The 72,089-nt window shown below is 39.8% G+C and overlaps 1 protein-coding gene across 1 annotated transcript; it reads left to right on the top strand.

Moving 5' to 3' along the window:
* Window positions 1-22,478: 22,478 nt before the first annotated feature.
* TMEM236 (transmembrane protein 236) lies at window positions 22,479-53,885 on the top strand. The gene is made up of 4 exons (XM_057733581.1): window positions 22,479-22,735; window positions 33,727-33,799; window positions 37,494-37,635; window positions 53,017-53,885. The coding sequence occupies exons 1-4, from the start codon at window positions 22,479-22,481 to the stop codon at window positions 53,595-53,597; spliced, it is 1,053 nt and encodes a 350-aa protein (XP_057589564.1). The 3' UTR covers window positions 53,598-53,885.
* Window positions 53,886-72,089: the final 18,204 nt, after the last annotated feature.

The following is a 72,089-nucleotide window of genomic DNA, read 5'->3' on the forward strand; positions in this document are numbered from 1 at the left end:
AAAGGCAAAATTTCCAATTGGTTGTGTTATATTCTCCCTTTGTAAACAAGCAGGAATAGTCACTGACTTTTTAGAATCTTCTTTGCTGTCTCATGCTAATTTTTTCAAGAATAATTCCAGAAGTGAGTACTAGTTTTACCAAGACAAAGAAACAAGCAAACAAGAGAAAGTTCATCTTATATCGTGATAAAAATCAATTTTGTGTTTGTACAGTTAATATTTTTTTACTTTTAAAAGATTACTTAGATTCAAATTGATCTGATTTTTTTTTTTATGTATCAAAACATCAGGATTATTTTATTTCACTTACATGGTTGCCAAATGTTAATTTACTTGGAGGAGGAGCAGGAAGGCCAGTGGATTCCCTTCAGGTTAACTTAAATATGTATTTGAAATAGGAAGACTTCTAGTATCTGGAATGGAACTATATTAGGCTGCAAGTTAAATTATTGTGCTTTTGTTTAACTCCATTAAACTAAGGGGTATTTCTTCTCTGCATGCCTTTTATTTATTTGAAAGAGAATAATTTCTTTAAGGTTTTTAGTATGATAGGAGCAAAGTTCTGTTTTTATTTTAACTCTCATCCAGCATTTGTGTATATTTAACTACTCTGACTTGTCTATTTGAAAAGCAAAAAACACCCCCAAATGTTATTTTGTTTGCAACATGACTCTGTTTATGCTTTCAGTGGGGAACATTAAAGTTAAGTATCCAGTTTATGCTAAATGTTTGTTATAATTCACAATGGTCAGGGAGATTGTTCTCAAAAATTAAGCAGTGAGGGGCTTCCCTGGTGGTGCAGTGGTTAAGAATCTGCCTGCCAAAGCAGGGGACATGGGTTCAAGCTCTAGCCTGGGAAGATCTCACATGCCGTGGAGCAACTAAGCCTGTGAGCCACAACTGTTGAGCCTGTGTGCCACAACTACTGAAGCCCTCGCGCCTAGAGCCTGTGCTCTGCAACAAGAGAAGCCACCGCAATGAGAAGCCTGTGCACTGCAACAAAGAGTAGCCCCTACTGGCCACAACTAGAGAAAACCCACGTGCAGCAACAAAGACCCAACACAGCCAATAAATAAATTAATTAAAAAAAATTAAGCAGCGAAGGTTAGATTCATAGCTAAAGGAGCTGAGTTTAGGCATAAACATATTTGTTTTTAATAGTTTTGTCAAAAACACTTTGAAACTAAAAACTTTGAAGTATCATTTTCCATTTTTGACCAAGAGGTGAGCATCATTAAGAGAAAATTGAGTAGCATGACCTAAATTACTGTAATATGTTTTGAAAGTCTTATTTCCAAATATTTTTATATCTAGTAATTCACAGCTTATTAATCAAATGCTGTGTATAGCTCATTTTTTCCTAGATATTTATTCCAAGAGCTGTTGTTTGAGAAATGTAAAATTCTATACATAATGTTTGAAATCAGTTCAAGAGCAACCTGAACGTTGGTGATAGTGTCTTAGCTGATAACTCCTGTATGTTGGACTTGAACTGTTGTAATTTTGAAGACCTGGAGCTCATAATAGAATACAGTGAATTCTGCTATCATGCATGCATATGTTCTAAAAATCACTGTGCTGTGCGTAACTGCAAAATAAAAAAGCCTTAGCTTTTGTGGGGAAAACTGGTTAGAGGCACAGCATTCCAGAACTTCAGCAATGACATACTTGAGAATAAAAATAAGAACCTAATATAGGGACTTCCCTGGTAGTGCAGTGGTTTGGACTCCTATCTTCCACTGCAGGGGACATGGGTTCGATCCCTAGTTGGGGAACTAAGATCCTGCAGCCTACATGGTGTCACCAAAAAAAAGACAAACAAACCCAAAATGTAATAAGAATGGTATTAACTGTTTTACGTGTTAAATGGTTTCCAAATACTTGAATATTACAATAAATTTGGCACTTTACCTTGAAAAAGTCCTGACGCCTATGGGAGTGGGTGTGGGAAGAGCTGTATTTGTGGATTAAAGTGAAGGTGGGCCGAGGGCCTGCTGGAGTCACAGGGCAGGTTGTGACACCAGACCTGGGTGAGTGGAACGCAGCCCTGGGTGAGCTGAGGGTGCTGGGTGTGAGGCGTGCAGGTGCATGTGTTTTGCGTGTTCCTGCACAGCTCAGCTTAGTTGGGTGCAGTTTTCTACCTTTCACCTACCACACTAACTGAAATTTGCATTTTGCTCACGTTGTTTCTTAGTGTATCATTTCCTGCAACAAACTTTTGTTTTCCAAACAGTCATTATATCAAAACTGACTCTCAAAGTCATTTACAGTGATGACTTAGAGGGCTGTGTTAAGGGAGGGTGGGAGAGAGTCGCGGGAGGGAGGGGATGTGGGGATATATGTATAAACACAGCAGGTTCACTTTGGTGTACAGCAGAAACTGGCACAACAGTGTAAAGCAATTATACTCCAATAAAGAGCTTTAAACAAGTCATTTAGAGATGGAGAATGAGTGGCTAGTCACCATTTATTTCTAACTTAAAAAAATACCTTTCATATTTTTAAGTGATTGATAAGAATTATGGATATCTAGGATACAAAGCTTTCTCCTACCAGACCAGAAATGATTCCAGTTGAGCATGTGAGCGCAATCAGATTCAAAGAATTATGTGTTTTGCCTAATTACAGTGAGAATGTATGCCCTACAACCCTGCCTTCTCCCTCCAAAAAAGAGAAAGAAAAGAGGAAAATGAAGGAAAACCATCATTTTCTGAGTTAAGTGGGCATAACCATCATGCCATTATTTCCATTGATTTTTTAAAATTAACTATCGATTTGTCCTTCAGTTGGTTGACTTTTATATGTGTCCCAGGTTTTCAAGGTTTACTGTTTTCTAAATTTTTTTCTATTTCGCAGCACTAAATGTAGTGATATTTATTTAAATATTTAAGTACTTTTACACATCACAAAATATAAATATGGGTCATTTACACATTCATTTTGACATCAATAGATTTTTAATTCTTTTGTTGGACAAAATTACTCCATTTATTTCTAAAGAATGCTGCGTCAATGAGCAACTCTTCCTATGGGTGAGGTTGTCCGTTTCAATCCCATCTTCTACCCTGGTTTATTGTATTTTCCTTGTCCTCAGTTTTATCATCTATAAAGTGAGAGAGTTATGTCTCTTAAGTTCTGTTCCAGTTGCAGTTCCTGCAGTGATGTGAAAAACAGCATCTCTTTAATTTTATTTATTTAACAAGCACTTGTGTTGTTCTTACTGCGGGATGGGTACCGCTAAGTGCTTTTCAAATAACTCATTTAAACTAAGGATGTGAGGAAAGTGAGGCAGAGAGTTTGGTAATTTGCTCAAGGTCATCCAGCCAGTTGGGGGCAAAGCTGGGGCTCAAGCCTAAGTAAAGTTTGCACTCTTGTTCATCAGTTTGTCATTGAAGCACCGATTCACTCTCCACCATGTGGGAACTCTGGAAACTGCAGAGGAAAATGAGGCAGGCCCCTGCTCTCCACAATCTTCACGCTAAGGGAGGATTTTGTACTCGTGAGTGTGTGTGTGTGTGTGTGTGTGTGTGTGTGTGTCCCACAGAAGGACTCCAAGGTAGACATTTGTGAGAATACCTCATTAGAATGTAAAAATACACATCTTAAGGTTAAGTAATTGTTTCCAGGTTTCTAACTAGCTTATTTAACATAGTGTAAGTAAACCGCAGGGTTCTAATCTGATGGTGGTGAATTCGGTGAGATTCTTTCAGGGGCCTGTGGAAATACCATAGCCAAAAGGTCTGCTTAATTGATATCTGAGATTAATGATATGTATAGAAATTAAAATATTTATGCTGAATCATTTACCTTAAGTTTTCAGTCAACCCAAATCTCCTGTATGTATGTTAACATGAGCTTCTTGAGGATAATAATGGAATCTTTTTCATCTTTGTATCTGTATTGGACCTAGAACAATATTTTTTTCCACTGTATTCACTTAAGGGTTGAGTGAATGGTCAATTCAGTTTTACAGTGTGCAAAGTGACTCTGCAGAGAGCTCTGTGTCTCTGTCGGGGGCCTGCCAGGAAGTCGAATTGCACGCGGGAGGTCAACTGAACAGGCTTTCGTGAAAGAACTACTTACTGAAGATTAAAGGAACGAGCAAGAGAAGTTGAGGCATCCTCTACTGTCAGGACCCCTGACTCGAAAGGGGTAAGTGTTACATAGCAACGCACAGAGCCCAGTGAAAGCTGGACTAACGGAGGAGGACAGACAGACAGAGCTGTGACTGGCACAGTGGCCAGGACAGAGGGACAAGGGGAATAAATACCCTAGTGTCTCCTGCTGCCTTCTGATCACTTGCCGGTCCTCTCGTTGGCTGAACCCGACTGGACTACAGAATGATGGGGACGCTGGGGTGGGGGGACAAACGGAGAATAGCCAGCATGTTGGTAACACATCTATCAGGATATGTCTTAGTCCATTCAGGCTGCTATAACAGAATACCATAGACCGGTGGCTTATAAGTAACAGAAATTTATTTTTCACAGTTCTGGAAGCTGGGAATTCCAAGGTCAAGATGCTGGCAGATTCAGTTTGTGAGGGCCTGCTTCCTGGTTCATAGCTCTCTTCTCGCTATAACCTCTTACAATAGAAGGAAGGAGGTAGGCTGCTCCTTGGGGTTTCTCTTATAAAGGCACTAATCCTGTTCATGAAAGCTCTGCCTTTGTGACCTAATCACCTCCCAAAGACCCCACCTCCAAACACCATCACACTGGGGCTAAGAATTTCAACATGAACTTTGTGGGAACATAAGCATTTGATCTATAGCATGATTGAAGCATGCATTGATACTGAATGCAATTGATTCACTACTTGCAAAAATGTTAAAAAATTTCCTCTGTCAATTATATTATCGTACATATTTTATGAAAAGCCAAACATGTTTTCCACTTAATTGTTTAATATTCACATTGCTAAGAGTTTACATAAAGTACTGAATTTAAATTATCAGTAGGTGGTGCTGCTGAGATTGAATCCAGAAAAATCTATAAGAGACACAACTGAAAGATTAGGATTCAGACGTTATTTGGGAAAGAATGTTAGAATTATCAATTTCTGACATATCATTCTTCATGACATCTGAAAAGCATTGATTTTAAGAATTTTGATTTACTTAATATGTGGAATTTTCTGGATTTGCCCAACAAAGGAGCAGCAGTGGATGTGTCTCTACAGAATCTGAAGGATGGGTGTGTTGTAGAACGAATCACTGATAATTTTGTGACATGCTATACTGGGGGTTAACTATTGCCTTCTTGTTCCAATTTACTGTTTGAGATATAAGCAACGAATCAAAATGTGTATCAAGATTTTTTTAAATGATTCCATTTTAATTTCCTGGAGAAGAGAATTACATGCAATTTAGCAAGTGCCCTAAGCCATCCTCAGGGTTCCACTGGTTCAGAAAACACTGACAATATGCAACCTTCTTCATTTGCTCTAAATTTCCTCATACACTTAGCCTGAGTTTGTACAAACATCCTGGGGTCACAGTCACCTTTGAAGAGCTGAAGAAAGCTACAGATCCTCTCCCCAGAAAAATGCGCCCACCTAGAGTGTTACATACAATCTCAGGTGTTTGAGGGATATTTAGAGTCCTTCTGTATAGCCTATCTTATGAACCCCTGTCCTATAGAATCAGTTTAAAACTCCTCAGTCTTGGGACTTCCCTGGCAGTCCAGGGTTAAGACTCTGAGCTTCTGACGCAGGGGCTGCGAGTTCAGTCCCTGGTTGAGGAACTAGAGTCCCACGTGCCTCGTGCCTCGTGCCTCGCAGCCAAACAAACAAACAAACAAAACCTCCACAGTCTAGCTATCAAGGCCTCCCCTAACCCTGGCCCACCCCATGGATGGACCCTTTTGCCCCATCATTCCCATCACAATTAGGAGCTGTGAAGATGAACAGATTTTATAGATTGTGTTTCTGAATGTAATGGAGAAATTAAAATCAAAGAACCTTGTATGGTTTCCACACAGCCTAGGTGAGTTCTTCAAAATACAGAATCGAGTTTATTGAGGAAATGACCTAGGCAGGATTTCATATGTTGCAGTCACTGGCATCTTCCAGGGAAAACAAATGGTAAAGGCGACTGTGTTGGTCCGTCAAGCCACTGTTTTGTAGCCTCAAAGACAAGCCTCTTACCTCAAGCATAATTTTAGGGCCATGGTGTACCACAGGGAAAGTTCTGGTAGCACCTTGGTGAAGCATGAGGGCTCACGTCAGGTTTCTCCAGTCTTCTACCAAAGCATCCTTTGGCATCACCAGGCCTGGGTTCTACCAGCAGAGCTGTCAAGTCACTCAAAGTTTTTTTTATCATTGAGACTAATAGGTTTGTTACTAGTCTGAATCCACTTAGCAGTCTGCTACTGACTAATATAACTTCAAAGTATTATTATCATTACAGAGGAAGGTCTGTAGGCTAAATACCTTAGGTCAGATCCCAAATAGATATTAAAAATAGAAATCATATCTGAGCTTTTACCTCTGTGGTGGTGATTTAACCACTACATTTTGTTTACTTTTATGTTTATTATAATAATTAGCTAGCTGTTTACATGAAATTGGTTTATACAAGCTTAAGCAATATAGGGGGAAAAAAACCATAACTCGTTGAGTGGCAAGACACAGTTTTTAAAAACACATGCAGACAGTTTTCAAATGTAAACATAGCTCTTTGTATATATGAAATTTTCATTTATTTATTTTATTTTCTGTCATCTCACTGTAGTAGTAGTATAAAGCAATAGTGAAAATGGAATTCAGCAGATGTTTGAGCACCAGGGAGATCTAACAATGACTAAGCGGACAGAAAAAAGTTGGCATAGTGGGCCTGACTACAATTTTTTCAAAGTCCTGTTTCCAAGGGTGGCCCTTGGCTGGCATTTGGGAACTTGGACTTTGGGAGGGTTCCTACCATTCTCAGAACTGATAAGAGCAGCTCAATGGGCCTGAACTTTTTGCACAAACGATGTGGTTTATGTCGAACACCTGCTTTCCTTCTGGGAGTCCGGAGTTTGGCGACAGCCCAGGTAGAGTACCTACATGATCATCCCCAGCAAAAGCCCCAGACACTGAGTCTAGAGAGCTTTCCTGGTTGGCAGCATTTCACATGTGTTGTCACAGCTTGTTACTAGGGGAAACAAACACATCCTGTGTGACTGTGGGCCAAGGACCCTCAGAAGTTAGTACCTGGTTTCCCCTAGACGTACCCCCACACGCCTTTTGCCTTCGCTGGTTTTGCTTCAGGTCCTTTCAGTGCAATAAATTACAGCCATGAGTGCAGTATGCTGAGCCCCGAGTCCTCCTAGTAAATCATCAAAACTGCAGATGGGGGCTTCCCTGGTGGCACAGTGGTTAAGAATCCACCTGCCAATGCAGGGGACATGGGTTCGAGCCCTGGTCCAGGAAGATCCCACATGCCACGGAGCAACTAAGCCCGTGCCCCACAACTATTTAGCCTGTGCTCTAGAGCCCGCAGGCCACAACTATTGAGCCTGTGTGCCACAACTACTGAAGCCTGCACGCCTAGAGCCCATGCTCTGCAATAAGAGAAGCCACCGCAATGAGAAGCCCACGTGCCACAACGAACAGCCCCTACTTGCTGCAACTAGAGAAAGCCTGCATGTAGCAATGAAGACGCAACGCAGCAACTAAAATAAATAAATAAATAGATATTTATTTTTAAAAAAAACAAACAACTGCAGGTGGCATTGGGGTTCCTACAACACAGCAAGATGTTGTCACTGCCTTTAAGGACATCACAAATGTGTAAAGAAAGAAAACATACATTTAAAACTACAGCATGCTGTGGAACTTAGTAAGGCATTCAGTACTATAAGAAGAGATAAGGGCTCATATTGCAACTGGGGAGTTAGATAAAGGCTTTATTCATTTCAGTGTTTGGAGCAAAGTTTTTTCTTCAACTTTATTGCAGTAATAATCGGTACACAAAAAAACCCTACATAATTAACACATACCCTTTTGTGAGTTTGGACATATGTATATTCATGTTACCATCACCACAATCAAGGTGGTAAACATATTCAAAGTCTCCAAATTTTCCTTGTGTCCCTTCATTTTGTTTTTGTGGTAAGAACACTTAACATGAGATTCACACTTTTAACAAATTTTTGAGTATATAATACTTTATTATTAATTATCTGCACAATGTTTTAGAGCAGATCTCTGGAACTTACCCATCTCGTATAACTAGCTTTATTTCCATTGAACAACAACTCTCTGGGTACCACCATTATATTCTGTACTTCTATACGTCAGACTATATTAGATGCCTCAGATAAGAGGAATCACGCAGTATTTGTCCTTCTGTGATTGACATTTCACTTATCATGTCTTCAGTGTTGTTGCAAAGAGTAAGGTTTCTTTCTTTTTTTAAGACAGAATAATATTCCTTTGTATGTATATACTGCAATTTCCATATCCATTCGTGCTGGTGGACATTTGGTTTATTTTCATTCCTTGGCTGTTGTGAATAAGGCTGCAGTGAATGTGGGAGTCCAGATACTTCTCCAAGATCCTAATTTCAGTACATTTGGAGGTATACCCAGGAGTGGGATTGCTAGATCCTCTGGTAGTTCTATTTTTAATATTTTGAAATCACTCCATACTATTTTCCCTAGCGGCTATAGCATTTTACATTACCACCAACAGTGTACAACAAAGATTCCAATTTCTCCATATCCATCCTTACCAAACTCCCTCTTGTCCTCCTCCTCCCCCTTCCTCTTCCTCTTCCTCCTTCTCCCCCTCCCCCTCTTCTTCTTCTTCTTCTTGGATAACAGCCATCTCAACAGGTGTTGTCTTGTTGCAGATTTTAGAGGAAAAATTTGCTTTTGCACATTGCATATGATGTTAGCTGTGGGCGTTTCATATATGGCCTTTATTGTGTTGAGGTAAGTTCTTCTATACTTAATAATATTTTTTTTAGAATGTCATGAAAAAGTGTTGAATGTTGGCAAAAACTTTTTTCTGCAAGTATTGAAATAATCATGTGATTTTTGTCCTTCATTCTGTTACTGTGATATCACGTTGATTTGTGTATGTTGAACTATCCTTACACCCCAGGGATAAGTCCCACTTGGTCATGGTTTATGATCCTTTTAATGTGCTGTTGAATTAGGTTTGCTAATATTTTGTTGAGGATTTTTTATATCCATGTTCATCAGGAACATATAGTTTTTCTTTTTTTTTTTTCTTGTGGTGTTTTTGTCTGACTCTGCTGTCAAGGTGATGATGGTCTAATAAAAGGAGTTTGGAAGTGTTCTCTCTCCTATTTTTAGAAGAGTTTGAGAAAGAGTGGTATTAATTCTTCTTAAATGTTTGATGATAAAGTTTACCTATAAAGCCATCTGGTCCTGGGCTTGTTTTGGTTGTTGGGTGGCTCTTGATTATTGATTCAATCTCATTATTTGTTAGTGGTCAGTTCAGTCTTTCAATTTTTCTTGACTCACTTGTAGTAGTTTTTAATGTTTCTTCTAAGTTATCCAATCTGTTGGTTTATAATTGTTCATAATAGTCCCCTTTAAAAAAAAATTTCTGTGGCATCAGTTGTAATGTCTCCTCTTTCATTTCTTCTTCTTTTCATTTTTTTGGCTGCATTGGGTCTTCATTGATCACAGGCTTTCTCTAGTTGCAGTCAGTGAGGGCTACTCTTTGTTGCGGTGTGCAGGCTTCCCAGGTGGCTTCTCTTGTTGCAGAGCATGGGCTCTAGGTACATGGGTTTCAGTAGTTGCAGCACATGGGCTCAGTAGTTGTGGCGCACGGGTTTAGCTGCTTCGCAGCGTGTGGGATCTTCCCCAGCCAGGGCTCGGGCTCGTGTCCCCTGCAATGGCAGGATTCTTAACCACTATGCCACCAGGGAAGCCCCTCCTCTTTCATTTCTGATTTTGAGTCTTCTCTCCTTTTTTTCAGTTAGTTCAACTAATGGTTTGTTTATTATGTTTATCTTTTCAAAAAACCAACTCCTAGTTTTGTTTATTTTTTGTACTGTTGTCTATTCTTTATTTCATCAGTTTTTGCTCTAGTCTTTATTATCTCCTTCTTTATGCTAATTTTGAGATTAGTTTGTTCTTTTCCTATTTACTTGAGATGCAAAGTTAGGTTGCATGAGATCTTTCTTCTTTCTTAATGTATGTGTTTGTCACTAAAAACTTCCTTCTCAGTACTGCTTTTACTATATCCGCTAAGCTTTGGTATATTTTGTTTTTGCTTTCATTCGTCTCAAGATATTTTTAAAGTTCCCTTTTGACTTCTTCTTTGACCCAATAGTTGTTCAAGAGTGTGTTGTTTAATTTCCATGTATTCATGTGTTTTCCTGATTTCCTTTTGTTATTGATTTCTAATTTTATTTCATTGAAGAACGCAATAAATAAAGCAAAAAAGATTTCAGTCGTCTTAAATTTGTAGAGACTTATTTTGTGACTTAGTATGTGACCTATCCCAGAAAATGTTCCATGTATGTCTGAAAAGAGTGTATATTCCACTGCTCTTGGTTTGGAATATTCTGTATATTCTGTTAAGCAAATTGGTTTATAGCATTACACAAATCTGCTGTTTAGTTATTGATTTTTCCATCTGGAAGATATAGCCATTGTTGAAAATGGAGTCTCCTAGTCTCCTACTACTATTGTTGTGCTGTCAAAATATGTCTTGATGTATTTCTTTGTGAATTGATGATTTTCCATAGTGGTATGCTTCATTTCCCTATCTTTTCTGTATCTACTGTTGGATTTTGCCATGTGGTTACCCATGAGGCAAAACATCTTAAAAATATAACAGTCTACTCTAAGCTGATAATTTAAGTTCCATCACTTATAGAAATTCTACCCTTTTATTTCCCCCACTTTGTGTTTTTGCTCTCAATACTTATCTCTTTTAATATTGTGCATACATTAACAAATTATTGTGTCTATAGTGTGTTTTTCCTTTTGGCTGTGCCATGTGGCTTGTGGGATCTTAGTTCCCTGACCAGGGATCGACCCAGGTCCTTGGCAGTGAAAGCACAGAGTCCTAATCACTGGACTGCCAGAGAATTCCCTGTCTAGTTATTTTTAACTCTTGTACTTTAACCTTTACACTAGCATAAATGATTAACACACTGCCATATTATAGCATGAGTATTTCAAATCTGATTACAGATTTTACCAATGTGTTTTATATGTTCATGCTTTCAAGTTACTAATTAGCATCATTTCCTTGATGAAAAAAAGCTTAGAAGAACTATTTTTAGTATTTCTTATAGGGCAGATCTAATGATGATGAACTCCTTCAGATTTTGTTTTTTGGGAAAGTCTTGATCTCTCCTTCATTACTGAAAGACAATTTTGTTGGGTAAAGTATTCTTGTTTGGCAGGGTTTTTTTGTTTTTGTTTTGTTTTGTTTTGCTCTGTTTTGTTTTTGGTCCCCCCCCCCCCCCCCCCCCCACACACACACAACACCTTGAATATACCATCTCACTCTCTCTTGGCTGGCAAGGTTTCTGCTGAGAAATTCGCTGATGGACTTTTGTTGGTTCCCTTATATGTAAGCAATTAATTTTTCTCTATCTGCTTTTAAAATTGTCTCTTTGTCTTTGATTTTAGACTGTTTTATTACAAAATATCTTGGAGAAAATCTTTTTGAATTGAAATTTTGGGATGACCTATTAGCTTCATGAACTTGGGTGTCCAAATCTCTCTCCAGATTGAGAAGTTCTCAGTCATTATTTCTTTTACTAAGCTTTCTGCCTTTTCTCCCACTTTTCTTCTGGGACTCCAATAATGTGTAGATTGTTTCTCTCAATGATATCCCACATTCTTTTTGTTTTGCTGCTTTGACTGAAGGATTTCAAATGACCTGTATTCTAGTTTACTATTTTTTCCTTTTGTGTGGTTGACTTTGCTGTTGAAGCGCTCTATTGGGTTATTCAGTTCATTTTATTCTTCAACTGTAGGATTTTTTTTAGTAGTTTCTATTTCTTTGTTGAACTTCTTATATTGTTCATTCATTGTTTTTCTAACGTCCTTTAGTTATCTATGCTTTAAGATGGTTATTCTCAATTCTTTGTGAGACTGTTCGTAGATCTCCCTTTCTTTAGGGTCAGTCATTGGAGCAAATCAACTTTCCTTGATTATTAATGATCCTGTGGCTTTGTGTTGGTTTCTGTGCATTTGAGGAAGTAGGCACCTCTTCCAGTCTTTACAGACTGACCTCAGCAGGGAAAGCCCTTTACCAGTCAGACGTTCTGGGTGAGCCACCTGGTGGTATCTGTGATTGGCCTTGCTGATGGAAGCCTTGGGCTGGCAGCTCTGGTGGCTGGGTCAGCAGATGGGCAGGCGTGGTGCCTGAGTCCTTGGGGTCAGGCCTGGATCCTAGCTCCACAGAACCAAGTGCTGTGGACCAGGGGTGAGCCAGTGTCTGGGTCTGCAAGTGCTGGCCTGGTGCTGGGCTGGGCCGGGCCCTGGCTTCATGGAACTAACATGGTGCTGGGGTGGGTTGGGAGCCTGGGTCTGTGATAGCAGACCTGGCACTGGGCCTGGCTGGGAGCCTGGGTTCATGGGGGCCAGTTTGGTGCCAGTGCTGGGATGGGGCTGGGATCCTGGGTTTACAGGAGCCCACAGGAAGCCTGGTGCCACAGGAGCCATCAGGGCTGGGGGAGTGGGCAGTGCTGGGCTCTGCAGTGAAGTTGGGTGCTCACTTCCCTTCCCTTCCACAGGGAGGATGTCTTTTCCCCCAATGAGCTGCCCAGGTTTAGAGGAGGAGTCACAGACATAATGTGAAGTTATCCTTCCTGCCATCCTCAGCACCTCTTTTCTTATGCCTGTGTTCCACCCAGCTGCTGTAATCCCTCACCTGGAACTCTTCACTCTTCTGCAGGTATTTTTACATGTGGATAGTTGTTCCAATGGATGTTTCTGGGAAAGGATGGGCACTGGAAATTCTAATACTGCCATCTTGCTGATGTTACTTCATCCCACTTTGTTCCTGTGTTTTCCTGATTTCACTTAGCTGTTTATCTGTGTTCTCTCATAGGCCACTGAGCTTTTTAAGATGATTAGTTTGAATTCTTTGTCAGTTTGTGGAACTCCATTTCTTTAGGGTCAGTTACTAGAAGTTAGTGTTTCCTTTGGTGGTATCCTGTTTCCCTGATTCTTTGCGATGTTTATATCCTTTGTTGGTGTCTGTGCATTTCCAGACAGTCTCAACCGCTGGCTTCAACAGGGAAAGGACTTCATCAGTATGACTCAGCCTGGGATTCTGGATGCTGGTGGCATCGACAAGCAGGCAAGAGGGCAGGGATTCACTTCTAGGGTCCTTGGAGTCTGCAGTTCAACAGTGCCTGTGGGGTTTGTGATTGGGCAGGACTGACTAGTGGGGTCTGTAGTTGGGTGGAGCTGGCTGGTGGAGCTCTGCAGTCAGGTGGGGTTGTTGGTAGGGGATGCGGGACCATCTCTGAGATCTGTGTGCACTAGCCACTGAGAACCTCTACCCCCTTTTTACTTCTTAACTGTCCCCACGTGGTCTAGCTGTGTCAATTTCTTCAGTTTTCTGCATGAGGTGAGACAGAAGTGGGCCTCTTGAGCAGTGCCTTGAAATGCTGGGAAAGTTGGATATGCACCTTGGTCTCTCTTTTCTCCACTAGAGAAATCATGGGCCAAAGGGGATCCTTCTCGGTGCTGATGTGCCGGCTTGCAGGGTGGGGAGCAGGGTGGATGGGGGGCTCTGCGGACAAAGTGAAACTGTTCTCCTTATCCTTTTAAACGAGATTTTGCTTAGTTTTCATGCTCGACCGGGTGCTGTAGCCTCTTCCCTGGGTTCTGGAATTGTCACAAAGGCATCCTTGTCCATGAATTCTTGCTAAATTAGTGTTGGGAGACTAGGGCTGGGGACTTCTCATTTCCACCATCTTGCTGATGTCATACCTTGGAGCAAACTTAAAAGTCTATCCTATTAAGACCTTTGAAAGAGTATTCTGTTTCTCTAGCTAGACTGATTTCTTGATTTTGTTCAGGAAACTTTACCTGAATCTCTGGGTTGACCATGTACCCTTCCTGTCTGCACCCGTGGTGACTTGGATGTGCATCTCTCCTTGCATTTGACCTGAAATAATTCGTGGCTCTATCTGTCTCTTCAACCAGATCTTAAGCCTGGAAGGGCCGAGAGCATCACGTCTTGGTCATCTTTGTACCCCTGCATTAGCACAGTAGCTAGCATAGTGTCCACTCAGTTCATTTGTGAATTCATTCTGTCACTTACTCAGTCAACAAATAATTACTGAGATCTTACTATGTGCTAAGCACTAGCCTTGTAAGAGTATATAAAAGAGATCAAAATAGGTAAAAATTCCTGCCCTAAAGAAACTTACCTTCTAGTTGGGGGAAAATTCATGTAATAAATAAGTCAAAAAACCATTATACTATTTTTTTAAACTGTACAATTTGATATTTTTTTCTTATTTGTAATGTATATATGGCAATCCCAATCTCCCAATTCATCCCCCCACCAAAACTCCACCCCCCATCCCCCACCCCCAGCTTTCCCCACTTGGTGTCCATATGTTTGTTCTTTACAACTGTGTCTCTGTTTCTGCCTTGCAAACTGGTTGGTTTGTACCATTTAAACATTATGCTGTTAATAAGTAAAAAGAAAAACAAAGTAGGGAGGATAGGAGATTGAGGAGGGAGAGTATTGGAATTTTGGATACACAGTCTCACAGAGAAAGTGTCAGTTATGTAAAGACCTAAAGAAGGACTTCCCTGGTGGTGCAGTAGTTAAGAATCTGCCTGCCAATGCAGGGGTTACGGGTTCGAGCCCTGGTCTGGGAAAAGCCCCCATGCTGCGGAGCAACTAAGTCCGTGCGCAACGACTGAGCCTGTGCTCTAGAGCCTGCAAGCCACAGTTATTGAGCCCACGTGCTGCAACTACTGAAGCCTGCATGCCTAGAGCCCATGCTCCACAACAAGAGAAGCCACCACAATGAGAAGCTCTCACACTGCAATGAAGAGTAACCCCAATTGCCACAACTAGAGAAAGCCCACGTGCAGCAATGAAGCCACAATGCAGCCAATAAATAAATAAATAAATAAATAAATAAATTTATAAGGGGAAAAAAAGACCTAAAGAAAGTGAGGTAGTTGGCTTTTTGGATATCTGCTGGAGAGAACAGCAAGGGGAGAGCTGGGTGAAGCCTTGGTGCCTTGTGTGTTTGAAGAATATTGAGAGAGAGAAATTAAGTCAGGGAGAAATGTGCTGGGTGGTAGGGCCTTGAAAATTCTGGTAAAGCCTTGGGTTTTTTCTCTAAATGAGATGGGACACCAATGGGGGCTTTTGAGGGAGAAGAGTTCAGCTGACTTACTTCATTAAATGTTTATCAAACTAAATAGTCCAAGAAGATGTACTAATTATGTACCTTTATGGTCTACATGGTAATTTCAGTCAGAAGATTCCAAACCCACAATATCTTTAAAACTATCCACTTAAAACAAAACAAACAAACCCGCATCATGCAGTAGAGTTAGGGAACACTGCATTTAGGCAAACCACTTGGAGATTTGGATCTAGCTATATTAACCAAAATAATTGGATAATTGTCATTTCTACATACTTTCTGAAGATATGGGTATGTCTACTAACATTTTTTTCAAGTTATTTTATCTTAAATAAGGAGCAATTGGAGAGCTGCAAACTTATCATCGTATCCTTCACCATGAAGATTTGGGAAATTCAGGTTAAATCATTCTTGTGAACTTTGGGATGAATATACAGTAATTAATTAGGGCTGCATCTATACTTAAATGGATTTTATTTCTTTGCTTAAATTTGTCACTTTGGAATACTGAAAGGCCATTATTGTAGTCCCATAAAAAGTAAAATCTGAGAATTGTTGTAAAGAATGAAGTGACTTCCTGGACTACCCTGGTGGCACAGTGGTTAAGAATCTGCCGGCCAATGTAGGGGACATGGGTTTGATCCCTGGTCCGGGAAGATCCCACAGGCTGTGGAACAACTAGAGCCTGTGAGCCACAACTACTGAGCCTGTGTGCTGTAACTACTGAAGCCCACATGCCTAGAGCCTGTGCTCTGCAACAAGAGAAGCCACCACACTGAGAAGCCCACACACCACAACAAAGAGTAGCCCCTACTCACTGCAACTACAGAAAGCCTGCACAAAACAACAAAGACCCAATGCAGCCAAAAATAAATTAAAAATAAAATAAAATGAGAAAAAAAAGAATGAAGTGACTTCCTGTTTTCTTTAATATTCTATTTCTAATTTTTAGCACTCATTTATATACTACTGCACACAATATGTGTGATGGTTATGTAGTGGGAGTGGCAAGTTTTAGTTCTTCCTTTCTTTCCCACTTTCTTGCTTTTTTGAGATCCAGGTAGTTATAATAGGAAAAATTTTACAAGACAGCACCACAATTTTTAAAAACTAAGAACATTCTATAGAATTTGTTAATTTGAAGATTAGAGTCACTAGATACCATCTATTAAAAGGGTTACAAGAGTAGATATGCTGTCGTCTTTGCTTTTACAAAGTTGCTTATTTATAAATAGCCAGAGTGATGAAATTAATCCTTTCCCTATAATATGAATTTAGTGTAGTCTGGACTGTGATGGCATAACATTAGTAAAAAGGGGCTTATATCACATGGTGACATAGTCTTTCTGAGTTTTCTTCAAGTGATTTGTTTGGTGACATCATCTTATGAAGTTGGAAACACTCTTTGGAAATGATAAACACTCTTTGGAAATAATCAGTATATCAGGCACAGGGACACGCTTTTGCCTCTTCCCTGGGCTCTCATAGATCCAGCTTGATCCCGACAGCAGTGTCACTGCCACCAGATCCTGCCTTTTTGCATATCAGCACCACATGGTCACAGGAAACAAGCCACGGATATGCCAGAACATTCCTGGCAGTTTGTACATTGTGTTTCACAGAATGAAATGCCGAAAACAATGATCAAACCTTGAGATTACAAATGATCTTACTAATAAATTCAGTGACTTTCAGTTTTTGACTTCCTGCCTGCAGGAAGGAAATGACAGTTGGAAGTATGGGGAACAGGTGTTACCCTGGACAGCATGATATCTTCTGCTTACTAAAATAAAAAACACTGCATCAACACTCCTACATGGAAGTGAGTTCTAACCACAAGACTCAGTCTTTCCACCACAGACCCAGCTTCAGAAAACCGAATCTGTTTCCTACCAGGAAGTTGTTAAACCCAGCATTAAAGAGCAGACTCAGGCGCAGAGTTCTTCGAATCAGTCTTGGACAAATCCAAGTAAAGAATTTGGGTGGTTTGAAAATGTCCCCCTCCGTGTCCTTCCAATTATTGGCAATGCAATTGCATGGTGGACTCGTCAGGGGACTTAGAAGGGAAAGAATCAGGATTGGCATAAACTGGTCCCAGCTGAAGGATAGGTGATCGTAAACCCTCTCTTGTATCCTTCGGTCTTTGTTTCCGAGTCAGGGGTCTGGAATTATTTTTTTTCCTGATAGTTTAATGCTGGATCATGGCATTCTTTTTCTTTGGCAAGCTAGCTAGTCATTGTATCCCTCATGAAGGAAATTTCTCTGCTCCCCAGTTTGTCGTGGAAAATTTAGACAAATGATACTTTGGAAGGGCTGAGGACGCTGAACTGATTGAAGGCTATGCCCCGGGCCAGACAATTACCAGACAGTCCTCTCCAACCTCCTTCGTTAACGATTCAGATCCATCATGGAATATGCATTCTTGAGGGCACGTGGGTTGGAAAATGTTGGGGAAGACATTGTAACATTGAGCCATGTAAAGTCTTTGTGAATGTTTGCAAGGGGCATAGCCTTTTCTGAACACGCACCGTGAGATGAAGAAACTGCAGTCCCCAGGGACTTTGTCCTTGGAACCATGGCCATCCAACCGAGGAAAGGAGACATGGCGGCTGTCCCTGGGACCACTCAACAACATAGAAACTCATGGACTGAGTGAATGGATTGTATTGGGACAGGTAGTACATGATTTCTCCTGAAGGGTCAGCGTAGGGACAGCATTCTCTTGGAATAAAAGACGAGTTAGCCATTTTCACAGCCTAGCGCATTCTCCCTGCAGCCCACCACTTCTCTTACCCTTCATCTGTTCATTCCTTCCTGCCCCAAGTATGTACTAAGGGCTTATTATGTGCCGGGCATTGTGCTGAGAAAAGATGATACAAAGGTGAAGGCAGAGGTCTCTGCCTTCAAGGAGCTTGTGGTTTCGTAGGGAACCCAGTGTGCAAGTATCGAAGGGAGAGAAGTGCTGCAGTGGGAGTATTTGAAAAGTGTTTTACACACAGGAGGAAATAGTTGCTTCTACTTGGAGAAGGAGAGGAAGGAAAGGTTTCACAGAGGCTAAACCCTTAATCTGGGGCTGAAGGGTAAAGACTATAGTTATTCACACTCTCCTGTGAGATCAGAAGACTTTCAAATTCAACCCCAGCTGCCCAGCAAAGAAACAGTTCTTCAAGGCCTTCTCCCCACCCGTCCCCTGCCTGCCTCTTGGCTGTTTCACTGCTATTTAGTGCAGCCACTGCAGGGGTAAGTGGAAGTGAAATTTGTTCAGTGTGCTTCTGTTTGGAAGTGAGGGAAAACAAATGTGTGGAGGGAAGATTTAAAAAAATAGAACACAAAATTTTTATTAAGCTGGAATTTCTTTGTTCCGTTGACTTTTATTAGTCTAAAATTATTTTCTAATTTTTATGCTTGTGAAACATTCCAACTATGCAAATATTAATTAAAGAAAATGGGAAAGCCCCCTCTGCCCCACCTCACCCATTCCCCAGGGATAGCACTGTTTGCAGTTTGGTGGGTATCTTTCGGGATTTTGAAATTACATTTAAATCTGCAACTACAATATTTCAGAACAAACATCCATTCCTTCTCTCCCACCCCTCTCCCCAACTCACTGCATCATGAAAATTCTTAGAATGATTTTTCAAAGAAAGTATAATTGTACTACACAGAGAAGATTGCTGTAACAATATATAGATATTGTTTTGAGTCAATAGAAAAATCAATACATAACTTCATTTGTACCGTTTGTTTTAGATTCCACGTATAAGCAATATCATGGGAAAAGAATCTAAAAAAGAGTGGATGTGTGTATATGCAGAGCGGATTCGCTTTGTTGTAATAGCAGAAAGAAGCACAACATTGTGAATCAACTATACCCCCATACAATTTATTTAAAAATAAAGATTTCTTAGAATTCCCCTGTGAAACCAAAAAAAAAAAAAGAAAAAGAAAAAAGGAAAGGAAAGAAAATCAATACAGGCCAAAATTCACCTTCTCTAATCAACTTGACTTTGATTTCTTTCAGTCGTCTCCTCTGAATCATCCAGTAATTTTACATAATGTTTCTATATGATGTTTGGCCCTTGCTCATAAACACAGGCTTTTTGTCTTATACGCAAGCTCTTCAGCTGCAAAGAGCAAAGGCCCCATTTTGTAAGAAAACAGTGACCTGGCGATTCAAGCAGCTGGGGGCTGGTCTTTCTTGGTGTGCTTGCATCGCCCGGTCAGTCTGTCCCAGGCGGCTCCCTCTCTGGAGTGGCCTTCTGTTCCCTCACCATTTGTTCCTTCTTTCTTCCTTCCTCCCTTCCTTTCTCTCTCTTTCTCTTTCCTTCCTTCCTTCTTTCTTTCTCTTTCTTTCCTTTTTTCTTTCTCTTTCTTTCTTTCTCTCTCTCTCTCTCTCCCTTTCTTTCTCTCTTTCTTTCTTTCTTTCTTTCTTTCTTTCTTTCTTTCTTTCTTTCCTTCCTTCCTTCCTTCCTTCCTTCCTTCCTTCCTTCCTTCCTTCCTTCCTTCCTTCCTTCCTTCCTTCCTTTCAAGTTACTGAGTTCGACCACATACCAGGGATGGTTCTAGCACATACACTTTGAGTAGCTCTGACCCTGACTCAAAACCATGGCCTCCTTTAACTCCATTTGTCACATTCCCCACATGTTTTTTAGCTCAAGTTCCTAAGGGTGAGAAAGTGATTAGCCCAGGTTACGCCAGGCCACTCACTCTTAGATGGCTGGAGCGTCTGTGGCCCTGTGCCTGTTTGTGCAGATGTGGCTGGAGGAAGGGGGTGGAGGCCTGGGGAGGGGAGCGCTGTGCAGCTCACTCCGTACCCCTTCTCAGGTCCTACCTGTGCATTTGGGTCCCCTCCCTAACCCAAGGCTAAGTCAACCCCTATGCCTCTACCGTGACCTACCGTGATCTGTTACAAGGGTAACACAATCGGTCTTTCCTTTGTAGTGAGTTGGGATCGTTGTGGGCAGAGGGCCACAGTCATAAACTCCCTCCCGCTCAAAGGAGGTGTAGCTAGTTATCAGGGCGTTCCCCGTGGTGGAGAACGGCAGGTCCCATCATTGAATGGTGAATGTAACGCTCTTGGTGTTATCTTTGAAGGTAGAGCTGAGCAGGGAATAAGAATTGGAGGAAGATTAGAGGTGAGAAATATAAAGTGAGTGTCAGTTTTAAATTCCCATACGTGGAAATAAGTGGAATTACACTCCAGGTAAGAGCCAGGCTGTTTTTATGCAACAACTGTCTTCACATGATCAGATCACAATTTCTATTCATACACAAAATTTGTGGAAGAAATTATAATACATTGTAGCGCTAGATGACTCAAGTCTGAGGGTGAAGAGGTCAAAATCTAGTTTGTATCTAGTATCATTTAAACAGAAATTTTGTCAAGGATGATACAGAGAATTGATGTCAATGGTATGCCTTTAGAAATGGTTGCCAATAGAACGCCTGCTCAGATTGTTTTCCACCCCATCCTTTCCTATTCTTGCCGCCCTTCTTCCAAGTCTCTCATGTCAGAGGCCTTCTGCTACACCTCTATGGATCTGAGGTCAAAGAGAGTAACTAGACAGCTTGACGGGTCACCTGATTATCCTGCAGTGGGAGGGCAGGCGGTGTGAATCCTCGGGGCCACGCCCAGAAACTTAGGTGTATCCTGAGAGCCAGGCGGCCACAGGGTCCCTTCTGCAAAGGAGCCTAGAGAGGAGAGAGGAGCTGGGAGAAATGCGGGGCTTGCCTCAGTCAGACACAGGCATGGGGGCAGCGGGGGTGGGGCGGCGGAGAAGGGGGTCATCTGCCGGCAGGTAGGTGGGCTTGGGTCAGCGTGTGTGGGTGCAGGGCTCGCCTCATCACTCCTGCGCTTGTTGTAGCCAAGGCTCTCACCCTTGCTCAGGCTCCTCTGTGGCTCCCAGGTGGCTTCCCTGGCTCTAGCTTAACACCACTCCTGCCCTACCTTCACACCAGCACCTTCCCTCCTTTCTAAACGGCCAAGTGACTCCTCTGTGCAGAAAATGCCTTTTCACTCACTCACACATACACACACACACGCAATCCTTCATGGGACATGGATGTTCTGACCCCAGGAGATGTTTCTAACATCACCTTCCCCTGTGTGCTGCCACACCAGACTCTCACCACCGTTCCTTCCTCCTTAATGTCACGGACACCCCAACACCCACCTTCTGTCCTCCTCCTCATCCTCCCCTCCCTGCCCCACAGCCCAAAGAGGACGTTCTCCTCTGTGGTCCCATGGCATTTAGGTTATACATCTGACCTCGGTTACTTTGTTGTGGCCCGTAGGTTTGTTTCCTCCCCGGATTATGAGTGTTTTCAGGGCAGGAACCTTTGTTCCTCACCCCACACCCAGCAAAGTGCCCAGCGCAGCTGCTCAGAAGTGGTTTGCAGAGGAAGGCTATTCATGGGGACAATTGTCTTTTAAATATTTGATATGCTTTTGGACTAGATATAGATAACTCTTCATCTGTCGCTCCTGACAAGTTTCTCATATTGCCATGGTAGTTTCCTGACCTGCAAAATAAAAATAACGTTAATCTGTGTTGCATAGCAATTAATGTGCAAGAACAAATAAATATTTCAAGTACCAGGAAGAAGTCTGGTTAGGAAATTGGCAAAGTGAATGCAAACTGCCTTTTCAAGCACTTTGAAGAAAAATGAGGGGTCGCTCTCTTACACAGAGACTCCGGTTTTGGGTCTTTCTCTTTGCCTGAATAAGGGATTGGATTGTCTCTTCTTCCATTTTAACTCTAAAGTTATATTATTGCAATGGTTCTACTTAACAAGTGTTAAATGCTACATAAATTTTTTTTGTGCTCAAATTCACAATAAAGACTACATTAAAAGACCCCACTTTTACCGGTGCTCCAAAGCATAGTATTTTGAAGTTCATTTGAATTCTAGTAAAACGGATGTGTAAACACATTAAGTGATCACTTCCACAATTGCTCTGTTTCTTTAAGAGAACTCGGTTGTTAAGTTGGAAGATCATTGAACCATATGAGGGTCAATAAAAGAATAAAAATCACCTGGTTAGTGATTCGAGTACAAGGAACTTGATCCTAGTTCAGTATCTGTGCGTCCGTATGCTGCCCACAGTCAGAGGGGGAGTGTTTGGTCCCCAGGTGCTCACCCTTCCAGGATGGCTTCGGGAAGACTGATCAAGCTGCTGGTTTTTGAGCTGCTTGAGTTTGCTGCTTTCTGTGTCCCCACGCTGGTGATCATGGAACAGTTTGCCGACACCTATCAAAGCACAAGGGGTACACCTGACAAGACGCATTACTGGCTGATTGTTTCCTGTTCCATCGCCTATGTAGCTTTGGTGACTCTTTTGATTTGGGTTCCCGTGAAAGTCCTCTTGTACAGGAAACGTCATCTTTACCAAAAAATCATAGGATGGTAAGTAAAAGAATTCTTTAGCGGGAACCCCTTGGATGCTTTCAAAGATATTTTTCTTATGTACTCTGGGTAAGGATGTTAGCATAGCACACAGGTATATAATGTGAGATTAAGGAGTAGTAATAACCACTGTTTCTATAAATGTATTCACATTATGGTATCTTCAATATTTTTGGGGGTCATTTTTTACTGACTGATAATTACAAATTACATGTGTACCTAAGAGCATGAGTCTCTGATACTCTGAGTAGTGACTATTGTTGTACTAATTCCTCTGTGCACTGAACCGCACAAAGTTATCACAGTTAACTTACCAGAAATCATAATCGTGATTCGAATATGTAATTTTTCTTTTGTGTAAAACTGAAAGTAATCACTGTGTTAAAATGTTAACATTGCATTGTTTTGTAGCTCTAAGGCATCCTTTGATCAACTAAGATTTTTAAGCAAACTGGTTCCTTTATTTAGATTTAAGAAAATAATAATACTTTGCTATGTTGGTAAATTCTATTACCTTGGCAGGGGGAGGGGTAAGTACTTCAAATAATAATACAGAAATATTTTAAATAAATCAAGGTTTAATATGAATTGAACTCACAGTTTAGCTAATTGATCCTGTATTGATTCCTGTAAAAGTATTGAGAACAAATAATCTCTGATCCTAATATATTTTTCCTTTTAGATCTTCAGATCTGGTTCTTGTCATCTGGGATTTCTTTGTTTTCTTTGATAAGTTACATTTTTCTTTCATACTGATTGTTTAAAGTTGAACAACACAAGGAATTCCTTGGTGGTCCAGTGGTTAGGACTCCCCGCTTCCACCACAGGGGGCCCGGGTTTGAGCCCTGGTCAGGGAACTGAGATCCCACAAGCCCCATGGCATGGCCAAAAAAAAAAAAAAAGTTGGACAACATGGAACACATTTGAAAAGCAAGGAGCCAGGAATTTCAACCCAAGCAAAGGCAGAAATGTAAAAATAAGTGATAAAACAGTAGAGCGAGAAATCCTTTCGGGAGAGTGTGGTGGGGGAGGCATGAAGGGTAAGGCCCAGGAAGTGCTCTTTAGGTGCTGATACTAGATGTCACCCCTGAACCCACCAGGGGACTTTCAGTTCCCTGAGGGCAGAGCTCCCGAGCAGCTTCTGAAAATAAATCACGTGGCTGGTGTTGGTTTCATCAGTGGGACTTAGGGGTTTTCCAGTCTTTGACCCAAACCCCCCAGATCAGCGAAGGGGTGGGTCTGAAGCTGAGCTGGGCCCTCCACCCCTCACACGTGCTGGGAGTTGCTTTGCTTGTTCAAGACTTCTGGCCGGGACGGGGCATTTTGAGGGGAAGGGGGAAGGTCTAAAAAACTGCATGAGTAAACCAGTGGGAAGCCGGCCATGCCAGCCCAGGAAGGTGCTCTTTGATCTTTTTCTACATTGGCTCAATCTGTAGGACCTTAGGTCTGGACATCATTCAGGCACCAAAGCTTCCCAGATCGCTTATTAACATACTATTACTGCTATTATTATTAAGCTATACTTGCTTCTTTAAGGATCACTTATTATGTGCTATAAAATGTATATATGAATTTCATTTCATTCCATCCCACCTTGTGAAGTATGTATTTTCTATGAGTTTTATCATTATTATTCCCAAGAGGAAACTGATGATTAGAGAGGTTAAGAAACTTACCCGGTCAGTTGACAAGTGAATGAAAGGACTATACTTTGGACCTAGGTCCATCTAATTCCATAATTAGTAGTTCTAACTACTACCCTGAACTGCTTCTTTGAAGGATGAGGTACCAATCTCTGGGGGCAATTGAAAGTAAGGAAAAGAGTAGTCTTTCATTTCTATGCTCTAGTGTTTGTGTTTGTTTCTTTGTTGTTTTTGTTTGTACATCTGGTCCAGCTACTCCCCTTGTGCTAAGTTATCTTGGGCTATCACAATAATTACAATCTTTCAGTGATTTCTTTTGGGAAATACTCTTCCCCTTTTTTGTTTCTGTTTGTGGGTGTGGCCAGTCATGATATTCTAAGTAGTTTTAGATAGAGGACAGGTTATCTATGATTTCAGTGAAACTGTGAAACTGTTCCCTCATGATCTCTCACTGGCCTAGGAAAGAAGAAATTGTTACTGAGTACCAGTCTAGGAGCCTTACACATTCCATACTGTTAAACTTTATGACAACCCAGTGAGGTATGCGCTAGTATTCTTGTTTTACAGGTAAAGAAATGAAAACTTGAACATGTGATTAACTTTAGTGATAAAGCTTATAACTGGTGGAGCTGGGATTTGTGAGCCCAGATTGGTCTGATTCTGTGCTGTTTTTTCTAACTTATGCAACTTTTCCTGTATTCTTTCTGACTTTGAATGCTGTGTGTTTCAAGAAAAAATGCAATTCTTCTAGTGTCATTAGGATACATTTCCCCTAAAGATGTATATTTGGATATTATATATGAGTTCCAAAAATGAGCATAAGTATTTTAATATATGTGGTAACATTACGTGTGTTGCATAACCTGATTTCTAGACGAAGATGATGCAAAAATAATTGTTACTCTAGAAAGTAGGGATTGAAAGTGTGAATTGTTTTTGAAGAACGCTTAGATAAATAGTTGTTTATGTGAGATTTCATAGATTCTTAGAATTCACAGATATGCTGTTTTTTGTTTTTTTGTTTTTTTCTTGTTAAAGATTTATTTAATTGTTTATTTATTTTTGGCTGCATTGGGTCTTTGTTGCTGTGCGCAGGCTTTTTCTAGTTGTGGTGTGGGGGCTACTCTTCCTTACAGTGTGTTGGCTTCTCATTGCAGTGGCTTCTCTTGTTGTGGAGCACAGGCTCTAGGCGCTCAGGCTTCAGTAGTTGTGGCACATGGGCTCGGTAGTTGTGGCTTGCAGGTTCTAGAGTGCAGGTTCAGTAGTTGTGGTGCACGGGCTTAGCTGTTCTGCAGCATGTGGAATCTTCCTGGACCAGGGCTTGAACCTGTGTCCCCCTCATTGGCAGGCAGATTCTTAACCACTATGCCACCAGGGAAGCCCCACAGATACACTGTTGATGGGCCTATCTGAGAACCTCTCTGTCTGTCCACATTGGCGTCATGGGCCCTGTGAGGCTGGTATTCAGGAGAGAGTGAGTCATCCAGCTAGTGAAGCCCTGACAATATGGCTGAGAGGTGCAGACCTGTGTTCAAATCCCAGCATCAACCTGATTGTGAGACCGTGTGTGAATTCTTTAAATTCTTTAAAGTTTAGTTTTCTCATGAGCAAAACAGGGACAACCTAGTTTCTTTATTGGGTTGTTTTAAGAAACTGAACAAGATTATGCAAGTAAAGTTTCGAGCACAGTGCCTGACACATCATAAGGACCCAGTGAATACTAGCATTGTGGCCTCAGGCTGAATTTAGTATTGGGTTGGCCAGAAAGTTCATTTGGGTTTTTCCATAAGACCTTACAGAAAAACCCGAATGAACCTTCTGGCCAACCCAATAATTCCATTGAAAACATGATCTGAGTTAATCCTCAGAATGACTCTGAGAAGTGGTAGAAGTGATGATAAAAATGATAAAACTGAAGAAGATTCTACATTATAAGTGATACTCTGTGTATCTGGAGAATCTTGTAGGTCTCTTTTATCCTTTGAGAGTAATGAAGGTCAAAAAATGATATGAATATCTTATAAAGTATTTTGCATTACACATAGCGTGCTTTTATTTATTTTTTACTTTTTAAAAATGGAAGTATAGTTGATTTATAATGTATTAATTTCTGCTGTACAACAAAGTGATTTGGTTACACATAAATATACATTTTTTTGTATCCTTTCCCATTATGGTTTGTCTCAGGATATTGAATATAGTTCCCTGTGCGCTACAGTAGCACCTTGTTGTTTATCCATCCTAAATGTAATAGTTTGCATCTGCTCATCCCGCACTCCCAGTCCATCCCTCCCCTTCCCCCTTCTCCTCCTTGGCAACCACAAGTCTGTTCTCTACGTAGCGTGCTTTTATGTTTCATTTTCTCACTTGACCCGCATGCCAGCATGGTAAAGTTGAGGGGGCGGATATAATTGCCATGTTATAAGGGAGGAAACAACGTCAGAGAGCCTAAGACACACACTAAACCAGCAGTAGTCTGAACTTCAGTCCTGTGCTCTTTCCTTTACTCTTGTTAAGCACGTCCTCATTCTTTTGGAATGATTGTTCCTTTTTAGGGATGCCTGTCATAATTTATAATAGGCGAGGGAGATGGTTTGAGGAAAGAAGAAAAGCTATTTATTTTCACACCAAAATTTTTTTCTTCACTTTATTCTTTAAATTTATGTATTTATTCTTAAGATTTTATTTTTTTAGAGTTTCAGGTTCTCAGCAAAACTGAGAGGAAGGTACAGAGATTTCCCATATATCCCCTACCCTACATATGCATAACCCCCCCATTATCAACCTCTCCCACCAGAGTGGTACATTTGTTACAATGGATGGACATACCGTCACATCAAATTTTGTTTTATTTTATTTTATTTTAATTTTATTTTAATTCATTTTTGGCTGCATTGGGTCTTCGTTGCTGTGCATGGCCTTTCTCTAGTTGTGGCGAGTGCGGTCTACCCTTCCTTGCGATACACTGGCTTCTCATTGTGGTGGCTTCTCTTGTTGCAGAGCATGGGCTCTAGGCACGTGGGCTTCAGTTGTTGCAGCACATGGGCTCAATAGTTGCGGCTCATGGGCTCTAGAGCACAGGTTCAGTGTTGTGGCACACGGGCTTAGTTGTTCCACGGCATGTGGGATCTTCCCAGCCGAGGGATCGAAGCTGTGTCCCCTGCATTGGCAGGTGGATTCTCAACCACTGCGCCACCAGGGAAGTCCCCACAGTCACACCCAATTTTATATCCCAATAAATAAGAGGAATCTTTGACTGGGATATCAGTGAATGGCTGAAACCATTGACCTACAAAGCCAACCTGAAACTGAAGCAAATTTCCTTGGAGAGGGTGCCATGGGGCAAAACACACCTAGAGGACTTTTGGGGATTCCCAGACTACTGTGTAAGTAGGGGCTACATTTCAGGAATTCTCTCTAGTCTTGCAGAGTGCAATTACTTTAGACCATGACATGTCAGCAATCCTGGGCAGTGCCAAGTTAGAAAGACTCCAACACTATGAAACATTTTACCTTGTTTAAGTTTTAACATATGCCACAAGCTTTGCTTTTTTTTTTTTTTAAATATTTATTTATTTATTTGGTTCATGAGATCTTGGTTGCAGCGTGCAGGATCTTTCATTGTGGTGTGAGGGCTTGGAGGGCGCAGACTCAGTAGCCCCACAGCATGTGGGATCTTAGTTCTCCAACCAGGGATCGAACTCATGTCCCCTGCATTGCAGATTCTTAACCACTGGACCACCAGGGAAGGCCTGAAGCTTTTCAAATATCTGAAGGTGGCCTCATCACTGCCATCTCAGCCACATCCCATCCAGTTTGCTGGGTCTTCTCTTCTCCAGTGTCCAGGTTCCATCACTTATTCTTGTCCTCTGATTTCTGGACCTCTTACTCTTTGGGATGTCTCCTTGGGTTGCTGGCTGGCTTGTTAATGTCTGAGTGTGGTCTCACTGATAACACACATCTTCAATTTATTACGATGCACAATAACACCGTAAAACAAGGTCTGCCTGTGTATTGGTTTTACCCAAAATGTCTAAGTTTTAAGGCTTGACAATAAACTCAGTGTCCTGTGTGTCTGAGCACTGTCCTCTGGGCTCATCAGGGTGGGGGCTCCACCCTCTGGGGAACCCCGGGGCCTGGGGTGACAGTGGCAGCTTCCCTGGCCTCCAAGCATCATCAGAGTCATCCTTTTCTTTTCTTGAGAGAGACCACACATTTGCAGCCAAATAGCTCTGTGTAAGCCCGTATCCTGCTGATTGTATCCCAGCAGTCTCACAGCCTTCCTTCATCATGTTCCATCTCTGTCCCCCTTCAGTGCAAGCTGCCAGGGTTTCTGCTGAGATGGTTCATTGATTTCACAAGCCATACCCTCAGTATTCTCTCCGGAACATGCTCTCTCATTTTTTGGGTCTTTTGCAATATGGATAGGTTGAGAATTTTCTGAATCTTCAAGATCTAGCTTCTTTTTGTTCAACAATTCCATCTTCAATTTATCCCTCTCAGACACTTGCATTTTGCTCTAATCAGCAAGGAGAAACCAGGCTGTGCTTTCAACACTTTGCTTAGAAATCCCCTCGGCTAAGTGTCTGAGCCCCTTGCTTACAAGTTCTCCTTTCTACCCAATAGCACATATTTCAGCCAAATTCTCTGCCACTGTATAAAAAGGATCACCTTTCCTCCAGTTTCCAATAACATGGTCTTCTTTTCTGTCTGAGACCTCAGCAGAAGCACTTTTTTTTTATTAAAAATTATTTTAATAGTTTTTATTGAAGTATAATTGACATGTAACGTTGTATTAGTTTCAGGTACACAGTGTATTGATTTGCTATTTGTATGTATTGTAAAATGATCACTGTAATAGGTCTGGGTTAGCATTCATCCCCATACATAGTTACAAATATTTTAGTCCAGATAAGGATTTTGGTATTTTTAACTATAGTCGCCATGTTGCCAGAAGTATTGTTAACATTCATGTTTCTAACGATATTCTGTTCATAACAATATTCGTATTCCCTAGAATGATAGAGGCTTTCGGTACAACGCTCCTCTTTCTGAGCTCTCCCCAGAATCTCCTTTAACTTCCACATCTCCACTAACATTCTCTTCTGGGTAATCTAGCCTCTTTCTATTCTGCATCTTCAGACTCTTCCGGACTCTATCCATTACCCAATTCCCAAGCCACTTCCACATTTTGGGGGGTGTCTGTTACAACAGTCCTTCACTTCCCTGTAGCAAAATCTATGTTAGTTTCCTAAGATTGCTGTAACAAAGTACATCTAACTGGGTGGCTTAAGCAACAGAAATGTATTGTGCCACAGTTCTGGAAGCTAGAAGTTCGAGATTAAGGTGTTGGCGGGCTTGGTTCTTTCTGAGGGCTGTAAGGGAGACTATTTCAAGCCTCTTTCCTGGCTTCTGGTGGTCTGCTGGTACTCCGCAGCATTTCTTGGCTTGTGGATACATCACTCTGATTTCTGCCTTTGTCTTCACATGGCGTCTTCCTGTGTTTCTTCATGTAATCTTCCTGCTGTACATATCTGTCTCCAAATTTCCCTTTCTATAAGGCCTGCCCTAATGACCTCATTTTAACTTACTACCTCTATAAAGACCGAATTTCCAAATAAGGTTACATTCTGAGGTCCTGGGGTTGGAAATTCAACATGTCTTTTAGGAAGGATGCAATTCAACCCATAACACTCATTAATAAATTATAAGCATATGTTAGTGGTAAGTCAAGATTTTCAAATACAGGTTATCATTATTTCTGGTTAAACAAAACACAGATTTGGATTAGTATTCACTTAACTATTCCATTCATTCATTTAGCATTTATTGAATTCCTACTATGTGCCAGACATTCTCCAGGGTTAGGGAATTCTTGAACTTGGATGAGAAATGTTACATCTCTATTTTCAATAACCTCTAATTGAAAGCTAGCATTTATTTCCATCATGAATGTTGGTTACAAACCACAGTAGTATTAGCGGGACCTGAAACTTTATTACGTAGATTTTTTTTCATATCACATTATAATTGTTGCAGGTACTTCAGGCTACAGTTTGTGATCTTCACTACCTTGAAATTATGAGAGACTACAGTTCCCACTAGATCCTGAGTGCTCCAAAGAAAATAAGAAGACAGTGTGTCCTTAGATAGAAAATAAGACATAAATTACTAAATCAAAATTTAAGAGAGTGTGGATAACTGTCTTTCAACATAATTGCTTTGTTTCATAAATCTATGTATTTTGTGCATTTGAGAAGGCTTTGTAGGATTTAGTAGATTCCCAGAAAGTGTATTGTACAAAAAAGGTTTAGAAACATTGTTCTAAATGCTGGAGATAAAGTAATGGACAACTAAGATAACGTACCTAGTTCCACGGAATTTACCTTGGGGATGGGCACAAAAGAGCCTGATGTGGAATATCTATGATCTAGATCCAGGTCTATGATCTAGAGACATCCTGGCAAAAAGGAAGAGCCAGTGTAAGCCTTGAAGGTGAGGCAAGCTTGGTGTGATCACAGAATAACCAGAGGGCTAGTATGGCGGGAATGGTGTGGAAGAGGCAGGTCATTCTAAGCCCAGAGAATAAGAGAAAGAAGAGAAACCGCATCATGTAGAACATGTAGGCAATGGTGATAGGTTTCAATTTTATTCTAATTACGTTGCTCATTTATTGGAAATTTAAAAAAAAAATTCTCTAAAATACACAAATAAGTGTATTTTGTGGTAAGATAACACTAACATAAAATGTACCATCTTAACCACTTTTAAGTGCACAGCTCATTGGCATTAAGTACACGCACACTGGTGTGTTACCATCCACCCACAGCACCCTCTTCATCTGGCAAAACGGAAGCTCTGCAGCCATTGAACAATAACTCCCCATTCCCCAATCCTTCCAGCACTGGCGATTTTTGAGTGGGGCAGTAACAAGGGGTGTTTTACATTTGAAAAATCGGACGTTTGCTCTACGGAGAAAATATTGCTAGGCAGGAAGAGAGACGCTAACGGGAAACTGGTTATGAAACTGCAGATGAGAGATGATAGTGAGTGAACCCTGGTGTTCGCAGAAGTCTATTCGAAAAGCATGTTGGCAGTAAATCATCAGGCAGGATTTGATAATGATTGGAACGGGTATGGGTTCTTTTTCAGGCGTGTTAAGTCTGACTTGCCTATCAGACATCCAAGTGGAGGTGCCAAACAGATAGTTGGGTGTCCAAGTCCAGAGCTTAGGATAGAGGCCAGTGTATATATACTGTAATCTACGAGGGTGAGTCAAAAATGATCTGCACTCTGGTTACATTAAAACTTCCTTTGGCCGCACTGTCTTATCAGCACTTCCCGTTCAAGGCTACTATTTCCCCAGTCACTGCTGTGCTGGTGTGAACGTGTTATATCAGTTCATCTGTAACTTTGGTGTGAGCAAAAATGGATGCCCCACTTGTGAATTGAACGAAAGAAGAGCAGCGGGCAGTGAATCGTTTTTTTGTGGTCTGAGGGTGTACCTGGTGCCATTATTTATCAAAGACTTTGTGTGCAGTGTGGAGAAAGTGTTTTGTTGCAAAGAAGCGTGTGTGAATGGACAGAAAAGCTCAAGGAAGATCGCACAAGTGTTAGCCATCAAGAAGGAGCCGGATTCACTTCTGATGAAGAAGTGAAGACAGCAGTGCATTCGTGGCTCACAGCTCAGCCTAAAACATTTTTTAATGAGGGAATATGAAAGCTTGTTGACAGATAAACAAAGGGTATTGAAAAGCAAGGAGATTATGTGGAAAAAGGATGTATTTGTCTTTTCTAAAAGTTAATGAAAACAAATTCTACAGCCAGAGTGTGTATCATTTTTACTCATATTTGCAAGTCATGGGCAAGTGGGTGGTGTTTAAAGTGATGGGATTGGCTAAGATAATCAAGGGAGATAATAGAAATAAAAAAGGGCTGCAGGAATAATCCCTGGGGCACTCTTATTTTTTAGAGGTCAGGCTGAGAAGAGGACTCTGTGAATGGCGTGGCTAGACTCAGAGAGCTGAGTGCTGCAGGAGTTTGGATCTGGGCCCAGAGAAGAGGCAAAGCTACCAATTTATTAAATTTCATCTTACATCTGGCTTTAGTAGGTTGTACTGAGTCTGGCTATGAGAGACAGGCGATCCCACTCCCTACCTTAGGTCTATACCTAGAACATCTGGGATGGGACTGGGACACAGGGACATAGCAGGACCAAGGAGAATTCTTAGTCATTTGTAAGACTCCAACAACACTTTTTGCACTTAAACACATACTATCTTATGTATATAATTCGTATAACACCTATTTAACTAAGGAAAGAGGAGATGAATATTTCACTATAGAAAATCTTTGAGGGACTTCCCTGGTGGCACAGTGGTTAAGAATCCACTTGCCAATGCAGGGGACACAGGTTCGATCCCTGGTCCAGGAAGATCCCATATGCCACGGAACAACTAAGCCCTCGAGCTACAATTACTGAGCCTGCGTGCTGCAACTACTGAAGCCCTCATGCAATGAGAAACCACCGTGTGAGAGAAGCCACCACAATGAGAAACCCACACACTGCAATGAAGAGTAACCCCCACTTGCTGCAACTAGAGAAAGCCCACGCGCAGCAACGAAGACCCAATGCAGCCAATAAATAAGTTAATTAATTAACTAAAAAAAAGAAAACCTTCAAGTATATTTTTATCTTCCCATAAATTAGTGATGTTAAATATATATTTTAATTCTCTCTGTCATGATAGACTATTATATATTATATCTCAATAACTATTTGATTACTCGATCATATAAGGCTTAAAAAGTCGTCCAAAAACAAATTTGGAAAACTATGTGATTTCTATCTATATATGATTTTTTTTGGTTCAAGTAAAAAAGTCCAGATGTTTTCACTGTAAGTCATCTTGAACTATCTAGCAGCATATTGTTTCTAAATATATTTTTTGAAAAATCAATTTTGCAACACGGGGTATAGTATCACTGGAGAAGTTCATGCTGTTCTCTTTTTCAGTTGGTCACCTCCGAACTAAACTCTTGGACAGGATTCTGATGAGTGCATTTTGAAAGTATTGAACGTCATTTGTCTCATACTGTGATGCTTTTAGCAGTTGATGGTTTGCTAATTATTCGGAAACCCCTCACCCCTTTGTTCTAGAAAAGCATGCTAGCTTTTGTGTGTGTTCCCTTTTGCCATAGTCAAACATTTGGGAGATGGAAATAGGGAAGCAGTAGCTTCTTAGAAAAACTAGATGAATGGAACAGGAAATGCAAACTTGGCAAAATGTAACAGGAACTGTTGATCTTGTACATTACGGCTTTTGCTTATTTTTTCTCCTTTGCTAGGAGACCTGTTTTGACGATGTGCGTGTTCCTCACCACACTTCCCAGCTTCAGCTTTTCTATAGCAGTGACCGAGGTACGCAATTTCGATTTCTTCTCCTGCAAGATTTTGAGGTTTTTAAATGTCATCTGTTATTAAAATTTCATACAGTGGTGTGCCCAACGAATTTCTTAAAGTTGATGTTCTCCCGTCTTCTTCCAAGTTGCAATATATATTTAAAGCACTAAGTTCATTGTTACCTTTGTGATTGTGGAGGAAGGTGTAGCGGCCAATGAAAAAAGTTGCTCCTGTGTTTGTGTGTGTGAGAAAGGAATGTTATTTGAAAATAATGAAAAAACAAGGAAGTTGAGAGTACATCCACATGTGTTTCTTCTCACCCGATGTTTTCCCTGAGCGTCCTTGGTGCTAAATGGAGAAGAACAATATCCAAGGTAATAACCACTCACATGCTAAGACCTTTGATAAGATATCCGTTGACAAATAATTTGCACATGATGTTTATTTGAAAATAAATTTGAGTTTATGTTTCAGTAAATGCAGCTGCAAAGGGACTCTGATGAATGGACATCTGCAGGACAGGAATATTATAGGCAGAGCTTTCAACCTGTGAGAACTTTATTACTCAGAGAGTTCAAAGCAGAATGCCCTGCTAGTCTTATTAATTTGCAAGGTGCTGTGAAAGATGTAATTTTATTTATTTATTTATTTATAACATTTTCATTTACATGTTGAGTAGATAGTCATTAAGTGCATGCCAGGCACTGTATTAGATACTGGGTATAGAGCACTCAGAAAATTTGACAATCTCTAGCCTTTAGTAATTTTTTATTAGCGGTAGAGAGAAAAATAAACAGGCAGTTAGAATATGTATGATCAACGTTGTGAGAGAGGTGAGTACCGAGTAGTGGATGACATCATTAGAAATTACATAACTGTTGGGAGATGTCCTAGATGTGGCGTGTAGGACCATGTATGAACACACAGAATAAGCTCAGAAAGCCATACAGATATGCTTTGTATCAAACTGCAACACAGGAATATTTTAATCTAGTTTTATCATTTTCTTCTTCCTTCCCGAAGACCATGTTAAGTGCACGGGAGGTTCCCAAGAGCTCTAAAAGTTCAGTGTACAGCCTTGCAAAGAATACCACTCTCACAAATGATGCCCTACCTATAGTCTGATTGCCCTTTTTTGGATTCCTTCTCATTACGTCTTACCCACTGTTGCATATTTTTCTTTCCTTTGTTTCTGATTTTTCACTGAAGTATAACACACAAACAGAAAAGTTCACACAAAGTAAATATACAATGTTAATGGAATACCACAAAGTAAACCCCTGTGGAAACACTACTCAGGTCAAAAAATAAACTTTGCCAACTCCCTAAAAGCCACCTCTGATGACTACCTTTCCCTCCATCCCAAAGGTAACTTCTATCTTAACCCCTAATACCACGGGTTAGTTTATTTGTTTTTGAAAGTTTTATAAAAGGAAATAAAATTATCTATTATCTGTCTATCTATCTGTGTATCTAATTTGTATCTGACTCCTTTTACTCAAAAGTATGCTTCATTCATGTTTTTCTGTTTAGCTGTAGTTCATTCATTTTCTTTCCTGTACAGTATTTCATTTTATGAATATATCACACTTTATTCATCAGTTCTACTCTTTGTTTTTAAATGGGCAAAATATTTTAATAGACATTTCACAAAGATCTACAAATAGCCAACAAGCACATAAAAATATGCTGAACGTTATTAGTCATCAGAAAAATGTAAGCTCAAACACAATGTGACACTGCTACATACCCACAAGAATGGTTAAAATTTTTGTTGTTGTTGTTGTTTAATTAATTTATATTGGAGTATAGCTGCTTTACAATGTTGTGTTAGCTTCTACTGTACAGCAAAGTGAATCAGCTGGTGTGTATACATCATCAGTTCTAATCTTGATGGCCATTTCCATTTCCAGTTTTTGCTGCTGTGAACATCCTTGAACATGTCTCTTGGTGCCCATGTGCAAGCATTTCAGTTGTTTAAATGTGCGAGTAGAATTGATGGGTCACAAGATGTTCAAGTACTCAATGGTAACTGACAGTGTCAGTTTTTCAAAGAGATGATACTGACTTAGACTTCCACTAGCAGAGAATGAGCCATCCTTGTGCTCCCTAACCCCAGCATAAAAAGACTTACACTTTTTATTTTAACCATTCTGGGGAGGATATTCTTGAATTTCATTGCAGTTTTCAGTTGCATTTCCCCAATAATTAATGAGATTGAGCATATTTTACATCTTGCTCATTTTTCCTAATGTCTTGCTTACCTTTAAAAATTGATTTGGAAGAATTATTTGTGTATTCAGATTTCAAGCCTTTTGTTGAATGGCAATACAATACAATATATGTATTGTGGATATCTTCTCATTCTGTGACTTCATACTCTTAATGGAATCTTTTGATGGAGAGAAGCTCTTAATTTTAAAATAGTCCAATGCATCAATTTCTTTGCTTTATGGACAGTTCTTTTGGTTACTTGTTTGAGACGATTTTGTCATACTGTGAATCTGAGCCTTGAGATCCTAAAGATATTCTCCTATATTATATTTTGGAGGCTATATTATTTTGCCATTCTCTTTTGGATTCACAATCCACCTGGTACTAATTTTTGTGTATGTTGTGCAGTAGGGAATCAAGTTTTTCCCCCAAATATCTAATGGACTGAGCACTATTTATTAAAAAGTCACATTGCCACATTTATCTGTGGTGCTACCTTTGTTATAAATCAGATGTGTGTATACAAGACCTAGTCTGAGCTTTCTGTTCTGTTCTGTTGCCTACTTTTCTATTCCTGTGCCAATACTACATTGTCTTAATTCTTGTAGTTTATAATAGCTCTTTATATCCAGAAGAGTAAACCTTCCTATCTTCTTTTTCTTCTAGAATATCTCATTTTGTATTTTCATATTCATTTTAAAATCAGCTTCTCATTTTCCACAGAAAAGTTGGAATTTTGACTGAGGTTGCATCAAATGCTATCATTTTTAAAAAACTTATTTTCTAACTCTTTGTTTTTGGTATGTAGGAGTAATTTATCCATTTTGGGGAGATTTTCTCCATTTATAATCATATAGTCTACGAATAATGACATTTTGTTGCTCTTTCTTTCCAATACTTATACTGTTTATTTCTTTCTGTTGCCTTATTACACTGGCTAGGACTTCTAGTACAGTGTTGAATAGAAATGATCATGGTGTAACTTTTGTCTTATTCTTGATCTCAGAGGGAAAACTCTTAACATATCGCCATTAACATGATGTTTACCATGGTTTTTTCTGTAGATACCTGAAACAGACGAAGGAAGTGCTCCAAAGCCTAGCTGGGTTTACCTGGCTCTCTCTTCTTGGAAGACCCAATACTCTAATGTTTGTCCCCCTAGCTCTTTGAGCTAGGACTCTCAGAGACTCTGCTTAGCAGTTGGTTAGGGAGAGATTCCCCATTCCACTATTCCAGGAGCCTACTGTTAACTTTTTACGAGCATTTACTGAGCTTCATCTTGAACTGAAAGCTCTTCCATTGGTATGAATTCTTATCACATCTTTAAAAATGATTCAAAACCTTGTGGGGTTGAACACCTAAAAAGCTGGATATCAAGCTTCTAGTCTTTTAGTAAATGTATGTATAATTAATTTAGCACTCCTTTCAAACTCCGTAAAGAATTTTGAGCAAAGAAAGCACAAAAATTTAATGCTTCTCAATGGTCTTCTGAAAACAGGTTCAAAAGAATATTAATGGTTCTGCTGATACCTTACCGGATATGTTACCTGACCTGCCAGTCTCTCTGGTTCTGACTTGCTTGATCGTGGTTGATATTATTGAAAAACTCAGGATATATCCTCTTAGAGGGAGGCAAAAGAGTAAGTATTCTTTTAAATATAAATATTTTTAGAAGTTTGACATATAGTTCACCTTTCTCCCATTCTGTTATCTGGTGACATGTTTAATGATCTTTTTTAGGAGCTAACATTACAAATGAAGACTACAAATGAAGATATCCAAATATAACTATTTTTTCCCACTTTTATTTATTTATTTATTTATTTAATTGACATATAGTTGATTTACAATGTTGTGCCAGTCTCTGCTATACAGCAGTGACTCAGTTATACACATATATACATGCTTTTTTAATTAAATATGGTTATTTTAAACCTACTTTGATAGCTATACAGTTTTTCTTATTTCTTCTTCAGTTTTGATACAACTGATAAATGAATAAAATTACAAAATATTGAATACTAAATCTTCAATGTATGCTAAGTGAATACTAAATCTAGTACACTAATTTACAAATTTATTTATTTAGTATCTAGCAAGAAAACTATCTGAGTAAATTATTATATGTTTGTGTTTTTAGGCACTCTCTCAAAACCTTGAGATGAATAAATAGAGAGTTTAGTCTAGATACCTTCGATACGGGAATTAATATGACTACTGCAGACGTGTTCTAGAGTTTTATGTGTTTTTAATTGTGGATTGTCAAAATTCTAAAGATTACACTCATAAAACCAAGATATGCCACATTCTTCCAAAGGGAACAGTTGAAACTAAATATTGATTGGCCTTTAAAAAAAAGTATTTTGTTAATTGAATATTTTGTTTGGTCAGTCATAAATTCCCTCAACTTTCATTTAATTTCATGTGATGGTATGTGTTTGATTGACAGTATTTGAATGGTATGGTTAGTGTACGGCAAAGATTTTGCATTTGAAATGGGTATCATGTTGTTAATTATTCCCTGACGGAGGGGATGGGATAAATTGAGTGAGTCGTAGGAGAATGCTTTGGGGTAATAGGGTGACTATTATGACCAGGAAGGAAAACACTAGAGCCACCCGCCCCCCCTCCGCCCCCAGTCACTCTTGTTCCTCAATTTGAAAAGTAAAACTGAATTGGAGCCCCCAGGAGACCTGAGACTCTGAGCTTCAAATTTTGCACTTTGTCCTTCGGTGGGGGATGATAGACTGTTATGTTTAACATAACACAGGCGACAAGGTAGATAAGATGGCAGCCAATGAGTCTGTTGAAGAAAAGGTACTCCCAAGGTACATCTGCCCTCCACAGCAAAGTGTATTTGTCTTAAAATGAGGATATTTGGGAATCGCCAAACCCTTTACTGCTTTTCTAGACACCTTAATGACACAAGCCTATTTTGAAATTGGACTGTTTTAATGAGTTTGCATTTTCATGTTAATGTGAACTTTCTAAGCTTTTAGTGAAAGTTCTCTTTAAAAAAAATGCACTGTATATTTTTGGGAATAAATTATTGGTATTTTATATTTTAAGTGATGAATTGGATTTTAAAGGGGCATTTTCCTTGTATTAAGAAGTAATGATGGAAAGAGAATCAAAATAAGAGAATCCCAAGGAAAAAGTCAGTCTTGGGGAGGAGACTCAAGAACATCTTGTTCAGTAGTTGAAGAGCCTCCTTCTTAAGCTCTTCTCTGCTCAAACTTAGGAAGGGTAATGTCTGGTTAAATAGCTCCACCATTTAATAAAATCACAATTTAAAAAATTAGCATTCATTCAAAATACCTTTGCAAATATTAATTTATTAGCATTATTCAAAATAATTTTGTAAATATTAATTGCACAAAAATTTGATTTTTGTGCAAACTTTGAACTCAAATAGTCTCCTATACTCATTTTAACAGGCATACAAATAAAATCGATTGTGTGAATTTTGAATCGATCAGGTATTTCTCATCTATCGTCTGGAGCGTAAATTAATACATAAGCTCCTAAACAAATTATAATACATAAATCTGAATATAAGCAAGTGTGCTATAAATATGGTTTCACTGCATATGGTACCTCAGAATCAAAGCAATAGGGTAGGGATGCGTAACAATAAAGTTTAGAATAATTTGGCTCCTTTCAGAAAATGTTGGGAAAGAAATACGTTCTATTCTTTCCTCTATCCAGATGGTTTGAAATGCATACACACCAGTCAACTTGTGGCAGTTTTCACCTTATGCTAGATGAAACTAAGGGACTCTACAATGCTTGGATTTACAGACACATTTGCACTATTCTATCTTTTTTTGTTGTTGTTGCATCAATATATCTTTAAATTTATTTTTAATTGAAGTATAGTTTATTTACAATGTGTTAATTTCTGCTGTATAGCAAAGTGATTCAGTTATATACATATAAACATTCTTTTTTAATATATTCTTTTCCATTATGGTTTATCACAGGATATTAAATATACTATCCTGTGCCATACAGTAGGACCTTGTTGTTTATGCATTCTATATAATAGTTTGCATCTGCTAACCCCAAATTCCCACTCCATCCCTCCCTCATCACCCCTCCTAACTATACTATCTTAATTCCAAGCTACCGAAGTTTGTGTAGCTTTTTTTTTTCTAAATTTAAAAATAAAAGTTCTATATTTGACATCTGCTTAAAGCAATCTTTCCTGGCCCAAGGAATCCTTTTTGCTCACTTCCTATCACCAGTTGAAATACCTAAGTATCAAGTGATTACCAAGCTGTAACATCTAAGCTGGTCATTTCCCGCAGACTGGGGCTCACGTGGGACTATTTTCTGGTACACAGATCTCCGAGGCATGGCAATCTCACAGATGCACGTAGCACCTAACAGTGTCAGGTCCCAGTCATACAAACAAATAATAAGAATACAACGTATAGCCTGCACGTTCCCTGCTCTTCCTAGTACGTGGATACCAATGAACACACTTTAGTATTTCCATCTGAATTGTGCTAGCTCGGTCCCAACCTGTTAGTGACTGGACCTCCATCTCTCTTCCTCTCCCCTATTGTCCTCTCTCTCATTTTTAAACCAGACCCAGGATGGGTTTCCCATGGCCTCATTTGTTGGTCTAGACTGTTGAAAATCCTCTTCCCCCTGCTTTCCTCAGTTGTCATTCTCATATACAAACAACTTGGCGTGCAATTTTCCCACCATTCCTGCTAGACTCTGCTCCATACACCCTCAGTACTGCTGTTTCTTGCCTCTGGAATGTTGTTTGATGTTCTGATGATTTTTAAACTAATTATCTTTCTTCTGCCTTTGGAGTATTGACTTCACTGAATTCTACTTTCCTAGAGAGGTCCCAGAGTCATGGAATAGCTATTTTCACTTGGAAACACAAGCCTTTTACCCCCAGAATATATACGGGATCACAGACTGGCTGGGCTTTAATGATTTCAAGTAATGGTCATTCAATCCACTGGAAACCACCATTTCCTCTCCTACCACAAGATCTTACAGCCTATTCTGGTAGAGCTTGACTCCTTCTGCTTTGGAAGTAGCTTTTTTTTTTTTTCTTTCTGAGGAGTCACATAATTTCTCCTTACATCAGTCTCACCTATATTGTCTGACCCCTCAATCATGGTCACCATTAGATTCTCCTCCCTGTCCCCACGGAGATTCCTTAAGTCCCATGTAAACCAGTGACTGCAAAGAGACACATAAGGGAGTATGTGGTTAGGGAGTGAGTTTTCAGTCCTACCTGCAGGCCTCATTAGAGTAGCATGAGCCCAGCTTGGGCATCATATTACAATGTGGTATAATAGTGTATAGTGGTTGCAGTACTGTGGGGCCACAAGTGATGGAAAACTTCATTTTATCTAAGGCGTCGGAGGTCAGAAAAGACTAAGGGGAATATCTGGAATTTGTAGGAGTTTGTAGGCAGACATGGTGAAGAAAGCTTTCTCCATAGAAGGAAGGTTGGGTCTCTAGAAACTCAGATGTCCATGTAACAAACAGGCATGTTTGGGAAGTAAAAATAATTTCAGTTGCATTTCTCACCCCGAGTGGGCAAACCTATTGCTGGAATGGAAGTTGCCTTCTTAAGACCAACGACTGTTTGCTTTTCAAATAGTCAAATTTGGAAACCTCCAAAGCTGCTCCAAGAGCCACTGTAAAAATCTCCCAGAGGTGGGGAGGGCAGGAAGGGGAGGCTGAACTGGGGTCTCTGGATGCCCCAATTCCTACTTCAACCAGAAAAACAACGTTTGTTTGCTTAGGAGTTGGTATGTTATGCAAGAGATTTCACTGGGAAGAAAAATGATTCTTCTGCTAAATGTCTGAAAATCAATGTAGGATCTCATTTAGAGTCATAGGCAGTACCTATGTCCAGGGTAGTACTAGAACTCAGGTGGCCAATTCTCAGCCTCTCCAGCCGTTGGTTCCCTAGGAATCATGACACTGTACAACCCAGAGGAAAAGTGTGACCACCTCCGAGGTCTCGTGCCTGCTGCTGCATTGGCATATGATTCAGTGCAATGCAATGCAATCTAATACAGTGCATTTCAGCTTTGCAGACAGAGCAAGACCACCCCAGTGGAGTCCACATAGGTTTGAGGTCCAACACATCCAATGCCAGATAACATTTTTAACATTCCATTGTGAATTTTTAAAATTTCCAGTGTTTTCTGTTTTTCCAAAATAATGCATATTTATTGCAAAGGGCTATCAAATAGATGTAAACAAAAAAGAAGAAGATAGAAATCAACCGTAGTCCTACCCATTAGAGATGTATATAACTTCTAGCATCTTGACGGGCGTTCATTACTTAAGAGAACCTATTTTGTAACTTTTTTCTCAACAATATGTGGGGGGTATCGTTCTTGTTAAAAAATTGTGGGTATTATTCTTGTTATTACATCTTTTCCTGCATTCTTTTCTTTGGCTGAATGATAGTTCCTTGTATTAATGAGCCGTGACTTATCAACTTATTGTTGGACAACTAGATTTTGCCCCTAGTTTTGAGCTATTGTAAACACTACTGTTAAGATTTGTTCAGAAGTAAAAAGCATTGAGAAGAAAAGGACAAGGATGTGGTTAAAATGAGTAAGGGGGTGTTTGTTTGAGTTGGGCAGGGAAGACCAGCTAGGTTAGAGTACACGTGTGTGGATGGTGCAGGGGGTGTCTATGTTTAGGGGAACCCTGTGCTGCAGACGGGCGTCATCAGCTACTCTGTGAGCGGACCAGCCCAGCAGAGGCTGGGGACAGAGAGTTAACTGCTGCTGGGCGGCAGCCGAATGACAGCAGGATGATGGCCACAGAGAGTGTCCTCAGAAGACCCTGAGCATCCGCACATGCCCAGACTCCTTGGCAGCAACGCTTGCCAGAAGAAAGGGACTATTATGGACTGGCTGTCCATGGGCCCAAACGCAGAGGGGGTCACAGGGGGTTGTACCAAGGGGGCGCCAAGATGGTTTGGCTACATTAGGGCTATCTGCAAGGTCAGATGTGACTTGCTAGAAATGAGATCAACAGGCTATTTGAGTGGAAAACACCATAGCTCTGCAGAGGAGGCTGTTTCCACTGTCACATCAGTAAGAGGTGTGGTATAAGGTTTTCAAATAAATCTGCTCTCAGTGGCCCTACTCCAGTTCCTTCTGTGTAGCCTCTTTAGTACTCAGAGACTTGAACCAAGTGCTACAGGGACTTCGGCAGCTCAGATGATTGTTTCTTCAGGGGAAATGCCTCCGTGTGCAATTTCAGACTCAAAGGACATGCAAGGTTTTAAGGCTGGCATCTGTAATTTTTTTTGAAAGTTCTCCAAGCAATTCTGATGCCAACACTGATGGAGAGCCTTTAGTTATATATTAGGGAAGGAGACAAATAGCAAGTTAAAAGCCGAGAGATGAAATCCAGATTGCTAAAGGGACCTCCTTTCCAGATTTCCTTGGAATGAAACTCATCATCATTCTGTAACCAAACAGAATGTAAGAGATGTCACAGAAGGTAAAAGAAAAAAAAGGGGGGCTGGGAGGGGAAATACTGCTTTTTTCTGAATAAATGAATGGCATTTTGAGTTCCCCTTTTCTTCTTTTTAAGAAAAAGCTTATCATACAATCTGAGCCCAGTGTGTGAGCTGGGTTTCCATAATGTGTTTTGCAATGTGGTTAGAGAGTGTATGAGGAACACTGTGTTCGCGGCCATGCCAAGAAGGGAGAGCATTTCCTTTTATACCCGTCCTTTGCTGTTTAGAAGCGGGATGTTTCAGGAAAGTATGTCAACTCTAGGATTTTTTTCCCTCTTCTCAAGAAACAAGTAGCCATTTACCACACTGGGGGTGAGAGAAGGGTAGAATTTCTGATTTATACTTCCAGTGACGCACAGCTGTCAGGATTAGGTCAGTGTAGACGGGGCCAGAAACTAGACTGCAGTCGTCCTTGTGCCAAAAGGCCTGGGGCATCAGGCACTGTCAGAACTGAGCTAGGACTTCCTTTGATTAGGACAGCTTTACGTGATTGTAACAATTTGGCATCTAATGTTAATTTTTCCCAGGGAGGAAATAAAATGTAGGGACAGTTTTAATATATAAAGTGAGATTTTTGAGAGTTGCAAGATATTTTCAAAATAAATATTTTTAAGGACTGGTAAGAGTAAGGGCACCTAAAGAATTCAGCATGCATTCCTTTATAATAGCAACAAAGTTTACAGCCCCAGCTGGAAATTAAAGGCATGGGTCATTGATTTTCAGTGTGTAGATTTCCTTGTGCAGGATTGAAGAGAGTGACACAGGTTGTTGAGCGGACGACAGCCTTTTGTTCACATCGTGTGTATATTACTAGTGGGGTTCTATGTATAGGGACGCCAGTTTGCTCAGACTCTGCTTTCACAAGCTATTTTAGGGCCCCAAATCCCCCCATTTCAGGTGGGGTGGATGTTCTAAAAGCCTGCTTCGTATGAACTCACAAATGCTTTCTTCTTGGAGTCACACACATCAGCACGTTTGCTCCTTGCTGGTGACTCCAGCCGGTGACCCCTGCTGGTGCCCGGGAGGCTTTGGAATACCTTAAGTCACCGCTGCCGCCGGTGATGCCGCCTCCCTCCGGGGATGCCCTCCTGACTTCTGGGGCTGTGCGAGCCCACACGGCGCATGCGCACGCTCTTCGGCGAGAGGAGAGCCGCAGGCACCGGGTCTTCTCTTACCCTTGAGATGGGCGGTCCCCTGGCTGCGCTGCCAAGAGCTCCAAATGCCTCCGGGGCTTATCAGCCGAATCAGTCCCGTGGTCGTGCTTAAAGGGTTCTCTCTAGGACCCAGGCCTGGGGATAATCCATGGTAGACCCTGTGAGGGACTCCCAAGTCTTCCTGTGATGCGAGAGGATGGAGGCATGGGGGGTGGGGGTGGGGTGATGGTACTTCAAAGGGGATATCATTCAGCCTGATTCTGATGTTTTGGCTTACTTGCCTTAGTGCAGATTTTTATCTCCAGAATGCTTCTAGACGCCAGAACAGGAATTCTTCCCATCTTTTAGGCAGCAAATCTCTGTAGAGGATGTGGTCCATACCAGGCACTCCACTGGGTGCTGGGGGTACCAGCAGAGTCCCTGGTGCATGGAGCTCACTGTCTAGTGGGCGTAATAGCACGTTTCTAAACTGCGCTAACAAATACCTATAATTAAAGCTGAACTAAGAGCTCTGAAGGCAACGAATGAGGCCCATTCCCACATGTGTCCATGTCTGTCACCCTGAGTGTGCTCACGCTGAGTTTTCTAGCTCTGGTCTGTATCCAAGCACTTAACTAGTAGAGGAATTTCAAACCACTTCAAAATCTAGAATTGTTTATAATTTATTTTATATGTTAACGTATATTATATATTATATATTTATTACATGGTTAGCATAATTAATGTAATTAAATATTATAGTATATATGATATGTTAATATAAATGTAAAGAAATAATTTTTCTAGGTATACATTATAAATTAAATTACATTCTCTGATCTAAACTCATATCAAAGGGGCAAAGGACCAGAATATCCCAAATGAGAAGATGAAGATTAGAAAATTAAAGTTCTCTCAATCTTAACAAAAGGAATTTTAAAAAATCGATAATATGATCAGTTTTTAGCAACTCTTGGCCAGCGTTAGATGAGTCTGTAGAGGGAAAGATGGCCTTTAAACTACCAAGCCTTCCTGCTGTGTTCTCAGACAAAAGAATTCTGGTAGAATTTCACACTGCCTGAAATTCAGAAATGAACTTATTTTCTCATCAGATTTATGCAGTGCCTAGCAGGGAACTGAAAGTGAATCTGAGGGCTTTTGAATTTACCAGATCACAATACAAGTTTTTTTTAAAGAAAGTTGTCACACGTGTGTCTCTGCTGAGAATGTATGCCCATGAGGCCTTGCAGAGCTTGTGATGAGTTGGATGTTTGTCTTGAATTCATTAATATTATTATTATTTGATGAAAACTTGCATACTGTTTTGTAGCATTTGCCAATTTTTTCTGGTGTGAATACTGTCCCTGTGACGATTTCCAGATACCAAGGTGGTATCGCCGAGCACTGATCATGGAATTGAGAAGCAGTACGCATGACCGGCTCTTGTCAGCTGGTGCAAGCTGTCTCTGCCTGCATGGGGTATATGCGTGCGATAGTATTCTTCTTCGTGACGTGAACTGGCAAATCTAAGAGTTAAAGGATCAGGCTCTGTAGTGTGACACTAGGTCTCCAGTGTTCTGACCTCCCCGATATATGGGATGCTGGGTAGCAGTGTAACTGTAACCAGAGTTGCACAAACTGTAATCACTGGGTGCTGCATTCTATTTTCTATCCTCTTCCAATTCCTTTAAAACAATATGTGGTTTAGCAGTGAGTACTTTTTATGTATTTAACACACGTATGGCTCTTTCTCTGTGTCAGGCACTATTTTAAGTGCTTTACAAATGTTGGCTCAATCCTTCTTCATAACGGTGCTGGGAGGTCGGTGCTGGATTTCATCATTTATTACTTGTCTTCCCAACTGCAGACGTACTTCTTAAAGGAAACTGTGTGTAGACACAGGTCAGTGAGTTTAGTCAGTGCGGAGGGTCAAAATAACAATGTTTGCTATTTGTATTTGAAACACTTAAAAGTATTAAAGTGATTATTTTAGATGGTGTGTATTTTATTATTTTTTTATTCTCTAAAGGTACTGTGATTAAAAGTGCTTTGTGTGCTTCATATATTTTTTAAAATTTTTCATGACTTTTCCATATTTTTTTTTCTCAGCATGTTATATCTAAATCAGCGTTTTTCTGTCTCTAGACCATTTTCCTCTCAGGGAAAAATTGATTTTGGGAACTATGCCTCAAGACTAGTCATACTTTTTCTGAACAAGTCTTTAATTTGGTCTTCTCGTTGCTGTGAGTTGAATAACAATCTCATCTCGCATCAGCTGACTTGACGGCCTCAAGAACCTCTTGATTGAATCCTCAGGTCGTCTCTGGCTCTCCTGCCCTCTGTTGTCCTCATCTTCAGTGAACTTAGAATAAACTTAGAATCAAGTCTGAAACCTTTGTTGTGACCCATAAGCTCTACATCATCTGGCTCTACCACGGACAGTGTGGTCTAATGGTTAAGGGTTTGACGTTCACGCTCTGTCCCTCTCCTGGCTCACTGTGTGACCCTGGAAACAATCCTTCATCTCCCTCCGCCTCAGTTTATTCACCTCTAAAACGGGAACATAATAGTATCTACATCATAGAGGTTTATTATTATTATTATTTTATTGAAGTATAGTTGATTTACAATATTGTGTGAGTTTTAGACGTACATCAAAGTGATTCAGTTATATATGTATATATTTCAGATTCTTTTCTATTATAGGTTATTACAAGATGTTGAATATAGTTCCCTGTGTTATACAATAAATCCTTGTTGCTTGTCTATTTTATATATAGTAGTGTGTATCTGTTCATCCCATATTCCTAATTTTCTCCCCCCTCTTCCCCTTTGGTAGCCACATCATAGAGTTTTTCTAAGGATTAAGTGAATGAATGCATAGAAAGGGCTTAGAACAGCACCTGGTATACAGAAAACACTTCGTAAATCTTAGCTTCTCTCCTCTTCTTCCCTCTCTGGCCTCCCAGCCCCAGCCCCTCACCACACTCTCCTTCTTTCAGTTTATTGTAGCTGAAAGATCTTTACACCTGCTCTTCCTACCACCTGGAAAGTCCCTTTCTCCAGTCTCACTTAATTCATTCCATTTATTCTTTGGTCTCTGCTTAACTTCAGATCCAGGGGACAGAGTGGTGAAGGCGGGGACATTATCTGCTGCATTGTTCTCAGTGCCCACCCTAAGCTTGGAACAGCACTCTACAGTGTGTGTGTTCACAGCAGACGGCTTGGGTGTCCAAGCATTCTAGCCCTTAACCAAACTGGGAGCAGTTTTTTGCCCATGCCATGTGGGGATCTTAGGTCCCTGACCAGGGATTCCCCTTGCAGTGGAAGCATGGAATCTTAACCACTGGACCACCAAGGGAAGCCCCCATCGGGAATATTTAAAAAAAAAATTTTTTTTTTTGAATGTGGACATCTTTTTTTTGGGGGGGGGGGGTACACCAAGTTCAATCATCTGTTTTTATACACATTTCCCCATATTCCCTCCCTTCCTTGACTCCCCCCCTTTCGAGTCCCCCCCACCCTCCCCGCCCCAGTCCTCTAAGGCATCTTCCATCCTCGAGTTGGACTCCCTTTGTTATACAACAACTTCCCACTGGCTATCTATTTTACAGTTGGTAGTATATATATGTCTGTGCTACTCTCTCGCTTTGTCTCAGTTTCCCCTTCACCCCCCGCCCCCTCCCATACCTCGAGTTCTCCAGTCCATTCTCTGTATCTGCGTCCTTGTTCTTGTCACTGAGTTCATCAGTACCATTTTTAGATTCCGTATATGTGAGTTAGCATACAATATTTGTCCTTCTCTTTCTGACTTACTTCACTATGTATGACAGATTGTAGTTCTATCCACCTCATTACATATAGCTCCATCTCATCCCTTTTTATAGCTGAGTAATATTCCATTGTGTATATATGCCACATCTTCTTTATCCATTCATTTGTTGATGGACATTTAGGTTGCTTCCATGTCCTGGCTATTGTAAACAGTGCTGCAATAAACATTATGGTACAAGTTTCTTTTGGGATTATGGTTTTCTTTGGGTATATGCCCAGGAGTGGGATGACTGGATCATATGGTAGTTCTATTTGTAGTTTTTTAAGGAAACTCCAAATTGTTTTCCTGAATGTGGACCATTTTTAAAGTCTTTATTGAATTTGTTACAACATTGTTTCTGTTTTATGTTTTGGTTTTTCGGCTGTGGGACATGTGGGATCTTAGCTCCCCCCAATCTTAGCTGCTCCCCCGACCAGGGATTGAACCAGCACCTCCTGCATTTGAAGGCAAAGTTCCCTTCAGGAGTTTTTTTTTTCCCCTGGGCTTTCTCTAGTTGTGGCAAATGGAAGCTACTCTTTGCTGCGGTTTGCAGGCTTCTTATTGCCGTGGCTTCTCTCGTTGTGGAGCCCAGGCTCTAGGCACAAGCCCTTCAGTAGTTGCGGCACGTGGGCTCAGTAGTTGCGGCTCATAGGCTCTAGAGCACAGGCTCAGTAGTTGTGGCACACGGGCTTATTTGCTCCATGGCATGTGGGATCTTCCTGGACTAGGGCTTGAACCCGTTTCCCCGGCATTGGCAGGCGGATTCTTGACCACTGAGCCACCAGGGAAGCGTCCATCAGGGGCGGGTATGAAGCTGCTGTTTGGAGGCTGTTTTGAAGCCTCCCCTGATAACGGCACTACCCAGCACCCGTGTGCTGCTGACACTTGATTCCAGCCCCACTTCTCCCTCAAAAGGCTCTTGTACCCCTAAGCTGAGATTTCCCTTTTCCAAATTGCCTTTATATAATGAAATTTTTAAATGAATAAAATTAAAATGTTGATTTCATTTAAAAAGTGCATTTTTAGTAGCAGGAGTCCTGTCTTGTTTTTAGGTGTCCTTCCTTGTGATTCTTCTCTCTCTCTCTTTTTTTTTTTTCCACACCATGAGGCTTGCAGGATCTCAGTTCCCCAACCAGGGATGGAACCCATGCCCCCTGCATTGGGAGCGTGGGGTCTTTCTTAACCACTGGACCACCAGGGAAGTCCCTTCTCTCTTTTTATCTAAATGTCTTTTATCACTTTCTTCTTCTCTTTGCAAGAGGAATACATGCTCACTCTAGAAAATTCCTCACTACCGATTTGTTATGTTGTACTTAACATTTTCCCTGTGATTTAAAACTTTTGTGGAACAAGTAAGATAGAAATACATCACTATGAAGAGATAATAAAGCAAAAGAGTGTGAGGTTAAAATAATAAAGTAAAAGAGGTTACCTACTTAAACATTTATCTGTTATCAACAATGCATTTCCTTAATTATTTAGCATGCACAGAGAGGATAAAAAGTTGTTTTGGCGATTGGCATCAGCTGTGGGGAACTAGGCAGCATGGCTGCTATTTTTACTTTTTTACAGGGCAACGTGTGCCTTTAAGGAAGTGAGTAGATTGCTCTCTTCATGTTTATATCTTTTACGGATTTTGTGCAAATAAATATAATTTTCCCCAAATAGAACACTGACAACTAACAGCAACAATAGAAAGAATTCCAGCTGTAAATGGAAATTTCAAAAATAATAATTTGGAGGGAAACTTATCACGGAGCCAAAGGGAATAGTATTGAATAACCGAAGCTTTACACAACTAGAGGATAAATTTGTTGGTTCGTTCTTATGACCAGACTATTTCTTGACATCCTCAACCCTACCCTGCCCTTTGGGAGGCCAGCAGAGCTTTCCAGCTCAAAGTTATAATGTTTCTCACTTGGAAAGAGGACAGCAGAGACCCTAAACTAGTCTCCAAATTTAAATTAGTCACTAATCTGCAGTGGAGAAATATGAGGCTTCATATTTCATTAAAAATGAGCTCTAAGAATTCATCGTTCACTACAACAGCTCTTATCCTTAGATATTACGACTCTCACTGACTGTTTAAAAACTGTTAATGTGTGTCACTTCTTAGATTGCACTTCCTGGTTTTGAAACACTGCTGAATTTGCAATCGTCCAAAGCCCAAAGTATATGCTGTGTTCTTCATATTGACAAAGGAATTTGGATTTTCATTTTAACACATTTATCTACTAAGAGAGGTGAAGGAGAGTGCTCTAAGACATGACACGCTTGTAAGAAACGTATTTTCTATATTGATTTTTTTTTGGTAAAATAAGAGATACAATTGATGCAAGTGAGCATCTGAGTTTAAAGAGATGATTTTATGGTTGTTAAAATAATAGTAATTAGCATATATTTTTCTCTCTTAAGTATAATTTATCAGAATGATTCCTTTCTTTGTCTGACTTACATCATTAAAAGATAATCTCTAGGTCCATGCATGTTGCTGCAAGTGACTTTTTTTTTTAAGTTTATTTTTTGTGGCTGAGTAATATTCCATTGTCATATGCTATCACTTACATGTGGAATCTAGTAAAAAAATGGCACAGATGAATTTATTTACAAAATAAAAACTGACTCACAGATCTTGAAATCAAACTTATGATTACCAAATGGGAAACATGGGGGGAAGGGATAAATTAGGAGATTGGGATTAATATACATTCACTATTATATATAAAATAGACAACTAACAAGGACCTACTGTATAGCACAGGGAGCACTACTCAATATTCTGTAATAATCTCTATTGGAAAAGAATCTGAAAAAGAATAGATATCTGTACATGTATAACTGAATCACTTTGCTGTACACCTGAATCTAAAACAACATTGTAAATCGACTCTACTCTAATTAAAAAAAAAAAAGATTCCATACAAGCCACTGTGACATCTAAGTTTGGTAGGGAAGTTTCTAAGGGTCATGGGTCCTAACATTTATTCATGAATGATTCATACCAGAAGTAAATAGTATCTCATGAAGAATTATTTTTTTAGTTGATAAATGTACTCAATTCACACTTAAAATTTTAAAATAATTAATTGTATAGAAAGGAAACTGAGGTTTGTTTGTCCTTTAAACAACTCCTACTTACAGTAATCAAGCCTTTTATTAGTCATTAATCATAACATTTGTTTTATTTTTTATAACTTATTTGTTTTAAAATGTTTTCACTTCAGCTCAATACATTTCAACAATCTTATCGACTTTGTCTCTTTAACCTTTAGAGCTATTTCATCTAATGACTCCCTTTAAATTTTGTCTTATCAAGTAATGTGGCAGCTCAGCATATTTGCTGAGTAAAACTTTGTCAAGACCTGAGAAATTCTTAACAGTGAAAGTCGTGGTTAAGTGGTTAAATAGTTGAAAAATAATGTGCTGTTCCTTTCATGCAGGAAAATCATGCCATCAACAGTAAATTCTGAGATCTGAGGCTCCTTCAAAACCCCAACCTCAGCACCCATGTGTGTATGGAGAGACAAACACATTCTCTCCCTCCCTCTCTCTCTCTCTCTCTCTCTCTCTCTGTCTCTCTCTCTCTCTGTCTCTCTCTCTCTCTCTCTCTCTCTCACACACACACACACACACACACACACACTCACTCTATGGGGTTGATGAGGAAACAGCCTACTCATTCAGATGACCGACATGTTGACCAGCCACAGCTTGTCAACCTGACATACTTTAGTCTAACCAATTGCACTGACCAGTTCAAAAACTGCTGGGGAAAGAACATCTTACATATCTTGGATTCAGCATGTTACCCTTCACTAAGACTGATGCTGAAAAAAGACACTCTTCGCACCAAACTCTAAATCTGGAGATCTGGGGTGTAGTGATCCCTATGGGTGTCTTATGAAATAAGATTGGACCATTGAACTTTCGATTCATTTGATTTTATGATATGTCTGTTTTGTAATCAGCATGTGATGTATTGCCTCTAGGAAGTGCTGGTAGCCATAAACTTGGCCTGAATTCCAGCTCTGCCCATTCCTAGCTGTGTATTTGAATCTGGTCATCATTTCACCTCCTGGACTCCAGTTTCCATATTTATCGAATGGGATAGTAATCCCTATCTCACAACTTTTTTCTGAGGATTAAAGGAGATAATGTGTCTCAGTAACTGGTAATGGCTATTCTGAAATGGTGAAAAAATGACATAGGATCCACACCCAGGGAAATACAAAGACACAAAGAGCCTTCTCTGCCTCTGTATTTTCTGTGCTGTGCAGCTCATTGCTATCTGGAAGTTCCATGTGTGAAACAGACCTCAAATAAGAAATACTTAAATTTCATTTTTAAATTTAAATATTTCACTTTAAATAAACATTTTAAAATTTTACATTTAAGTAAATTTTAAAATTTAAATTTAAATAAAATTGAAAGGTTAAATTTAAATAAAAATTTAAAATGTAAACAAAATTAAAATTTAAGTAAAATGGAAAGAAAATGAATTTTAAATCAAATTTTAAAATTAAAATGTAAATAAATCACTTTATTGCAGGTAATGAAGATAGGCACATCCACACGACCAATCTGCAACAAGTCAAAACTGTGACGGATGAAGTAAGGCGAAATGAAGAAACCCCGACACCTCCGCAGCCAGCCAAGAGGACCCAGCTGTCGCGGCCGCCAGGAGCCACCACGGGGAGCTTCGCTCCTGAGCTGGAGGGACCCCAGGAGCCCACCTTTGAGTGGGGAATTCTGAGGACACTGTCGCAGCGGGACGTGCGCGCAGAGGTCTTCCTCCGGACCTTTCTGCTGTGGGCCGACACCATAGAAATGGTGAGGGTGGCCGGGCACCCCAACGTGTACAAGTCAGGCTGGGTCTACCCCGTCTACATCTTCAGTTTCATTTCTCTTCTTCGAATGACATTGACTCCCCGGAACCCGCTTCTGAATTCCCTGAGCATCCTGCTTCAGGATCTACCGTTTATCTTCGTTAGACTTAGTTTAATCATTGCCCTGGGAACGATCACACCCGTATTGGGCCTGTGTAAAAATATACTTGTGACTCTCTCTTATGTTTACTTCAATTACTTAGCCAAATTCAGGATTTTCTCTGCCTTTGAGAGGTCTTTTTAAAAAGAAAATGTCCCATAGGCAAACCTCTTTGTTATGGACATACACACATTTGTAATCTTTCCGCGGGGTAAGGGTAAGTTTTGCACTATGCGAAGAAATGAAGAATAGCTGGTAGAGAAAAAACTGTTTTTTAAAAACTAGCGTGTCAACTTTAAAAATGTATACATTTAAAAATGGTGCTAAATATAAGCAAAGTTATAGTCTTATATGTCGGCTTCCTCGATCTCTAGAAAATGTTCGTAGTTGATTTTAATTACGTGGTCTGACTTTTTCTAAAAACATCCTTCAATAAAGCCTCTTAAAAATGAAAACATGTTTTCCCACTTAGTCCAAGAATGAGATTTTTTTATCATTGATATAAAGGCCATCACAAGAATTAATTAGTTAAAATTAATTTTAGGAAATTCACTTGTAGTTATTGGATAATGTTTAGATTCTACTTGAAAAACATTTGTAGTTTTGGGTCTCCTTCAAATATGGAATTATGCTCTTTATTCCACTGTGGCAAGCGACTTTTACGTAATCAATTGGTTTCAGCATAGAAAGCAGTTTAGTTTCACAGACATTTGTCTCAGTTTAATATAATGAAGTCAAGATACACCAGTAAGACCTAGATAAGGTTTTATAATAGGAAGCCACTAATTGAAGAGGAAGATGTCAAGGTAAAAGATATCTTATTTGTGGAACTGGACACCATCATGAAAACAGTCAGGTACAAGCCCTGTTTACAATTAGAAGTTCAACTTACAAATAAAACAGCAAATACATTAGTGTCTTATGTGATTATATATAATGTTATCCTGACATTAAATGATTAGATACAGAATTATGTGATTTGCTTTCATATGTTGGGATACTCTCAGATATGCATAGCAGGGGCTCTCAACTCTATATAAATTTTCAGATGCTAGAAAGATTTCTGAGGGGCTTTTGAGTGCAGAGTAATGTCTTACATAGGCAGTATCTTCAGTGATCTGACGATCACTATAGAACAGGTAACTGAACTTTCCTGCCACTCCACCAGATCCCCCAATCTAGCTCTCCCCTTAGCTTTTTGGTTTTTCTTACACCATTAGAGAAGGTCTGTTCACAGTTGTTGAAAGCTTAGCTTCTGGCTTTCTGACTTGCGGTGAATTCTTTGACTACTGTAGACCCCAGTTTCCACATCTAAAAGAGGAACATATTATGGCACTTTAATACGGTTAAACAGTCCTTTAATAGGGTTGAGAGGGTGAACTAAGGGAATGTTCTCATTGTCTGGTGAACTATAAGAACTTGATGAATGCTAGGTATTTTAATCGTATCAAGTCCCTACAGAGAAACAGGTAGCTTAATTTTCTGGTTTTATTCTTTTCTATGTCCCTGCTTACCTTCTGGGAATGATAATTTAAACCATGCATTTGTGAAAAGTAATATGTAAATCTTCAGGTTACCTCAGACTGTAATTTTTCATCAAGTAGTATTATGTTCGGAAGTGAGTAATCTACTCAGTATAGATTAAAGCTCATGTAAGCATTCATTCATCAGGCATGGGAGTGTCCCTCCTATGAGTTCTCACAGGACCCTAACTGTAGCACTTCATTAAGACTTTCATTATGTTTACTTTTCTGAGCTCCCTATTAATCTTTAAATTCCTTAAAGAAAGGCCCGAGGGTATCTTGTTTAACAATGCATCTTTAGCTTCCTCTGTCAATCCCACAGAAACTTACAATACCTATAATTCTAAAAAAATTATCATATAAATGATTTCTTTCATTATACCATGATAATCTTCTTTATTAAGAAGAATTTATAACCACGTTGTTGATTGTAATGTTCCTAAATATGAAAATATTTTACATACATTTATATTTATCTTTGTATTGGAATTTATAGAGTGACCAATGCTCAATAAGCTGAAAAGCATTACTTATTTGAGAGTGGAATGCATTTGGTATCTAATATTTGAATATGAATGTGCCTGATATTTTGGAAAGTCACAACACTTTGTATAAATAATGAAGGCATGTACAAAAGGCTCCATGTAGGAGGAAAACTACAGAGTACCTAATTTAATTTAATAATTTATTTTAAGGGTGTAGATGTGTTTATAAATTTCAAATCTATGGTATTTAACAGGCATTGCAGCAAATTTTGCTAATGAAACATTGTGTGATGAAAAGTTATGCTATTAAAATTATATTGCAATTCTCATTGCTTCTAATGGTTTTCGGTGTTAAGACCCACGTAGCTTTTGTGTCCATATTAACTTTACATATGGATTAAAAGTTAATGGAGAAAAATACACCATGCTAACACTCATCAAAGGAAAGCAGGAGTACTTATATTAATTTTAGACAGACCAGACTTCAAAGTAAGGAAATTTTCCAAGGATTAAGAAAGGCATTATTCCATAATAATAAAGGAGTCAATTCTCTAAGGAGACATACTCCTTAATGTGTATACGCCTAATAACAGACCACATAAGGCAAAAAATGATAGATCTGCAAAGAGAAATAGGTGAAGCCACTATTATGGTTGGAACTTCAACACTCCTCCCTCATAAATGGACAGTTTCAGCAGAAAGAAAATCAGTAAAGACATAGTTGAACTCAACAACACTACCAATCAGTTGGATATAACTGAAATCTATAGTCTACTTCATCTAACAACAGCAGAATGCACATTCTTCTCAAACTCACAAGGAATATTTACCAAGATAAACCACATTCTGGGACATAGCATACACTTCAAAAAATTTAAAAGAATAGAAATAATATAATGTCTGTTCTCAAGATGGAATTAAATTAGAGATCAGTAACAGAAAGGTAACAGAAAATTCCCCAATTATGTGGAGATTAAACAGCACACTTCTAAATAACACACGGGTCAAAGAAGAAATCTCAAGAGAAGTTAAAATGTATTTTTAGAGTAAATAAAAATGAAAACAAAACTTATCAAAATGTGTGGGATGTCACATAAGCAGTGGTTAGAGGGAAACATAGTATTAAATGCTCATATTAGAAAAGAAAGATCTACAATCAATAAATTTTCATCTTGGGAAATTAGAAAAAGAGGAGCAAATTAAATGCCATTTAAAGGGAGGAAAAGAAATAATAAGAGAGCAGAAGTCAATGAAATTGAAAACAGAAAATCAATAGAGAAAATCAATAAAACCAAAACCTGGTTCTTTGAAAAGATTGATAAAATTGATATGCCTCTAGCCAGGCAAACTAAGAAAAAAAAGAGAAGACACAAATTAGTGATATCAGAAATTAAAGAGGGACATCACTACAGATCTCATTGAAATTAAAAGGACAACAAAGGAATGCTCTGAACAATTCTATGTCCACAGATTAGATGACCTAGACAAAACAGATCAACTCCTTGCAAGAAACAATCTGTCGAAACTCACACAGGAAGAAATAGATGATCTGAATAGGCCTATACCTATTAAAGAAACTGAATCAATAATTCATATCCTTCCAAATCAGAAAGCACCGGGTACAGAAGGGTTCACTGGTGAATTCTACCTAACTTTTAAGGAAGAAATGATACCAATTCTCTGCAAACTCTTTTAAGAGGACAGAAAAGGAAGGAATATTTCCTAACTCATTCCATGTGGCCAACATTATCCTAATACTAAAACCAGACAAAAATGTTACAAGAAAACTGCAGATCAATATCTCTCATGAACACTGAGCCAAAAATCCTCAACAAAATATTAGCAAATCAAATACAAAAATATATAAAATGAATTACGCACCATAACTTAGTGGGATTTATCACAGTTGTGCAAGTCTGCTTCAACATTTGAAAATCAAGTGGTATAGCCAATCATATCAGCATACTAAAAAGGAAAAATCACATGATCATATCAATTGATGCAGAAAAAGTGTTTGAAAAAATCCAATATCTATTTATGATTTAAAAAATCTCAGTAAACTAGGAATAGAGTGGAACTTTCTCAACTGCATAATAACTATCTACAAAAAGCCGACAGTTAAGATCATACCTAATGGTGACAAATTTGAAGGTTTCCCACCAAGATGAGGTACAAAGCAAGGATGTCCCCTCTCACCACTACTTTCCAACATTATATTGGAAGTCCTTGCTGATTTAATAAGGCAAGTAAAGGAAATAAAAGGTATACAGACTAAAAAGGAAGATATGACACTTTCTATGTTCACAGATAACACGATCATCTATGTAGAAAATTTGTAAAAATTGCCCCCCCCAAATCCTGTGACTAAAAAGTGATTACACCAAGCCTGCAGGATACAAGGTTAATATACAAAAGTCAACTGGTTTCCTATACATTAGGGGATGAACAAGTGAAGTTTAAAATTAAAAACACATCAATATTTACATTAGCACCTCCCCAAATGAAATACTTAGGTGCAAATTTAACAAAATATGTATAAGATCTATATGAGCAAAACTATAAAATTCAGATGAAGGATATCAAAGGAGAACTAAACAAATGGAGAGATATTCCGTGTACATGGACAGGAAGACTCAATATTGTCAAGATGTCAGTTCTTCACTTGAACTGACCCAGAGCTGATCAACTATATCTGTATAGCAACTGTATCAACTGATCTATATTATCAACTTGATTGTATAGATTCAACGCAACCCCAATAAAAATCTCAGCAAATTACTCTGTGGATATTGACAGACTAATTCTAAAGTTTATATGGAAAGACAAAAGATCCAGAATAGCTAACACAATATTGGTGAAAAGAACAAAGTTGGAGAACTGACACTACCTGACTTCAAGACTTACTATAAAGCTGTAGTTATGGAGACAGAATGGTATTGGCAAAAGAATAGACAAGCAGATTAATGGAACAGAGCCAAGAAGCCAGATATAGACCTACATAAATATGGTCAACTGATGTATGAGTAAGGATCAAAATTAATAAAATGGAGAAAAGATTGTGTTTTTAACAAATGGTGTTAGAATTACTGGACACTCACATACAAAAACATGAATCTATACACAGACCATATACCCTTCACAGAAATTAAGTCAAGATGGTTCATAGATCTAAACAGAAAACAGAAAACTATAGAACTTCTGGAAGAAAATAGAGGAGAAAACCTAGTGACCTTGGGTATAGTGATGCCTTTTAAAATATAACACCAAAGATATGATCCATGAAGGATGTAATTGATAAGCCAGACTTCATTAATATGAAAAAACTTCTGCTTAGTGAAAAACAATATCACAAGAAATAGAACACAAACCACAGCCTGGGAGAAAATATTGACAGAAGACAAATCAGATAAAGACTGTTATCTAAAATACACAAATAACACTTAAAGTTCAACAATAAGAAAATCAGCAATCCAATTTAAAAATGGAAAAAAGACCTGAACAGACACCTCATCAAAGAAGACATGCAGGTGGGAAATGAGCATATGAAGAGATGCTCCACATCATTCGTCATCAGGGAAATGCAAACTAAAACAACAATGAGATGCCACTGCACACCAATTAGAATGGCCAAAATCAAAACACTGACAACACCAAATGCTAGTGAGGATGTGGAGCAACAGGAACTCTCATTCATTGCTGGTGGGAATGCAAAATGGTACAGCTACTTTGTAAGACAATTTGATGTTTTCTTACATAACTAAAAATACGGTTACCGTATGATCCAGCAATTGTGCTCCTTAAACACTTACCCAAAGGTGTTGGGGACTTACGTCCATGCAAAAACCTGAACATGGATGTTTTCAGCAGCTTTATTCTTAATTCCCCAAACTTAGAAACAACCAAGATGTCCTTCAGTAGGGGAATAGATAAATCAACTTTGGTACATCTGGACAATGAAATATCATTCACTTCTAGAAAAGAATCAGCTATCAGGCCATGAAAAAACATGGAGGAAGTTCGACTGTATATTACTAAGTGAAAAAAGCCAATTGGAGAAGGCTACCTACTATATGGTTCAAAACTATGTGACATCCTGGAAAAGGTGAAACTATAGAGACTGTGGTGGGGTGGTAGGGAAAAGAGATGAACAGAAAGAGCCCAGAGGATGTTGATAATGGGAGAGGCTATGCATGTGTGGGGGCAGGGGAGGAGATGGGAAGTCTTTGTACCTCCCTCTCAATTTTATTGTAAACCTAAAACTGCTCCAAAAAAAAATCTTTTTAAGAAAGTAGTGTAGTCTTAAATATATAAAAAATGATTTTACATGTTCTAGGTATAATATTTACTCAAGTAATATTTGCTGTGAAAGTTTGCATTTACACATTCACAAATCTTAATTTTCCAGGATGAGCCTATTAAAAATCTCATAATTTTCCTTGCATTCAGATTGGAATATTAATGGATTTTTTCAGAAAAGCCTTCTTTCTCTACAATGTATTTCTTTTTCTTTTTTTTTTTTATTATTTTTTTTGGGGGGTACACCAGGTTCAATCATCTGTTTTTATACACATATCCCCGTATTCCCTCCCTTCCTTGACTCCCCCCCCTCGAGTCCCCCCCACCCTCCCGCCCCAGTCCTCTAAGGCGTCTTCCATCCTCGAGTTGGACTCCCTTTGTTATACAACAACTTCCCACTGACTATTTTACAGTTGGTAGTATATATATGTCTGTGCTACTCTCTCGCTTCGTCTCAGTTTCCCCTTCACCCCCCACCCCCTCCCATACCTCGAGTTCTCCAGTCCATTCTCTGTATCTGCATCCTTGTTCTTGTCACTGAGTTCATCAGTACCATTTTTAGATTCCGTATATGTGAGTTAGCATACAATATTTGTCCTTCTCTTTCTGACTTACATCACTCTGTATGACAGACTCTAGGTCTATCCACCTCATTACATATAGCTCCATCTCATCCCTTTTTATAGCTGAGTAATATTCCATTGTATATATATGCCACATCTTCTTTATCCATTCATTTGTTGATGGGCATTTAGATTGCTTCCATGTCCTGGCTATTGTAAAGAGTGCTGCAGTAAACATTATGGTACAAGTTTCTTTGGGGATTATGGTTTTCTTTGGGTATATGCCCAGGAGTGGGATGACTGGATCATAGGGTAGTTCTATTTGTAGTTTTTTAAGGAACTTCCAAATTGTTTTCCATAGTGGCTGTACCAACTTACAGTCCCACCAACAGTGCAGGAGAGTTCCCTTTTCTCCACACCCTCTCCAACATTTGTGGTTTCCAGATTTTGTGATGATGGCCATTCTGAATGGTGTGAGGTGATACCTCATTGTGGCTTTCACTTGCATTTCTCTGATGATGAGTGATGTTGAGCATCTTTTCATGTGTTTGTTGGCCATCTGTATGTCTTCTTTGGAGAAATGTCTATTTAGGTCTTCTGCCCATTTGTGGATTGGGTTATTTGCTTTTTTGGTATTAAGCTTCATGAGCTGCTTGTATATTTTGGAGGTTAATCCTTTGTCCGTTGTTTCATAGGCAATTATTTTTTCCCATTCTGAGGGTTGCCTTTTAGTCTTGTTTATGGTTTCTTTTGCTGTGCAAAAGCTTTTAAGTTTCATGAGGTCCCATTTGTTTATTCTTGATTTTATTTCCATGATTCTAGGAGGTTGGTCAAAAAGGATCTTGCTTTGATGGATGTCATAGAGTGTTCTGCCTATGTTTTCCTCTAGGAGTTTTATAGTGTCTGGCCTTACATGTAGGTCTTTAATCCATTTGGAGTTTATTTTTGTGTATGGTGTTAGGAAGTGTTCTAATTTCATTCTTTGACATGTTGCTGTCCAATTTTCCCAGCACCACTTATTGAAGAGGCTGTCTTTTTTCCATTGTATACTCGTGCCTCCTTTGTCAAAGATAAGGTGCCCATATGTGTTTGGGCTTACTTCTGAGTTCTCTATTCTATTCCATTGATCTTCCCTTCTATTTTTGTGCCAGTACCATACTGTCTTGATCACTATGGCCTTGTAGTATAGTTTGAAGTCAGGAAGCCTGATTCCACCAACTCCATTTTTCCTTCTCAAGATGGCTTTGGCTATTCGGGGTCTTTTGCGTTTCCATACAAATCATAAGATTTCTTGCTCTAGTTCTGTGAAAAATGCCATTGGTAATTTGATCGGGATTGCATTGAATCTGTAAATTGCTTTGGGTAGTACAGACATTTTCACGATGTTGATTCTTCCAATCCAGGAACATGGTATGTCTCTCCATCTGTTTATGTCATCTTTGATTTCTTTCATCAATGTCTTAAAGTTTACTGCATACAGATCTTTTGCCTCCTTAGGCAGGTTTATTCCTAGGTATTTTATTCTTTTGGTTGCAATGGTGAATGGGAGAGTTTCCTTAATTTCTCTTTCTGCTCTTCCGTTGTTAGTGTATAGGAATGCAAAGATTTCTGTGCATTACTTTTGTATCCTGCTACTTTACTAAACTCATCAATTAGTGCTAGCAGTTTTCTGGTAGAGTCTTTAGGGTTTTCTATATATAATATCATGTCATCTGCAAAGAGTGACAATTTTACTTCTTCTTTTCCAATGTGGATTCCTTTTATTTCTTCTTCTTCTCTGATTGCTGTGGCTAAAACTTCCAAAACTATGTTGAATAATAGTGGTGAGAGTGGACACCCTTGTCTTGTTCCTGTTCTTAGAGGGAATTCTTCCAGTTTTTCCCCATTGAGAACGATGTTGGCTTTTGGTTTGTCATATATGGCTTTGATTATGTTGAGGTAATTTCCTTCTATGCCCATTTTCTGGAGAGCTTTGATCATAAATGGATGTTGAACTTTGTCAAAAGCTTTTTCTGCATCTATTGAAATGATCATATGGTTTTTATCCTTCAATTTGTTGATATGATGTATCACATTGATTGATTTGCGTATATTGAAGAATCCTTGCATCCCAGGGATAAACCCCACTGGATCATGGTGTATGATTTTTTTAATGTGCTGTTGCAGTCTGTTAGCTAGTATTTTGTTGAGGATTTTTGCATCTATATTCATCAGTGATATTGGTCTGTAGTTTTCTTTTTTTGTAACATCTTTGCCTGGTTTTGGTATCAGGGTGATGGTAGCCTCATAGAATGAGCTTGGGAGTGCTCCGCCTTCTGCAATATTTTGGAAGAGTTTGAGAAGGATAGGTGTTAGCTCTTCTCGAAATGTTTGATAGAATTCGCCCATGAACCCATCTGGTCCTGGGCTTTTGTGAGTTGGGAGATTTTTAATCACTGCCTCAATTTCCGTACTTGTGATTGGTCTATTCATGGTTTCTATTTCTTCCTAGTCCAGTCTTGGAAGATTGTATTCTTCTAAGAATGTATCCATTTCTTCCAGGTTATCCAATTGATTGGCATATAGTTGCTTGTGGTAGTCTCTCATGATGTTTTGTATTTCTGTGGTGTCTGTTGTTACTTCTTTTTCATTTCTAATTCTGTTGATTTGCATCTTCTCTCTTTTTTTCTTGATGAGTCTGGCTAATGGTTTATCAATTTTGTTAATCTTCTCAAAGAAGCAGCTTTTAGTTTCATTAATTTTTGCTATTGCTTCCTTCCTTTCTTTTTCATTTATTTCTGCTCTGATCTTTATGATTTCTTTCCTTCTGCTCACTTTGGGGTTTCTTTGTTCTTCTTTCTCTAGTTGTTTGAGGTGTAAGGTTAGGTTGTTTATTCGATCATTTTCTTGTTTCTTAAGGTAGGACTGTATTGCTATAAACTTCCCTCTTAAAACTGCTTTTGCTGCGTCCCATAGGTTTTGGGTTGTTGTGTTTTCATTGTCATTTGTTTCTAGATATTTTTTGATTTCCTCTTTGATTTCTTTAGTGATTCCTTGGTTGTTTAGGAGTGAATTGTTTAGCCTCCATGTGTTTGTATTTTTTGCAGTTTTTTTCCTGTAATTGATGTCTAGTCTCATGGCGTTGTGGTCTGAGAAGATGCTTGATATGATTTCAATTTTCTTGAATTTGCTGAGGTTTGATTTGTGACCCAAGATGTGATCTATCCTGGAAAATGTTCCGTGTGCACTTGAGAAGAAAGTGTAGTCTGTCGTTTTTGGATGGAATGTCCTATAAATATCAATTAAGTCGAGATGGTCTAATGTGTCATTTAAAGCTTGTGTGTCTTTATTTATTTTCTGTTTGGATGATCTGTCCATTGATGTAAGTGGGGTGTTCAAGTCTCCCACTATAATTGTGTTACTGTCGATGTCCCCTTTTATAGCTGTTAGCATTTGCCTTATGTATTGAGGTGCTCCTATATTGGGGGCATAGATATTTACCATTGTGATATGTTCTTCTTGGATGGATCCCTTGATCATTATGTAGTGCCCTTCCTTGTCTCTTTTAATAGTCTTTACTTTCAAGTCTAATTTATCTGATATGAGTATTGCTACTCCAGCTTTCTTTTGACTTCCATTTGCATGGAATATCTTTTTCCATCCCTTCACTTTCAGTCTATATGTATCCCTTGGTCTGAAGTGGGTTTCTTGTAGGCAGCATATAGAAGGGTCTTGTTTTTGTATCCATTCAGCCAGTCTGTGTCTTTTGGTTGGAGCATTTAATCCATTTACATTTAAAGTGATTATTGACATGTGTGTTCCAATGACCATTTTCTGAATTGTTTTGGGTTTGTATTTGTAGGTGTTTTCCTTTTCTTGTGTTTCCTACTTAGAGAAGTTCCTTTAGCACTTGTTGTAAGGCTGGTTTGGTGGTGCTGAATTCTCTTAACTTTTGCTTGTCTGGAAAGCTTTTGATTTCTCCCTCAAATCTGAATGAGATTCTTGCTGGGTAGAGTATTCTTGGCTGTAGGTTTCTCTCTTTCAGGACTTTCAGTATATCCTGCCATTCCCTTCTGGCCTGCAGAGTTTCTGTAGAAAGGTCAGCTGTTATCCTGATGGGTTTTCCCTTATATGTTGTTTGTTGCTTTTCTCTTGCTGCTTTTCATATTTTTTCTTTGTGTTTAATTGTCGTTAGTTTGATTAATATGTGCCTTGGTGTATTTCTCCTTGGGTTTATTCTGTATGGGACTCTCTGTGCTTCTTGGACTTGGTTCATTATTTCCTTTCCCATGTTGGGGAAGTTTTCCACTATAACCTCTTCAAATATTTTCTCAGACCCTTTCTTGTTTTCTTCTTCTTCGGGGTGCCTATAATTCGAATGTTGGTACGCCTAATGTTATCACTGAGGTCTCTGAGGCTGTCTTCTATTCTTTTTATTCTTTTTTCTTTTTCCTGCTCTGTGGCAGTTATTTCCCCCATTCTATCTTCCAACTCACTTATTCGTTCTTCTGCCTCAGTCATTCTGCTGGTTATAGCATCTAGAGTATTTTTAATTTCAGTTATTTTGTTATCCATTGCTGTTTGTTTTTCTGAGTTCTTATGAACTGTTTCTTGTACTTTCTCTATTTTGTTATTGAGATTTTGTATCATTTTTACTATCATTACTCTAAATTCTTTTTCAGGCATTTTTCCTATTTCCTCCTCATTTATTTGGTCTTGTGGGTTTTTTTCCTGCTCCTTTGCCTGCATGGTGTTTCTTTGTTTCCTCATGGTTGTCCAAACTTTTGGGGTTGCTTGTCCTGGCGATAGAGGTGTTTATAGAAGACTGTCCAAGCCTCAGACTAATGTCCAAGTATTGGATTAAACGAATATTAGGTCTAGGAAACACATACATGTATAAGACACACAATTACTGAATCCGTTAGGACATAAGGCTCTAGAAAGACCTGACAGAACCCCAGTGTGCTATCAGATATTCAAATAGAAACCCAACAGAAATTGACAACTGAAACAGAACAAATCAGAGACAAAAGCAAAAGCAAACAAACAAATAACACCTTACCCATACAAACATTAATCCAGGGAGATTTTGTAAGCTAGGATCAAATATAGAAAAGAGCCAGAGTACCACCAGAGAGAATGGAGATTCTCAGAATGTAATTAGACAAGTGTACTAAGAACTAAGATAAAGACAAAAGCCTAATATTAAATACCAAGGCAGTGCGTCATCTGGAGAATAGAGCAAGGAGTCTGAGCAGACCGATAGTGTTGCTTATACGTATGTTAAGATAAAATAAACTTAAAATGGCTGGAAGAAAGGGGAACAGAAGAGCGTAATGTGGTTGGAAATATGGAAATAAAAAGAAAGGAATAGAAATGTATAAAAGATAGGGATGAAAGGAAAGTATGAGAGATATATTGTCTGTACTACCAAAAACTTAGCTAGATATAGAAGTATATAAAAAGGCAAAAAAAAAAAAAAAAGAATAAAAAATATCATTAAAAAATTATGTTATAAAACTTGTAGATCCCTTAGGGCTAACATCGTATTTAATAAAGAAAAAGAAAAAAAAAAAAGAAAGAAAGAAAAGAAAGAAAGAAAAAAGAGAGAGAGAAAAAGAAAAAGAAAAAAAAAAATCCAGAACTGATCCCAGAATGGACCAGTTCAATAGGCATTGATACCAGTATTTCTGTTTCCTTAGCGTCTCAGCTGTACGTGTCCTTCTCCTTGCCTTGGGTTTTTTTGCATTATTCTGTGACCAGCAGAGGTTCCTTTATTGTTCGTCTGTAAGAGACGGTGTGTGGGGAGGGAGAGGGTACAATTGTGGGAAGACATTCGGGAACCTTTTTAAACCTTGAAAATGTTGAAGGATGTGGGCCGAGCGATGGGATTCTTGAGCAGTGAAGGAGCTGAGGGTGCGGGGCGTGGAGACTATTATCACCCTGTTTGGTCCTGAAGGATGGCTGGTTAGCCAAAGACGGGTAAGATTCCTCAGAGGAGGAACAACCTAAGACAGGCACAGCCGCAGAGGGGCCAACAGGGGTGGTGCACAGAACCTTCCTTATATCACCGTGTTTGGCCCTGGAGGATGACTGGTTAGCCAGAGACGGGTAAGATTCCTCAAGGGAGGAACAACCTAAGACAGGCACAGTCGCAGAGGGGCCAACACGGGTGGGGCACAGACCCCTAATATCTGAGAGAGGTCTCCTGCCCCCAGGGCTGTTTTGCTCTCCACCCCCAGCTCAAATCCACACCTGCTCAACTCAGACCCAGGAAGTAAACAAAGATAATTGCCTCAATCATGTGAGGCCTTTGACTGTTTATGAGTGTAACCTGAGAATGTTAGCCCACGAACTCAATAAAAGCAGCCTGGGATGAGTCAGCGGGGCTCTTGATCCAAGAGGTCTTGAGCCCCCCGGTCCCACTTTTCTCTTCAGTCTGTGTCTGTGTCTTCTTCAAGCTTGCGGCACCCGTCACTCACCTCGAGTCGCCGAGCTGGTCTCGGCAAGTGGCGCCCAACGTGGGGCACGAAAGGCTTGAGTGACGAAGGTTCACGGAAAGTGAAATTGATAAAAGTAAAGAATTGGGAAGTGCCGTGAAGCCCCCAAGAGGAGAGTAAGAGGCCTCTGAGAAAATCCTGCCAGTGAGTAAATCTCTTGGGTAGTCTATGTTCGGGGTAAAATATGGGAAATAAAAGTTTAGATTAATATCGACCAGATGTATGCCTGTTACGGCAGCTCCTAAGGGCAGGTGGAGTAAAAAGCAAGTGAAGGTCTTGTAAAAAGCAAGTGAAGGTCGATTGTTAGAAATTCTGTAAATAGTTGAGAATATTGTATGTGGTTTCCTTCTTTAGGCTAACACTGGGTTTATGTACTTGGGGATAAGGTTGGGAGCAAACTTAAAAAATTGCATTCTAAAGGGACTCCCATACCAGGTTCTGTTCGGTCAATGTGGTCTCTGATTAAGTCAGTATTAGAGCCTCTATTAGAGCCTCTATGGGCTCCTGAGGGCTCAAATGATAGCTTTGATGAAGAAGCCGGTCCATCAGAGGACCGATGGGCATGTGCGGTGCCAAATGAAACTGAAAAACAAAAAGGAATTAGAATTCATACTGGAGTAATTGATAATGATTATACTGGAGAAATTAAAGTGATGATATCAACTTCGGTTCCATGGAAAGCCCATCCAGGTGACAGAATAGCACAGTTGCTTATTCTGCCATATTACAAGATTGGCAATAGTACAAAAGTAAGGAGAACGAAAGGCTTTGGAAGCACAGGAGAGGCCGGAGTTTTCCTCTCTGAAAAAATTTTAGAAACACGCCCAACGTGCTCAGTAACTATAAATGGAAAAGCTTTTAGAGGATTAATAGACACAGGTGCTGATGTTTCAATTATAAGCAGTAATCATTGGCCTTCTCGCTGGCCTACTTGTCCTGCAGACATTACAGTGATAGGTTTAGGTAGAGCTCATGGCTTGCAGCAAAGTGCTAAAATATTGCCTTGTATTGGCCCAGATGGGCAGCCAGCCCACTTACAACCCTATATAGCAGACCTTCCAATTAATTTATGGGGAAGGGATTTATTGCAACAATGGAAGGCTGAAATCCACATCCCAACGATAGATACTTATAGTATGCAAAGTCAAGAAATGCTAATAAATCAAGGATATCAGCCAGGGTTAGGTCTTGGTAAATATCATGAAGGGAAACTATTTCCCATTCCAGCTGAAGGTAATGCAAATAGAGACGGTCTTGGATATCAGTCTTTTCACTAGTGGCCACTGTTCGTAAAAGCTTACTGCTTCCCCCAGCACCAATCCCATTGACCTGGAAAACTGATACACCTGTATGGGTTGAGCAGTGGCCTTTAACCATAGAAAAGTTAGAAGCTCTAACAGAATTAGTGACTGAACAGTTAGAAAAAGGGCATATTGAAGAATCTTTTAGCCCATGGAACTCTCCAGTATTTCCAATAAAGAAAAAAACTGGTAAATGGCGTTTATTAACAGATCTCAGAGCAGTCAATGCAGTTATACAACCAATGGGGGCCTTACAACCAGGCCTCCCATCACCTAATATGATCCCTGCTAATTGGCCTTTAATAGTTATTGATCTGAAAGACTGCTTTTTCACCATTCCATTACATCCCAAAGATAAAGAAAAATTTGCTTTTTCTGTGCCTGCACTAAATAATAAAGAACCTCGAAAAAGGTTTCAGTGGAAGGTGTTACCTCAAGGCATGTTGAATAGCCCTACTATTTGCCAGAATTTTGTTGCTAAAGCCCTTGAACCAGTGCGACTAGAATTTCCTAATTGTTATCTTATCCATTACATGGATGATATCTTGTGTGCTGCTCCTAATCAAGATTTACTTACTTCTGCGTATATTAGCATGCAGCTTTGCCTTGATAGAGCAGGACTTAAAATAGCTCCGGAAAAGGTACAAATGCATAGCCCGTATCAATATTTGGGCACAATAGTTGATAGAACAACTATTAGACCACAAAAAGTGGAACTGAGGTCAGATCAAATCCAAACTCTTAATGATTTGCAAAAACTCCTAGGAGATATTAATTGGCTTCGCCCATGCATAGGGATCCCCACCTATGCATTGTCTAACCTATTTGCTTTGTTAAAAGGAGATTCAAAATTAAATAGTCCAAGAACTTTAACATCAGCTGCTTTAGAGGAACTAAAACTTGTAGAAAATAAAATTCATTCTTCTCAATTACAGAGAGTAACTGTTAATCAGCCATTGCAATTAATTATATTACCTTCTCATTCACCTACAGGGATATTAATGCAAAATGAAGGAATTATGGAATGGTTGTTTTTAGCAAATACTATGGTAAAATCCTTGTCACCTTATTTAGAATTATTAACTCAGTTGGTTCTGAAGGGAAGAACTTGAAGTAAGCATTTAATTGGAACTGACCCTTCACATATAATTATTAATTTAACTACTAAAGAAATTCAGGCTTGTTTCCAAAATTGTGTAAGTTGGCAAATTGCCTTTGCTGATTATATTGGGAAAATTGATAATCACTATCCGAAAAATCCCATTTTGCAGTTTCTTAAGAGAACTCAATGGATCCTATACCAGATGCTTCTATAATTTTTACTGATGGCTCTAGTAAGGGCCAAGCAGGATATACGGGATTTAAAACACGACAAATCCCTGTCCCTCACTTATTGACTATTAATTTTTTGAATGTATCTGCACAGGCTACAGATACAGCAGCTGAGAGGCATTTTCGAGCCTCATCTAGGAATGTGACTCATTTTAATGATGCACAGCCGCTGATATGGTGGCAGGACCCATTGACTAATATCTGGTCATCAGGAAGGTTAATCACATGGGGAAGAGGGTTTGCTTGTGTGTCACCAGGACAAGGCCTGGAACCTGTGTGGATTCCATCTCGGAGAATTAAGCCATATCATGAGCGTTCCAAAGAAACGCCATCTTGAATGGGATATAGAATCTCCGGAGATGAACTTTGTACATTTGTTTTCAGGTTTGAGCTTTGGAGACTAAGTTTACTAATTATGCCATCCCTGATAGACCTTTGTGTAAAATTAAACGGATATGGGCTGACAGACAAGATCAGATTCTTTGGGATTTTTGCCGTGGGACGGAGGGTGTAATACTACTTAATGGTTCCTATGGAACAGTATGAAACTGGTCCCCTAAGGGGTATGCAGTCTCTAATGGTTTACACCAAAAAAACTCCTCCTGCAATCCCTATAAAAGGTTGTGATGGCATATACCAATATTGCCATGCACTCGCCCTGTCCCATCTTATGGCTTAGGATTGGATTAATACTTCCTTGGCCTCAATTAGAGAATGGCCAAGCTCAAACAGAAATATGGAAACTTCCCTTAAGTTTAAGAACATTACAAATCTGGAATGGCCATGATGCCAGTGACACATCTGCTGGGATATGGAGCGGATGGTCTCACACTGGACATACAACAATTACAAACTAAAATAACTGGCATGCAATATGATTTTTGCAGTCTCTACACCAAATTTGCTACTTTACAAAGTATAGCTGATGGATTAAAAGCATTGCATCCATTGGATTGGATAAAAGGCATGAATAGCAGTCTCCTAAGCATTTTGATACTTTTTGTTGTCTTTTAATTATCCTATGTTTAAGTTCTCAGGTGCACAGGAAGAACGCTCCAAGGATTGACGGAAAAAGAAATAACTGGAATAGGCTTATCTTCTCCTACAGGCTTATCTTCTCCTACGAAAACAAAAAGGGGGAGATGTGGGAAGACATTCGGGAACCTTTTTAAACCTTGAAAATGTTGAAGGATGTGGGCCGAGCGATGGGATTCTTGAGCAGTGAAGGAGCTGAGGGTGCGGGGCGTGGAGACTATTATCACCCTGTTTGGTCCTGAAGGATGGCTGGTTAGCCAAAGACGGGTAAGATTCCTCAGAGGAGGAACAACCTAAGACAGGCACAGCCGCAGAGGGGCCAACAGGGGTGGTGCACAGAACCTTCCTTATATCACCGTGTTTGGCCCTGGAGGATGACTGGTTAGCCAGAGACGGGTAAGATTCCTCAAGGGAGGAACAACCTAAGACAGGCACAGTCGCAGAGGGGCCAACACGGGTGGGGCACAGACCCCTAATATCTGAGAGAGGTCTCCTGCCCCCAGGGCTGTTTTGCTCTCCACCCCCAGCTCAAATCCACACCTGCTCAACTCAGACCCAGGAAGTAAACAAAGATAATTGCCTCAATCATGTGAGGCCTTTGACTGTTTATGAGTGTAACCTGAGAATGTTAGCCCACGAACTCAATAAAAGCAGCCTGGGATGAGTCAGCGGGGCTCTTGATCCAAGAGGTCTTGAGCCCCCCGGTCCCACTTTTCTCTTCAGTCTGTGTCTGTGTCTTCTTCAAGCTTGCGGCACCCGTCACTCACCTCGAGTCGCCGAGCTGGTCTCGGCATACAATAGTGGCTCCTTCTCCTGGGAGTGGGTGAGCAGTGGCGCACTGTTGGTTCAGTCGGGCTTGGAGGTGCCTGTTGCAGAGGGACGCTGGTGGCTCAGGCGTACACAGAAAGTCTTAGAGTTGGCTCTCTCTCGGGTTTTTTTTTGGTTGCTGTTGTTTTTTTTTTTTTTTTCTCTCGGCAGCCTCCCTGGTGCTGGCCTTGCATGGGGTTTTAATCTAGCCCCGCCCGAGTGCCTGAGGGTGCTTTTTATCCCTGAGCGCCTTAGGTGGCCTGCAGGGCGTCTCTCCACTGCCTGTTGCAGAGGCGCAGAAAGAGAGAGAGAGGCTATGCGCGCGGCTCCTCCCCCCCGCCCGTGAGCCTGCAGCCTCCAGCCGCCATCATGGCCGGGCAGCTCTCAGGGACGGGCACTCCTCTCCGCGGACCTCCTCCCTCCTGTCCTCTCGGTCCGTCACCCTACCGGCAGCAATGTTTCTCCCCCTGAACCAGCTCTCCGGTTCCCACGCTCCCGCTCCCGGACCCTCTGTTCAGCCGCGGATCGACCTCTCGGTCCAGGAACCCTGAGCTGCAGGGCGGACCCTCCGTGTGTTTCTCACTCCCTCCCGTCTGCCACAGCTCCGCCGCTTCACCCTCTTTGAGCCATCATAGATGCCTCCCTACCGGCTATGTTGGGTTCCCCGCAGTCCTTTCTGGTGTCCGAGGCCGTCTGCTGGTGTTCAGCTGGTTCTCTGTGGGAATGACTGCGTCCTTCCGTGCATTCCCAATGCATCTGTGGAGAGGGATGCACTCCACGTCTCTCTACTTCGCCGCCATCTTTTCTCTCACTAC

This window comes from Hippopotamus amphibius, chromosome 4 (assembly GCF_030028045.1).
Source record: "Hippopotamus amphibius kiboko isolate mHipAmp2 chromosome 4, mHipAmp2.hap2, whole genome shotgun sequence".
Lineage (NCBI taxonomy): Eukaryota > Metazoa > Chordata > Mammalia > Artiodactyla > Hippopotamidae > Hippopotamus > Hippopotamus amphibius.

Excerpts from the sequence above, each read along its gene's own strand:
- TMEM236 (XM_057733581.1), top strand. The coding sequence starts at position 22,479 with ATGGCTTCGGGAAGACTGATCAAGCTGCTGGTTTTTGAGCTGCTTGAG. Across the intron at positions 22,736-33,726 it reads TACCAAAAAATCATAGGATG|GAGACCTGTTTTGACGATGT; the intron begins GTAAGTAAAAGA and ends CTCCTTTGCTAG. Across the intron at positions 33,800-37,493 it reads TTTCTATAGCAGTGACCGAG|GTTCAAAAGAATATTAATGG; the intron begins GTACGCAATTTC and ends TTCTGAAAACAG.